This window comes from Mauremys reevesii, linkage group 15 (assembly GCF_016161935.1).
Source record: "Mauremys reevesii isolate NIE-2019 linkage group 15, ASM1616193v1, whole genome shotgun sequence".
Lineage (NCBI taxonomy): Eukaryota > Metazoa > Chordata > Testudines > Geoemydidae > Mauremys > Mauremys reevesii.
The window spans coordinates 18042652-18113753 of NC_052637.1; the positions used below are offsets into that span (position 1 = coordinate 18042652).

A 71102-nucleotide genomic window follows, 5' to 3' on the forward strand; every position below is an offset into this window, starting at 1 on the left:
TCTGGGCAGTCCAGTAGTCAAGGTCACTGTAGAAACACAGAAATGACAACATTTAACACGGGCAGCATTGTATCCACTATCTCCAGACATGAATTGTTACACTGAGGGAGTTCTCACTTTAGCATTCTTTTCCCCACACGCATAACACAACAGAAGCCACGAAATGGTGAGTGAGGGGTGCTTATATAGGGAGAAGTGGGGCTTGAGTGATAGAGGGGAGCTGGTTGCTTCGGGTAATCTGGAGTGCTAGAGGGGTTGAGTGAAGATGCAGCTGCAGGGGTGATCTTATCTCCCTATCTCTTCACTAAAGAGTCTCCCAACATTTTTCACAGGAGTTAATCCTGGAAGATGTCTCCCTACTGCGAGTCACTAGGGAACAGCGGGAGGCTCTTTTAGAGCAATGTGGATTCCGCCCGGGACCCTATGCGGCTTGCCTGTGTTCAGAAATGGTCCCCCCACCACTGGCAGCAGAGTGGCGCGGACGCGTCACCGTCACTGGGACAAGGGACACAGTGGCTCTGCCTATAAACCTGCGCAGGCATATTGCCCACGCTCTGGATGAAACTTTTGCTGAGATAACTGAAGCAGATTACCGCGACGTGATAGACCACATCAACGGGCTATTCCACATCTAGAGGCTGGCATGCATGCAGCCATAACCCCCCTTCCTCTCCAGAAACATTTCCACCCAGAAAATAAAAGCCGCTTACCGGTAACCCGCTCCTCTGCTTGTCCTTCTGCAACTGCTGGCTGCTGCGATTGGGTACTTTCCTCCTGGCTTGAGAAGAGCTCCTGGCTGCATGCCTCCAGGAACTCTGGGGTGTCTTCCCCCATCCCAGGAGCTTCACTCGCGGTTTCCTCTCCCCCCTCGCCGCCTCCTCCGCCTCCTCCTCCTGTCCCCCAGCCTGCTCAGAAGTGTCCATCGTTATCCTGGGATTGGCAGTGGGGTCACCCCCAAGTATCTTGTCCATCTCCCTGTAAAACGCGGTCGTGGGGCAGCTCCGGATCGTCGATTCCCCTCTCGGGCTTTGTAATAGGCACTCCGCAGCTCTTTAACTTTCACCCTGCATTGTAGTGCGTCCTGATCATGGCCCCTATCCAGCATGGCCCTTGATATCTGCTCAAAGATATCGTAATTCCTACGGCCGGAGCGCAGCTGTGCCTGCACAGATTCCTCACCCCAAACACTGATGAGGTCCATCAGCTCACCATTGCTCCATGCTGGGGCTCGTTTGCCACGTGGAGGCATGGTCACCTGGAAAGATTAACTGATTGCACTCCACACCTGGCTGCAGCAAACAGGAAGGAGATTTTTAAAATTCCCGGGGCATTTAAAGGGCGGGTCACCTGAGGCAAGAGCAGTAGAGTGCAAACTGATGAGCAGAGTGGCTGAACAGGAATTCTGGGATACCTCCTTATTCCCTGGAGGACAATTAAAGCGCTGGTGAGTGTCCACACCTGCTGAGCAGCGCTGGATCACCAGCGCTGCACTCCTTATACCCCTGCCGGGATGGGTTTTCAGCCAGCGCTGCAACCAGGGAGTTGCAGCGCTGGTTGTGCCCTGCAAGTGTGGACGGGGTGTAATTGCAGCGCTGGAAAGCCTCCACCAGCGCTGCAACTTGTAAGTGTAGCCAAGCCCTTGGTCGGCAAAACTTCTGTTGTTCAGGGGTGTTAAAAAAACACGACAAAAGTTTTACTGACAAAAAGCGCCAGTGTGAACAGCGCTTTGTCGGCAGGAGCACTCTCCTGCCTACAAACAGCAGCTCTCCTGCCGACAAACAGCAGCTACACTGCATGCCTTTTAGCAGCACGGCTGTAGCAGCACAGCCATGTCGCTAAAAGCCTCATAGTGTAGCCACAGCCTAAGATATAGGCATGAGCAGAACAGTGATTGACAACATTACTAGTTCCCAATAGCACTTAAAGTTAGGAATTAAGTTGAAACAAGACAACAAAAGAAAATTAACCATCAAGCGATGGATTTCCACAAAGCTGGGATAACTAAATCTCAGCTGTGCTTATTGTGTTATGTCCTCGCCAAACCAAAGATTTAAAGGGTAGCTCTTTTAGGCAGTAAGGCAGATAATTAATAAGACAATTTAAGTGAGCTCAGCACTACACAGACAAGGTGTGAACAGTAACTGGCAGTTACAGGTACAAGCAGGCAGTTTACATCAGCACCACATCAGTTTCAGTTAAAAAGTTATCACATTCAAATGCTAGAACTTAGTCCGGTGCTGTTCTTAGGAGAATTTTCCTCTCTGTTTTGTGCGGACTTAGGCGGCTTCTGAATACACTTACTAGACCAGGTCCCACTGCATCTACCTTCCCTGGTTTGTCACTCACAAACAAAGATAGGTTCCTATGCCCCTGAGAGGGGTGAGGTTTAGCACACACCCCTCTGGTCATCATCTCCCATTGGCTAGCTTAGGCAGCACCTGACCTAGCATGCTGGCTTTTGTGAATCTCATTCTAAGACACCTCTCTCTCCCCATTCATTGTAGAGAGGGAGCTCCTAACTCAGGCTTCGTTGATCCCAGTGTTGTTCCTGTAATTTTCTAGGTGCCAAAAAATTTAGTCTCTGCAATACTGAGTGTCACAGCACCTAAATCCCTCAGTGGATACCAGCCTAAAAACTATCAAGAGTTAATGTGAAGTCACAGCATATAAGATAGGGATGATTCTACGTATACAAAACCAAATTTCAATAGAGAATGTCAATGGAAGTATCTGGAAAATTATAATAAAATCCCATCACAATTTGGAAGTTTCATCTCAGACTTGTTCTACACAGCTTTGCTCCAGGAAGGTCATTTCATTTTCTGCTTTATAACTACACCATGTCCTCTCCATGGCCACTCCTACCAGGTCTGGCCTGACCCTCTGAGATTTGTGGGAATTGGCAAAGGTGTTATTCACTTAGCCCTTCCCCAGCCAGGACAATTCTTGGTTTTGTGACCTCTGGATTCTCTTATGTGTTATGAGGTCTGAGCTGTGCCGCAAGCCTTTCCCACAGTCAGGGCATTTATAAGGTTCCCTGATGTCACTGAAAGTGTAAGATATGACTGAAGCCTTTCCCACAGTCAATAAACTCATAGGGTCTTTCTCCACTGTGGATTCTCTTATGTTTAGTGAGGACTGAGCTATGACGGAAGCTTTTCCCGCAATCAGGGCAGTTATAGGGTCGCTCTCCTGTGTGGGTTCTCTGATGTGATAGAAGCTGTGAATTCTGACTGAAGCTTTTCCCACAGTCAATACACTCATAGGGTCTTTCTCCACTGTGGATTCTCCTATGTTTAGTGAGGGTTGAGTTCACAGTGAAGCTTTTCCCACATTCTGGGCATTGAAAGGGTTTCTCCCCTGTGTGGACTCTCTGGTGAGTAACAAGGACTGACCTCTGACGGAAGCTTTTCCCGCAGTCAGAGCAATTATAGGGTTTCTCTCCCGTGTGGATTCTCTGATGTGCTAGGAGGCGTGAGATCCGACTGAAGCTTTTCCCACACTCATTGCACTTGTAGGGTTTCTCTCCCGTGTGGATACTCTGATGTTGAGTAAGAGTTGAGTTGTGACTGAAGCTTTTCCCACAGTCAGGGCAGTTATAGGGTTTCTCTCCTGTGTGAATTCTCTGATGTGTTAGGAAGTGTGAGATGTGACTGAAGCTTTTCCCACATTCTTTGCATTTGTACGGTTTCTCTCCCGTGTGGATTCTCTGATGTTGAATAAGGGTTGAGCTTTCACTGAAGCTTTTCCCACAGTCAGGGCACTTATAGGGTTTCTCTCCTGTGTGGGTTCTCTGATGTGATAGGAGGTGAGAGTACCGACTGAAGCTTTTCCTGCACTCATTGCATTTGTAGGGTTTATCTCCCGTATGGATTCTCTGATGTTCAATGAGGACTGATCTATGACGGAAGCTTTTCCCGCAATCGGGGCAGTTATAGGGTCTCTCTCCTGTGTGGGTTCTCTGATGAGATAGAAGCTGTGAATTCTCACTGAAGCTTTTCCCACACATGAGGCATTCATAGGGTCGCTCTCCCGTGTGGATTCTCTGATGTTTATTAAGGTGGAACCTCTGACGGAAGTTTTTCCCACACTCTAGACACTCATAGGGTCTCTCTCCTGTGTGGAGTGTATGATGTTTACTAAGGGCTGATGTCTGTCTGAAACTTTTCCCACAGTCAAGACACTTGTAGGGTCTCTCTCCTGTGTGGATTCTCTGATGTCTAATAAGGGCTGATCTGTATTGGAAGCTTTTCCTACAGTCACCACACATGTAGGGTCTCTCTCCAGTGGGGATTCTCTGTTGAACAGTTTCTTTGATTTTCCTAATTCCTCTTGATTTACCCTGTCTCTCCTCTGAGTGGTTTCCTTGCTCTGTCTCTTGCTCGCTCTGACCCTCATGGTCTTCTCCATCCTCAGGACTCTGGGAAACATCCCCTTTAGCTCTTCCTGATACTGTCCCCTGTGGTTCCACTTGCTCAGGACCTTCCTGGTCAAGATTCTCCTCCTCAGTCTCACTCACCGTCCCATCACCTGCTGGGACAGAGAGAGAATCCAGGCAGGAGTCAGTCCCTGTGCCGGGTGAGATGGGAACCTCAGAAAGGGGAACAGAAAGTGGGGGAACAAACCAAAGTAACTGTTGAGGAGATAAAAAAAATCAGGGGCTTAATCCTACCTACTCTCCCTCCAAACCTTTCCCAAGAAGAGAGAGGAGGGGACCCATCCTTCCTCCACATCCTCTGAATATAGATGAAGGCAGGGGCTAAAGGGTCAGACACACTTGATAAAAATTCATGATTGATCTTTGCCAGGAGGATAGAATATTTGGTTTCTGAATCAGTTTTGCACAATCCTCACCTGTGTGGGTGTTTCTCGAGATCTCTCTTTCCTTGTATCCATGGAGATCAGGGAGCCACGTCTCCTCTCCTTGATCCAGCCAGGAGATGATGTCAGGTTTGAACATCACAAATCCTGCTTGTGGGGCAAAGAAACTTGTTCATTACGGTCAATTCTGTTACTCCTTCGAGATCCAGGATCTGAGCAGGAAAGCGCAGAGAGGCTCCCTGCTCTCCCCTCCCATCCCCTCCAGGGTCTGGACTATAAACCATACAAGATCTGATCTGGAGCAAGGATTCACCACCTCTGTCTAGGAAACTGCCCTAACTTATTCCCCTGGGGAGCTGAGCAGAGTTGCTACCCTCTCTAGCTATCTGAGATACAACCACTCTCCCATCACTGACAACTACACCCCCTTTCCTGCCACACCTATCTCTCTCCAACACAAGACAGAACATAAAGATGTTAGTGCACCAACTCGCCAACCTCATGAGGAGGGCTAATATTCTGGGGTGTATTAACAGGAGTGTTGTATGTAAGACACAAAACATAATTGTCCTGCTCTACTCAGCACTGAGGAGGGCTCAGTCTGAGAACTGTGTCCAATTCTGAGCACTGCACACTAGGAAAGATGTGGACAAACTGGAGAGTCCAGAGGAGAGCAACAAAAATGATAAAAAGATTTAGAAAATTTATAAGGAAAGGTTAAAAAACATGCATGTTTAGTCTTGAGAAAAAGAGGATGGTGATGAATTGAGTTAAGACAAGAAGTAATAGATTTAACTTGCAGCAAGGGAGATTTAGGCCAGATAGTAGGAAAAAAAACTTTCTACCTAGAAGGGTAGTTTAGCTCTGGAACAGGCTTCCAAGGGAGGTTGTACAATCTCCATTGCTGGAGGGAAATGGTTGGATAAACACATCAGGGATAATCTATGTTTACTTGATCCTGCTTCACTTCTTGAGGTCCCTTTCAGCCCTACATTTCTATGATTCTATATTAGTTAGACTTAGAGCTCTTTCATCTGGAGATTGTGTTTCACTAGGTGTCCCCATGCAGCACCTTGTATAATGGGGCAGTGGTCCCTGACTAGTCCAATCCCCTGTGCTGAGGCAGGACCAAATAAACCTACACAATCTCTAACAGGTGTTTGTCCACCCTGTTCTTAAAAACGTTCAGTGACAGGGATTCTAGAACCTGCCTCGATAACTCTTCTAGTGCTTAAATATCCTTACAGTTAGAGAGTTTTTCCTAATAGCCAACCTAAATCTCATTTGCTGCACATTAAGCCAATTACTTCTTCTGCTATCTTCAGTGAACATAGAGAACAACTGATCACCATCTTTTTTACAACACCCTGTCACATGTTCGAAGACTGTTATAAGGTCTCCCCTTCAGTCCTTTTTTCTCACAACTAAACATCCCCAGTTATTGTAACCTTGTCTCATAGCTAACATTTTCTAAATCTTTTATCACTTTTGTCACTCTCCTCTGCACTCTGTCCTATTTGTCCACATCTTTCTTAAAATGTGGTGTTTAAACCTGGATATGCCACCTGAGGCCACAGCAGTGCCAAGTAGACAAAAGACAACTATCTCCTGTGTCTTACACACAATGTCTCTGTTTATACATGCCAGAATTATATTAATCTGTTTCACAAGTAGGCAGGAGCAGTGTGTGGAGCCACATGCTCCCCCCCACCCCCATGCTGGCTGCTTCTGGGAGCAGCATGGGGCCGGGGCAGGCAGGGAATCTACCATTAACTGGGAGCCGCCTGAGGTAAGTGCCACCCGGCAGAAGCCCGCACCGCAACCCCCAGCCCTGAGCCCCCTCCCGGAGCCAGCCCCTCATATCCCTTCCTGCACCCAAACCCCCTCCTGCACCCCAACCACCTACCCTAGCCCTAACACCCCCCCGAGCCATCACCTCATACCCCCTCCTGCACCCCAACCCCCTGCTCTCACCCTAACACCCCCCCGAGCCATCACCCCATACCCCCTCCTGCACCCCAACCCCCTGCCCTAGCCCTAACACCCCCCCGAACCATCACCCCATACCCCCTCCTGCACCCCAACCCCCACCCTAGCCCTAACACCCCCCCGAGCCATCACCCCAACCCCTCCTGCACCCCAACCCTTGCTCTCGCCTCTAACACCCCGAGCCATCACCCCATACCCCTCCTGCACCCCAACCCCTGCCCTAGCCCTAACACCCCCGAGCCATCACCCCAAACCCCTCCTGCACCCCAACCCCTGCTCTCGCCCTAACACCCCGAACCATCACCCCATACCCTCCTGCACCCCAACCCCTGCTCTAGCCCTAACACCCCGAACCATCACCCCATACCCCTCCTGCACCCCATCTGCCTGCTCTAGCCCTATCACCCCCCCGAACTATCACCCCATTCCCCCTCCTTCACCCCAACTGCCTGCCCTTGCCCTAACACCCCCCACGAGCCATCACCCCATCCCCCCTCCTGCACCCCAACCCCCGGCCCCAGCCTGGGGCCCCCTCCTGCACCCAAACTCCCTCCCAGAGCTTTCACCTCAACCCCTCTCGCATCCCAACCCCCTGCCCCAGCCCTAACCCCCCATCCTGAAGCCAGCACCCCATACCCCCTCCTGTACCACAACACTCTGCCTCAGCCTGGAGCCCCCTCCTGCACCCAAACTCCCTCCCAGAGCTCGCATCCTGTACCCCAATACTCTGCCCCAGCCCGGAACTCCCTCCCGTACCCAAACTCCCTCCCAGGGCTTGCACCCCTCCTGCACTCCAACCCTCTGCCTCAGGCTCAGCCCAGAGGCCCCTCCCACCCTCCAAACCCCTCGTCCCCAGCCCAGAGCCCACACCCCCTCCCGAACCCCAACCCCTCCCCATGGTGAAAGTGAGTGAGGGTGGGGGAGAGTGAGCGATGGAGGGAGTGCAGGATGGAGGGAGTGTGGCGGGGCTTTGGAGAAGGGGCAGGGCCTCGGGGAAGGCACGGGGTAGATCCTGGGTCGCACTTAAATTCAAAAAGTGATCTTGTGCATGAAAAGGCTGGAGATCACTGATCTAAACTATATTCCCTAGGTTGCATATGGTAGTGGGATTGTGTCAAATCTTTACTAAAATCAAGCTAAATCATGTCTAGTGCCACTTCCTTATGCACTAGGAGAGTAACCTTGTCAAAGAAATAAATTAGTTTGTTGTAGCTTGATTTGTACTTGACAGATCTATGCTAGCTATTCCTTATAACCCTGCTATCCTCTAGGTACTTACAAATTGATTGTTTAAAATATTGTTTCAGTATCTACCCAGATATCAAAGTTCAGCTGACTTGTCAATAATTCTCTGGGTCCTCTTTGTTCCCCTTTTAAAAATTGGATGTCAGTTTCACTTTCGCCAGTCCACTGGGACCTAACCTGTTCTCCATGAGTTCTCAAAAATAATTGCTAATGTTTTCTGGGATTGCCTCAGCTAGTTCCTTAAGTATCCTAGGGTAAATATGCCAACTTGAATACCTCTAACTTTACTAAACATTCTTCACCTTATTCTTTCTCTATTCTAACTTGTGTTCCTTCCTCCTTCTTGTTAATACGAGTAGTGTTAAGCATCTGATCATAATTATCTTTAGTGAAAACTGAAGTAAAATAGGCATTAAAGAGCTCAGCCTTCTTGATGATATTCACTGTTAGCTATCCTTCCCTGCTAAGTAGTGGGCCTACACTTTCCTTCAGCTTTTTCTTGTTCCTAATATAGTTATGGAACCTCTTCTTATTTCCTTTTATGTGCCTTGCTACGTACAACTAATTTTGTGCCCCAACCTTTCTCATTTTTTCCTCAACATGCTTCTCCTGTTCTTTAATAATCATCCTTAGTAATTTCTCCATTTTTCCACTTTTTACTGGATTGCTTTTTGATTTTCAGGTCAGTAAAAAAGCTCCAGATTCAGCCATATTGGCCTCTTACTATTCTTCCTATCTTTCATTTGCATTGGGGGTCTTTCTTGTTGTGCCTTAAATATTCTCTCTCAGATACTGCCAGCTCTTCTTAACTCCTTCTTCCCCTTAAATATTCTTCCTCTGGGACCATACCTACTACTTCTCTGAGTTTGCTAAAGTCTGTTTTTCTGAAGTCCATGATGCAGGCATGCAGGATCATATGCCCCCCAGATTTGCTGCTTGGCTTGTACTGAGCATGCTCACATGGACTGAGGGAGGCAGCAGGGGCCAGGAGTGATGGATGCGGAGAAAAGGGAGGCAGCAGGGGCGATGAGGAGGTGGATGTGGGGCCGAGGGAGGCAGTGGGGGCCAGGGACGATGGGGAAGGGTGTTAAGCCACACTGCTGAGTGGCTGGATCTGGGGGTTGGTGCCCGAAGCCCCGGGACCAGAGCTGTGGCCAGAGTTGGAGCCTGGGGGCTGCATGGCTAGATCCAAGTCAGCACCTGCTGCACTGCCAGAGCTGGGTGTAGGAACCCACCACCACATGGCCAGAGCCAGGGGTCAGCACCTGAAGCCATGCTGCTGGAGGCTGCAGCTGCCACTAGAGCCTGCTGCCCAACCACCCCAGGGTTAAATCCCGTGCTCCACCACCTCCCCTAGCTCCTCCAGTGTTGTGTCCCACCTGTCTGCAGAGATGGTGCAGGGTGTTGCATCCAGAAACAACAGGGAGGGAGGGGTAAGTGCCACTGCTTCGACTCCCCACAACACCACCCAGGAAACTGTCATGGCCGCATGAAAAGTGGCTGGTGGCCGCATTTGAGAAACACTGGACTAGAGAACCTCACCCAGAGACTCCTAATCAAGCCCATATCTTGTTAAACTAGACTCTATTTCTTAGAGAGAGACATCCATGGCTCGATTAAAGACTCCAAGTGATGGAGAGTACACCACAACGCTAGGTAATTTCTCCAATAGTTCACTCACCTCAACATTTGCACCTTGTGACTGCCCTAAATTTGTCCAGCTCCAGGTTTCAGCCACTGCATTTCATTCCAACTTTCTCTGCTAGATTAAGGAGCCCTCTGCTGTCAGACATTTTCTCCCCATGTAGGTATCTTTGGGCTCTGTACAATACACCTCTTAACCTTCTCCTGGATAAACTAAACACACTGAGCTCCTTTAGTCGCTCACTCTAAGGTAGACTTTCCAGACCTCGAATCATTCTTGTGGCACTTTTGTAAGCCCCTTTCCAATTTGTCAACATTCTTCTTGGAATGTGAACACCAGAACTGGACACACTGTCCGCTAATAGTTTCCTAATACCTCAAACAGAAGTAAAGCCAGGTTGGCTGGCTCACCGGGGATAAAGGCTAAAGGCCAGGCTTCTTTCACTCAGCTGGTAAACCATCCACTTTGCTGTGAAAGTGAAGGCTATGTCACTTGAGTGCTAATAGTCCTTCAAATCCTTCCCACAATGTCCCCTTGTGCTCATAAGGACAGAGTGTCCTCCCCCGATTCAAAGAAAAAGAATCATAGGGCGTCTCAGCTCCCTGCAGTGCTAAGAACCATGGGATGAGCCCCCAGAAGTTATAGGAACATACACAAGCTGAGTGCAGCACCAGTGAGGACACTAACTTGCGGAGGGCTTGCAGGTGACTGCTCACAGCCTGGCTAGGCCAAGCCCAGTGCTTAGACCCAGGTGTCAATCACCCAGGATAAATCTGCACTGAAGACATATCCTGAGTTTCTCTCAGGCAATGTCCATTCCCACACACAGCCAGTCACCTCCTGGACTGGACACAGGCATCAGAAACACCAGACCTGCCCCCATCCCCAGCCCTGTCAGGCTACTCCCTACTTCAGACACAAACCAGAACTGTCCCTTTAGGAAGGATTGCTGAGCTTCACTTCACTTCACTTCAGTTACCCCATGAACCACAGACCCAGAGAGGCAGAGGAGATGCTCTATTCCCATCTGGGCTCAAACGCAGACACATTGTCCTGCTAATCTATAAAGCAGCAGTTACCATCACGCTCCATCCCCAGAAATTCACGAAAACTCTACCCAAGCAAGAGGCCAAGGAGCACAAAGATGTATTAGCTATAGCAGGGTGGAGAAAGCTGGTGATAGGTTACACACGAGCAAAAAGAGACTTCAGAACAAGGAATTTTTGTACCCCTTACACCAGTGCTGCTGCTGCAGGAGGCCGAGATTATTAGCGACAGAAGCACAGTAAAACTCACAATAGACCGTGATTTCAATCTGTTATCAATGTACTTATGTGGCCCCTCATACCATAGTAACTGAGCACTTCACAGTATTTAAAGACATTATCCTCAGACCTCTGAGGCATAGGGATTGGCTGTAATAAATATTGTACAGATAGGCAACTGTGGCAGACAGTCTAAGTGACATACACAAGCCACTGTGGCAGTCAGAGTAAGAAATTAAACCCAGGTCTTTGGAGTTTGCTGTCAGAGCCCTAACCACTGGACCATTGTCTCTCTCAAAATAGGCACCAGATATTCAGGTAGTAAGAGACAGGCCCTACCCCAAACAGCTGTCAATCTAAAAACACAAAACAGACAGGGAGCGGATTTTTTTCTACATTTCACAGAGGGGAAAAGGAGGACTAGGAAAATAAAGCTGGGACTTTTAAAGGGGCACAGACACCAAAGGAAAAAGATTGGATGTCTAATTCTCTAGGGTCCCTTTGAAAATCGCAGACTAAGTGATTTACAAGAGGTCAGACAGGGAGGCTGTGGAAGAGCCTGGAATTGAATCCAGGTCTCCTGAGTCACAGGGCAGAGCCTGAAACTTAAGAGCCCTCCTCGCTTTTTTCTACTATAGTGACATACCCCACAGAACACTGCCAGACCATAAATTACATCATTAACCCTCACTGAGCCCCAGAACCCAGCCCCTCTCACTACCAGGAACCATCACTTCACAGAGACCAACCACAGCCAGGAAGAGACACCAGGAACAATGCCCTCCTTCCAGGAGTTCGGCACATTGGCACAAGGAGCAGCCCTTAGTGAAGGCACTAACAACAGCCAAACCCAGACCCAGATCCATGACACTGGACCAGGGGTTCTCACAACACATTTTTGGTAGCCTCAGAATGTGGCCACCAACTCTTGCTGGTGGCTGCTCTGACAATTTTTCCTAAAATATTTAATTAACTTTAGGAAAAACAAATAAATATGCATATGCACATGTCCAAATCATTGTAATTTATTTATGTAAGAGTTTTTTGCAGACTCAATAATAAAAATGTACAGTTGTCTCTATTCTTTACTGGACCTAAACAGAATAGAAATTCAAATAAGGTGCTTTGCATGTTCTTGTATTTTTTGTTGTTGTTTCTTTTGAGGTTCTTTTTGGTTGGTTTTCTTTAGATTTACTAGCTGGTAAGTCTGCTGCTGTGAAAAGTGATACTTGTATATTAACATCACTTTTCACAGCCTCACAGCTAGCTACTAAGTCTGCTGTGAAAAGTGATATTGAAAAACAAATACAAATATCCCTTTTCACAGCAGATTTACTCAGCTCTGGCAAGCCCAGGGACAAATTAAGTCCTGGATGGAGAAGTGGGTAGGGAGGTGCCAGGGAGGGGGCAGTGAGTCCAGGGGATGGTGCCTGAAGCCCCAGGACTGAAGTCCGAACCGAGCACCTCCGGGAAAGTGGGAACTCAGTGGCTGCCTGCTCCTCCAGTGTTTGTCTCTCCAAGAGGCTGTGGCTGCACTAGAAGTGCTATATATGCTGCTGTAGTGTGTCTGGTGAAGACGCTCTATGCTGACAGGAGAGCACTCTCCCAGTGGCATAATTACTCCACCTCCAAGAGAGGCAGAAGCTATGTTGGCAGGAGAGCATCTCCCACTGACATAGCACTGGCATGGACAGCAGCTAGGTCAGTGTAACTTGCGGCGCTCAGGGGATGTCTTTTTCACACCCCCTGAGCGACGTAAGTTATATTGACTTAAGTGGTAGTGTAGATCTGCCGTAAGTGTATTTGAAAATCTGGTCACTGGAGACTTAGGCAGAGCCAAGTCATGAGACACTTGTCCATCTGGGAGCAGGGCCGCCCAGAGGATTCCGGGGGCCCGGGGTCTTCGGCGGCGGGGGGCCCTTCCGTTCCGGGACCTGCCGCCGAAGTGCCCCGAAGACCCGCGGCGGGCCCCCCCCCGCCGCCGAATTACCGCCGAAGCACAGCCTGGTCTTCGGCGGTAATTCAGCGGAGGGGGGCTCCGCAAAACTCTGGTGGGGGCCCCTGTGGGGCCCGGGGCAAATTGCCCCTCTTTCCCCCCCCCACCTCTGGGTGGCCCTGCTGGGAGATGGCAGAGGGCTCAGAGGCCCCAGAAGTTGGAACTTGCCTCAGGAAGGAGGAGTAGAGAGTGAATTTGTCCCACTTGAAAACCTTGGTTATGGGAAGAGTAGCATCATCATTATGTCCCTGAATCGTCTGTTCTGTGGGAGTGGATGTGGAAGGGATAGTCTCTCACACACAGGAGCTAGGGGCTGATCCTCCTGATATCTGGGGGACCAATGAAGAATCCTGCACAGAAACCAGCCCTGGTGCTTTAGAGACACCTGCAGCATCTACTTCCCAAGGGGCTATGAAACCTTACCCAGCAAGGTCACAGTCTCATAATTCTCCCGCATGACGTCCCTGTAGAGGGCTCTCTGACCCGGGTTCAGCAGAGCCCATTCCTCCTTGGAGAAATACACAGCCACCTCCTCGAAGGTCACCAGCTCCACTGCAGTCATTTCCCTTCCCTGTCTCTGGAGGGCATGGGACAACCTGGAGCAAAACATGGGTGTTATTCTGCAGCCTGTCAGCATGAGGAGGGTGCTGGGGGAGGTTTCAGTTCCCCCCAGTTCTTTCACTGCTGAAAGACATTCTAGACTCCGCCATTCTGGGGAAATACTTGAGCCAAGATATTTTAAAAAACTCTAAAGTTAGATTGCAAATCCCTATTCAGTTCTCTCAACACATAGCCTGGGATTCAAATTGCTGAGCCAGCAAATTGCTGTAGCTTCTGAAAGTGGTGTGTGTTTATGTTCAAGAGAAAGGTGCTAAAATATAACTAGAACAGAGGTTTGGGGGCCTAAATTTAGGCTTGACAATAATGAGGCCTGGTAAATTGTGGGCAAAGTGAAGTGAGACAGCTCAGAAGCTGGTTCTTCATTCAACTTTCAGAAATAAATTCACCCCAGAGCGAGACTGTCCACTGTAAAGATCAACATAGGAACTGCCAGAGTGGGTAGAAGCCAGGTTCATCTAGTAATACTGAACATGTTATAAGCATCTGAAAAGGGCCCTTTAGACTAAAATTGTGCACCCAACAGTGCCACTGTGCGCTCCAGCGGTCATGAGAGAGCAGAATCCAAGGAGCCGCTTTGGGGGATCCCCCTGACACTGTCCCCCGGGCAGCACATTCCCCCAGCACCGCTGGGACCAGGCAGAGGCAGGAACCGGCTTTTCTGCTCCCTCCCCTTCACCTTGTCCAAGGAAAGTCAATGTGCCCCGGGGTGCTGCAGGGAATGGGGCTGGGAATCTCCCTCCCCACTGATCGCTCCTGCTGCAACTTTCCAGTCTCTCCCCCTGTCTCCCTCCCGCCCCCTCCCCTCGGGCTGGGAGACTCGGTCCCTGGACTGGCCCGGGCCGTTCGCTCTCCCGGAGCTGGCTCGGCTCCTGCAGGCGCTCAGAGGGGCAGACCCGAGCCTGGGGGTCATCAGCTCTGGGACTCGCAGCCCCCCGCCCCCCCAGAGCAGAGCTGGGGGGAGGAGGGGCCATTGGTGCAGAGTCACTTTCCTGCTCGGCCCCAGCCCTTCCCCCGGGTCTCTCCCCTCACCTGCAGGCTCCGGCTCAGGGGCTGGTGGCGGCAGAGCCCGGGGCTGGTTCCAGCCCCCGCAGAGAGTCCCCCCGGCTGGGCACAGAGGGGCGCTAGGGAAGGGCTCTCCCCGCACACACCCCGCTGGGGAGCAGCTGATCAGTTCGGGTTCCGGGATCGCAAGGGACGGAGGCGGCAGCACCTTCTGACCCAGGAAGTTCAACCCCGAGAGTGCAGGGTAAAGAGACAAAGCAGCCGCCTCCCTCCCTTTGTAGCTGTAGCCAGAGCCGGGCAGCCACTACAGCTAATGAGCCCCCCTGCTGTAGTGAACATGCTCACACAGGAACTGCTGAGCCCGCTGCCCCACACGTGCCGGGACTGGAGCATCCCTGCGCTGCCCTCGCTCCGGCTCTGATTCTGCTGCCTGCTCTGGCAGGCCACGGGTTAAAACGGCGCAAAGGGGGCAAATCGAGGAAGGGGGTGGAAAGTGACTGGCCCGGGGGTCAAGCAGCTGGAGGAAGGTTTAGGACAGGGGCTGAAGGGCAAAATCAGGGGAGGCAGGCAGGGCTGGTGCAACCATTTAGGCTACCTAGGCGGTCGCCTAGGGCACTAGGATTTGGGGGTGCCATTTTCCTTGGCAGGGACCACAGCGGTCAGATCTTCAGCTGCCCCGGTCGCCGCTGGCATTTAGGTGGAGGGAGCTGGGGGAGGGGAGCGTGGGGAGGGCTGCCTGCAGCAAGTAAGGAGGGGGCGGCACGCAGGGGAACTCCCCACCCCAGCTCACCCCTGCCCCGCCTACTCCCCGAGCACACCGTGGTCGCTTCACTTCTCCCGCCTCCCAGGCTTGTGGCGCCAATCAGCTTAGGTGCCCCGAGGCGGGAGAAGTGAAGCAGCGACGGCTTGCTTGGGGTGCTCGTGCACAGGGCAGGGGGGTGCCTCAGGGCGGAGGGGGGGAGCTGCTGCAGGAGGGGCACCTCAGGGCAGGGGCGCGGGGGGGAGGGCGCAAGGTGGAAGTTTCGCCTAGGGCACGAAACATCCTTGCACCGGCCCTGGAGGCAGGGGAGGAGGAGCTGGGGTTAAGCCTGGGGCAGGTCTGGATTAATCTTTTGTGGTCCCCGATGGAGGCAATGGAACATGGCGTGGGGAAGTCAGTCCCCACAGTGAAGGGCTGGCCAGGGGCAATGGGGCATGACACGGCAGGGCGGCCCCACTCCACCCAGTGTGAGGACACTGTTTACAAACGGGCAGTTGCCAGACGGATACTGGCCCACCCGGCCCTGTGGTGCCTGTGTTCCCCTTCCCCATGGGGATGGGCCCATGCCGTACCACACAACCCCCAACACCCCCAACTCCATATGCCCAGCACCCCCAATGCCCAGCACAGCACCCTGCACACACCACCCCTGCCCAGTGCACTCCCACCCTCAGTCCCACCACAACTGCCCATCAATCCACACAGACCCCCCCACTTCCTAGTGCGCCCCCACTGCCCAATGTCCTTCCCTATAGCCCCACCACCACAACTACATAGCACCCCCCAACAGACCTCCACTGCCAAGCACCCCAAAGCACACAAACCTCCCCCACTCCCCAGCACCTCCCATCCCATCACAGACCCATTCCCCCAAGCCCTGTTCCCAGACTCTGCTGAGCCAGGACAGAGCAGGGATCCCCCCACTCCCAGCACAGTGCTAGGGGTTAGGACAGCTGAAGCTCGGGAGCACAGAGCAATCCTGTCCCAATGGGCCCCACACAGCACTACCCGCCTGGCACTGGTGCTGCCCATGGCAGAGGACGTGTTTCCTTGCACAGGCGGGGGAGCCACCAACTTCCCCAGCCCACCACTTCCACAGAGTGGCAGGGAGAGGTAGCCCCCACCCCGGGAAGCCCGAAGCAGACAGTCACCGGCCCAGAGTGGCAGCGGCTGAGGGCTCCTCTCCGCCCCCATCTCTGCTGGTGATGACGGGGGCAGAGAGGAGTCCTCAGCTGGCTGTCAGCCGAGAGGAGCAAGTAGTGGACGGGAAGAAGGGTCATGGGGTGGAGAGGAGCCAGCAGGTAGGGCCATGGGGTGGAGAGATGCCCTGGGCCGGGCAACCAAGTGGGGCAAACGATGGGGGGGAGGAGCCGAGGGGTGTAGAGGAGCTAGCTGCTCTGGGCGCAGTGCATACAGACAGATCAGTTTTCAGCTTCATCTATGGCGGCTCACTGGTGTAGCGTTTATTCACAGCAAATCAGTGGAAAAGAACTAAACCAATAAAAATAAATCATACTAATTAAAGCAATAAACAAATGCAAGCTTCTAGAAAAAAATTACAGGTTCAAAATACTAATAGCTAATTACTTTAAATCAGAGAATGTACTGGATGTATTTTACTGCACACACAAAGAAAATGAAACAGCATACACACTACTATGTAAAGCAAAATAAACAACTGACCAAAACTAAATACCCCTTTTCCCCTAGCTGATCAAGCATGTATTCCCAGTCCTGTCAAATCCAAATCCAATCAAATACACACAATCTGAAAATTCAAAACATTTTTAAGGGACTCTGTCCTTCTCTCTCTGTGCCTCTCTACCAGCATGTTCATAGTAAAAGAGAACCAAAAAAGTGCCACCATGGCTAAACGACAAAGTAAAAGAATCAGTGAGAGGCAAAAAGGCATCCTTTAAAAAGTGGAAGTTAAATCCTAGCGAGGAAAATAGAAAGGAGCATGAACTCTGGCAAAAAAAAAAAGTGTAAAAATATAATTAGGAAGGCCAAAAAAGAATTTGAAGAACAGCTAGCCAAAGACTCAGAAAGTAATAGAAAAAAACAAAACAAAATTTAAGCACATCAGAAGCAGGAAGCCTGTTAAACAACCAGTGGGGCCACTGGACGATTGAGATGCTGAAGGAGCACTCAAGGACAATAAGGCCATTGTGGAGAAACTAAATTAATGTTTTGCATTGGTCTTCATGGCTGAGAATGTGAGGGAGATTCCCAAACCCGAGCCATTCTTTTTAGGTGACAAATCTGAGGAACTGTCCCAGATTGAGGTGTTATTAGAGGAAGTGTTGGAACAAACTGATAAACTAAACAGTAATAAGTCACTAGGACCAGATGGTATTCACCCAAGAGTTCTGAAGGAACTCAAATGTGAAATTGCAGAACTACTAACTGTAGTCTGTAACCTATCATTTAAATCAGCTTCTGTACCAGATGACTGGAGGATAGCTAATGTGATGCCAATTTTTAAAAAGGGCTCCAGAGGTGACCCTGGCAATTACAGGCCAATAAGCCTGACTTCAGTACTGGGCAAACTGGTTGAAACTATAGTAAAGAACAAAATTGACAGAAACATAGATGAACATAATTTGTTGGGGAATACTCAACATGTTTTTGTAAAGGCAAATCATGCCTCAGCAATCTACTATAATTATTTGAGGGGGTCAACAAGGGGGGACAAGAGGGATCCAGTATTTAGATTTCCAGAAAGCCTTTGACAAGGTCTCTCACCAGAGGCTGTTAAGCAAAGTAAGCAGTCATGGGATAAGAGGGAAGGTCCTCTCATGCATTGGTAACTGGTTAAAAGATAGAAAACAAAGAGTAGGAATAAAAGATCAGTTTTCAGAATGGAGAGAGGTAAATAGTGGTGTCCCCCGGGGGTCTGTACTGGGTCCAGTCCTATGTAACATATTAATAAATGATCTGGAAAAAGGAGTAAACAGTGAGGGCTAGTTAAAAAGCCCACTCTCCTTGCTAAATTGGTAGTAAAACAAAGCCTGTGCCCATGGAAAGGGACAGTTCAACAACAACAACAACAAAATTGGGCCCAAACAAGCAGGAAGGCAACAAATACAAAAAATTAATAAACAGGTTAAAAGCCTTAAGGGCATAGTGGCAGGAGTAAGAAAAGAAGCAAGTGCAAACATAAAAGATTTAAATCCCTAAAATAGTACTTAAAATGGCAAAATCTAAGTTAATTAAGGTGTCATTTTAAAAAATAAGCAAGAGGTTTAAAAAAAAGTAAAAAGTTAACTCTGCAGAGGCTGGAGGGAACTAATCAGTTAAATGTTGTAAAAGTGTTAAAAAAGAAAAATGTTAAAAAAAAAATCTTGGTTTCTTTGCAGCTAATCTGAAGAAAAATGGGCCCTTTTCCAAAAAAAGTCTGTAAATAATCCAGGCAAAAAAACCTAACTATAAAATCTGTCACAGGGGCCCACAAAAGGTTAATCCGGCCCTGGTTGGTGGTGAACTGAAATGGAGAATATTTGTTTTTCTATTTAGGGCCTTAGCTAGAGAAGTCAGGCCTGAAAATAAACTGATCACTGCCAAGGCAGTAACTGCCAGCACCGAGTGTTCAAAACTCATGAGATTGGCTAAAGGAATCAGGAGATTTTTTTCTAGAATTACATGTTGGACTTTTTGTTGGCTTGTTTCTGAGTGATGAGGTTTCGCTCTGTTCATGTTCTCAAGCTTTTCTACTGAGCCAGGAGAGCAGAAGCGTCCCATTTTATGGAAATGAGAGCTTAGAGTCTCATGGCATCACAGGATTCCCAGAACTGGGGCTTTAAGAAAAGCACTGGGCATTGAAAGACTCAAGATGAAATCAGGAAATTTTTTGGCAACCCTCATGTGATTTGACCTGGAAAGGAAATGGCTGCGCTTATGACTCTTGAAGGTACTTATCTGCCCCCATCCCTGTTCCATGGGTTTAGCCTCACAACATTCCTGGGAGGTGGGGAAAGTGCTGTTACCTCATTTCAGAGAGAGGAACGTCCGGCACAGAGAGCATAAGTGACTTGCCTGAAGTCACGCAGGAAGACTGTCCCAGAGCAGGGAATTATACCTGGGTCTTTCAAGAGAACAGCTAAACCACCAGACCAGACTTTTTCTTTGCATTAGGAGCCTGGGAAAGGAGGATAACGACAAAGCTACACGCAGGGAAAATACATGAGTATCCTCTCACTGACCCTCCCCACAATCAGTGGGCCAGTCCTGTGCAGAGTCAGGTGATCAGAGTGGACAGGAACTGAGTACATGGTGGGAATGAAAATAGATTATTTTTTCAGGCCTGCTCTGAAATGCTCAGGTTTCTTCTGAATGCCCAGCTCAGCTCTGTGCTCAGCTTTCGGGCCCAGCTGCCCAAAGCCCTTCCTCTCTCCTGGTCTGTGTGTGTTCCCTAGATAAACTTCTCCACCAGGGACCTGCTGTTTCTAAACAGATCCCTTTGGAGGAAGAGATGAAAAACAGAGACACACTCATCTCTCCATCACTCACAATCTCTACAACTCCCGGCTGCTCCTCTGGTGGGGATCTACAGTAAAAAAGAGTCTGTTTGGGCTCTGAGCTGATAAAGCTGTTGCTTCCTCCCCAGCAGCACCCCTAGGTGCAGGGCCGGCCCACAACATTTTGGCACCTGAGGCCAGGAGCTCAAATTATGCCCCTATGCCCCCTTGCTGGGGCCAAAACTTTGAAAGGTCTCAATTCTGTCTTCTTCCTGTTCTACCTGAAGGTCCACAGTCTGGGCCAGCTCATGCTCTATTGAGATGGTTGCAAGGCCAACCAGCCTCTCCTGTGTCATTGTGTTTTTATTAACTTGGAGAAACTGTGTTCTCCACTGGCAACTGTTCCAGGAAGTGTTAGAAGTATGCGCAGAGCAACAAAAGCATTTGGAAAGAGGGTGGTCATCTTATTTGTGCACATATATTCCAGAACAGCCTTTGGAGTTGATCCTGCTGAAATGTATCTTGAAAGGGCTTTCAGTTCATCACCTAAATCACTCACATCAATATCGTGCATGTCATGTGTCAGCATTGTCTCTAGTGCCCTGCATTGCTGGTGTAGGTCTTTTTCAGGTATAGTGAGGAGTTTGGGAATATCATACAACATTCCAAATATACTGCTGTGTTCCGTGAGCTGCATGAAACGTTCTTCAACTGACTGTATTGCACAGTCTAGCACCTGGTTAAAGAATTCAACTTTGAATTATTGTTTGGGGTCTCTTATGGGATTATCCCGTGCCTCATAATCAAAATGTCTTCTTCTTCAGTGACTCTTGTATTCTTGAATGGGTGGGAAAATAGCTTCAGTGTGAAGTTCCTCTGCCAACTTCTGTGCACTTTTCAGAACGTTTTGAAATCCCTAATCTGACCAGTAAGACTGTATGTATGACTTTGCTTTGTCCAGTTGTTCCATTGCTCCAGATATATCAAGGTCAACACCCTGGAGTCTCTTGCTTACAAAATTTATTTCAAACAGTATGTCATGCCACAACACTAAGCCACACAGAAATTTGAAGATACGTATGTTTCTGGTGATTCCATTTCCCTCTGCCACTGTTCTCCCACGAACAGTTCCTGTCATAGCATTATCCTCCATAATGGCAACTATGGCATCATCTATTTTTCCAATTTGGTGTTTGATAGGCTTTATCGCCTCCACTCAACTTTCCCATCATGTGGGACTCAGTGGTTTCAGTGTCAAAGAGGATGTTCCCAGATGTTGCTTCAAAATTTACTATTGATGAGTGGATGCAGAGAAAAATACATAGATGTTTCGAATGACATTAAAAAATTCAGCAGCCTCACTAAAAGCTGATGCTGCATCACTGATCACTAAGTTCAATGAATGAGAACTGCATAGGACAAAAAAAGCTCCAGGGTTTAACTCTCGGATCCGTGTCTGCATTCTTCTGCTCATGTCAGCTATCGCAATTCCTGTATCTTCCAGCTTTTTAAGAAGCACATTTGTCATACCAGCTCCTGTAGTATCATCAATGTCAATAAATTCCAGAAAATGCTCTCTGACAGTCACCATTGCAGGGACATTTTCACCAGGTTCTGTTGTTGTTACAAAACATACCATTAAAGTCATTTGTTCCGTATGGCTGATGTCAGGTGTGCTGTCCAGCATAATAGAGTAATATTTTGCTGATTTCAGATCTGCCACAATCTTCTGTATGACTTTTGTTGCCAGTAACTGTATGATCTCATTCTGAATTGTTTTTCCAATGTAGTTGTATGTGTACATTTCTTGGGTGGTGACTCTTCTTAGATGCTCGTGGAGTACAGCATCAAACTAGCCATCAGCTCCACAATTTTAAGGAAGTTTCCATTGTTTGGCACATACAGCTGATCTGAAGTGCCATCCAGTGCTAGGTTTTGGGTAGCAAGCATTCCCACAATGGCAATGAGCCTTTTCAGAACATTTTGCCAGTAAAGAGACTCTGATGCAATCTTCTCTTGATGCATATCATCTATGGTGGCCTTTAACCTTAGTCTCATCTCAAGCTCTTCCACCTATGGAATGCTCTCTGGTGATTTGCTGCCTTCTGATGGCATGCCAGATTTCTAGCTAGATTTTTGCAGTCCTTTGTTCCTCTAGAATCCAATGTGGCTGGAACATTAGACTGGAAGACTTTGCAACAAAAACAGTATGCAGCATTCTGAGTTTTTGAGTACATGGCCCCTCCACTTTGCCACCCTACGCAGGACGGGAAGGTGGGTCTCTGTGAAGCACTGATGAGACCCCAAACACATCCTGGCTTCTCTCATTCACATCTCACTGCAGCCAATTAGCAAGGGTTCATGGCAGGACAACAGCTGAGTCTTCAATCCATGCCCTTAGCAGGCCTCTGCGGAGGGCCTTGTAGGCAGCAGAGTATGGAACAGCCAAGCTGCTATGGATGGAAGCTGGGCTGCTGGGCAAAACACAGCATGTGGAAGGAAGGAAGGAAGGAATGCCCCCACAGAGGGGTAACAATCACCCATGGGGTGGAGGTTCCAACCATGCAGCCTGTTCCATCTCTACCCACCCACATCAATCTCTATAGTTCCAGTAAATCAAGGGAGCAGGAACCAGAGGCCACTCCTGCTCCTGGCATGGAAGAGCAGGAAAATGATCTACCTGGACATGAATCATAGATTATTAGGGTTGGAAGGGACCTCAAGAGATCATGTAGTCCAACCCCCTGCTCAAAGCAGGACCAATCCCCAAATGGCCCCCTCAAGGATTGAACTCACAACCCTGGGTTTAGCAGGCTTACTGGAAAAGGACACTGGTCTGGCACCACCCAACTGACACAACAGACACCCCACCCTCCCACTGGCACACTCACCAGCCATCAGCACCAGTGCAGGGCACACTCCACCCCTAAAACCACCACACCAAACCAACACAAAGGACCACTAATAAAACAAAGAAACACACAACAGACAAAACCCCTTTCACATCACTCCCCCCCAATCCCACACCCACCACAACCCAAATCCTCTGCACCCTAAATAAACCAAACCCCCAAAAAAGAAAGAAAAAGAAAAAGGGTAGAGAAGAGAGGAAAAAAGGTAAAAATGGTTATAATAAACATCAAAGAAAACATACTCACTTACAGACAGTAATAGCAAAGACAGAATCACAGGTTTATTTACTTTAGAAGTAAAGTCAAGGGAGTGATTCCCCAGTCCCTTGGTAGAAGCAACCAGTTTGTAGCAATTCAATCAGTAATTGGGTCAGGGGAAGGGGAGAGAAAGAGAGATCAGGATGCAAGATTAGCTAGACTTTTCCAGGTGTAACTGGGATGGGGTCTTCAGTCCCCAAATTTAAGCTTCAATTTGTAGCAAAGTTGAGTCACCCAGTCAGCAGGATTGAAGACTCCATGGAGTCACAAGGCGTGAGTGCCTGACTTTTCTTGGTGTTGTCCCTTTGTCTTCCTTGGCTCCATGGGTCAGCTGATGTAGCTTCATCTGTAATATAGACATCCATTCCCAGAGCCAACTGAGAATACAAACTGGACATCTATCAACTTCAATTGAATTAACTTACACACATTATAGACATACTCCATATGACAGCATAATTATAATCTCATGATAACATGTCTGGGACTGAGACACCAGCAGAGTTTGATACATCAGCATTTGGTGCCACTGCAATGACAGCTTTGCAACCATCCTCTCTATGGTCCCAATTTATATCAATACCTCCACAATAACAACCCATAAATATGGTCTTGGACACTGGTATCACACCCAACACCCCCCCAACTGACCCCCCTTCAAGGACTGGAGGTGTCCTAGTTCTGTTTACTATCAAGCTTGTTCTCTTTGGGTGCTCATCTTTCAAAAAGTTTCTATCAAAACAAACATGAATGACCCACCAATGTTCTTCTTTGTCGGGTTGAATGCTACATCAAACTGTGGCATCAAGAGATAGCTTACTTTGTCAACTCGAAATGGTTTATCAAAGTCATGTTCAATAACTCATGTATATGTCCAATAACAATTAACATTACAACCAATGTAACATTATGTTGTAAACCATGTTCATGTGAATCATTGTAATTTAGCATTGAACAGTTATAATTTGTTTCCCTTTTTTAAGCATCAGCACATTTGGCCAATATTTGTATTTAAGCAAATCAGTAGCAACCTCATTGACATTGTGCCATGAGAAGTGTCAACATGCATATTAACTTTAGCCATTGAAAAGTGTATTATGTTCAGCATGTTCATTGTGAAACATCTTTTTAGCAAGGCCAGGTACATTGTAGTTAGCATTAGTGTTACATTAGGCACATTGTAACACATTTATAAAGTGTGTTTTCACAAACAAGTTCCATGTTTGCATGATTTCACAAACAGTTTGCAATTTCATGTTGATTTGTTAACTCATTTAATAACATATTTTTTCTTTCTTCTTGTTTCTCATGTCTTGTTCTTGTTGTTCAATCTCCTCTTTTGTCATACACCCTTGGCTCAATACCATCTCTTTCTGGCCTCATCTTGCAAGCCCTCAGAGTTCCTCTCCAAAATCTCATCTCCTCTTTCCTTCTTGTTTCCTTTTCTTAAACAGCTATTCTCTTGCTTAACAGCCTCGCCCTTTAACTTCTTAGCTTCCTTGCACACACACACTGGACAACTTCTTCTTAGCTAGCTTGCAATCCCAGCTTCCTAGCTGCACAGAGTGGCTGCTTTAACCTCTGACCTGAACAACTGCCTTCAACTGCTCTGCCTGTCCATCTCTCCTCCCAACCTACTCTCTCAGACTTCTCACAGCTTCTCTGCTCTTCCTGTCCCTCTCCAGCAACCACTCATACCACCAACCAGCTGCACACACCACTGCCACAAGGTTATAGGGCTGCCCAACCCCCAACAGCATCTCTACCCCACCTACAGCTTCAGCCACTGCACAGCCAACTCTCAAAAACCTCACAACACTCTAGGATCCTCAACACTGGAACTGAGCAGCACTGGATGAAACTGCCTTTCAAAAATTAAATCACTGGATCTCTTCCTTTTAGGGCAAAAATGAGGCACAACCAGAAATGAGCTTCCTGTTCACAGCTTCTACTTCACCTTAATTCACCCTAGCCTCCTCCTTTCATTCTCCCCTCACTTGCCTCTCACCCTGAGCACTCCTTTCTCCTGAATTCTCTCTCACTAGGAACACTTTCTTAGCACAGGTCAAATTTCTTCCTCTTCAGTTCAGCCCTCTTCCTTGTCACCTTCAAGACAGGTTCCTTAAGCTTCAGGTCACAATGCATAACAGTCCTTCTCAGTAACTAACCCAATTGTGTCCTGGTCTCCTTCTCTCCTTTTCCCAGAGTGAGTTCAACCACAGACACAACAGCATCACCCGCAACAGGCACCACAACTTACCAACTGACAACCAACCAGCAACCCTCCTTGGTCCACACACTGCACCTAACCTGGTCACACAACCACAGAACTCTTCCAGCAACACATACTATACAAGACACTAACTCCCCTGGCTGACACACTTCCTTCAGACACTCTCAGACAACCAAGACTCCTTCAGCAACCTTTTCTGCTGGACACATCACACACACACTCAGCCACCTTCACTTCTCTTTTACAGACACACACATGCCTTTTTTTATCATCACCACTGTGACACACAGCTTGATTTCCCACCATTCCTTCTCACAGACAGCAGACCACGGACTACTTGGAGACAATCCTGACAGGCTTCCACATTAGGCTCCACAATACAACACACAACACTGTTACTCACCAGTCATTGCTCCTAGACACAACATTCTTCCATCCAGACACACATCCCTCCATCCTTATTTCTCCCTCAGCCTCACAGCTTCAACCAATCTCCCTTCAGGCATGCCTCCCCTATACTCCCTTCCACTTTCTCATGCTGCCTCCTGTGCTGCAAATCACTCTTACTGCCTCTCTTTCACTACACTCTGCTGCACTATTACCTTTACCATACTCATTTCAGGTTACTTAGCTTTACAAATTCAAACCATTACACTTATTTACTTCAACTTCCATCCTCAGTTACTCCTTTAAAGGCTTTACCTTTACCAGTCTGCTCTCTCACTCCATTTTCACCTTCTCTCTCTTTTTCTCTGCCAGATTAGACAGACTTTCAGAATGAGAGATCTCAGACATTCAGTTCCTCTCAGATTAGCTGCTCAGCTGCTTCCCAGACCAAAGAGACAAAGACAGTTCACAGACACAGGTCAACCCACACCACACTAACAGCAGCTTTCAACAGACAGACTGTAATCCCCAGGCCTCCTGGATTGAACACCCCACTCCAATTAAAGAACTTTAGATATTCCTCTCCTGCCTCCAGCCACCTGGACAATTTGAGCATCTCCACTTCAAACATCATTCTGTGCAAACTTCCGGACACTAGGAGTGGAACTCACAAACACCTCACTCTGGCTCAATTGATTTGGTAAGATCCTAACTATTCCAAATAATGACAAGAATCTTTTTACATCTTCAGAGTGATGTCTTTGTCTTTAACCATAATTTTTATAACTAGCTTTACACTTTACACTCTACCTTTCCCACTTTACACTTACACATCACACCTTTACTTATACTGACCACACAGTAGCAGCATTGACAACCCATTGGACAACCCCACCACACTTTACACAACATAACAACATTGTTACAAATACAACAACTGACTTTTAAGAGACAGGCTGTTCTTCACTTGCTTTTTTGCTTCTGCTTTTTTTCAATTTTGATTCTAGCTGTCTGGTTGCATTGTCTGTTGCAGTTTTTCCTCAGCCAGCAGCAGCTCCAGAGTTTCTCTCTTCTCTTTTCTCTTCTTCTCTTTTTCTTTCATTCTCTCTTCTCTCTCTCTCTCTTTTTCTCCTCTTAGATTCTTCTTTCTTCTTGCTCATAATCAACTTGCAGCTTGCTGCTTTGCTGCCTCTTTCCTCTCTTTGCAGATGCTCTCTTCTCTTTTTTCTTGATCTTTCTCTCTTCAAAACCTCAATCCAAATCTTTAAAATTTGAACTCGTGGGGTTCTGACAAAAATTTGGAGACCCTGACCCAGTGATCCAAAGTTTCACTGTGCTGGTGTCTGGGAGCTGTTCTGGCCCACCTGGCTCAACTGGAGAGCTGTTCAATGGAGATTCAAATTAAACAGGCAGCCACAGGCAGGTGGCACAGCACAGCTAGCCCTCCCCCAACCACCAAACCTGCCAGCCAAAAAACCACCCACACACAAACCACAAACTCACCACCTCACCCTTAGCAGTTCCCACACCACCCAGTCACACCACATCACCACTGGTCCTGGGATAAATTGCACATGAAAACCAAAAAAACCAAAACCAAAAACCCAAAAAATCCCAACCCCCCCCAATCAAGACCCCCCCCATCGACCACACCAACATCAATCCAGACTTACCACAATCCTTGTTCAAATCAAATAGAAAGAATCTATTTAGAAAAAAAAAGAGAAAGAAAAGGGAGAGAGGTAGAATTGGAGAAAGTTAAATCAAAAAAATACAAAAATCTTAAAATGCAGCTTTCAAGAGTTTCTTAGCAGTGCTGTAAGGCACTGCTAGATTAAGCTGTTTAAGTCTCTGGAGACTGCCCCCACTCCCATGGGTCCTTCAGTCCCTTTCAGTTTGTTGCAAAAAGTCTCTCAGTGGTCAGAAAGTCAGGTCAGAGAAAAGATGAGAAGACAGCAGAGGGATTGAGGCACTTTTCCAGGTAGACTTTAATCCCTTGTGTCCACACTTGTGGAAATTTTAAAGCAAAATGGTGAGTGAGTCATGAGCCAGTCCCCTGATGCTACTCTGAGTACTCAGTCGTCTGCCTTCTCTCTCTCTCCATGTCAATTGTGTGATGGGCTCTTTAATAAATGGGCAAGCAAGCTATGCTGCTCGCTAACATCAGCTGTTGGGACACTTCAGAGAGAGAGGCAGAGCAATACAAACTATATAGACACAGAGCCCCAATACTTATAAACTTTACTAAATGATACAGACATATAGACAGCATAATTATAATCAGCAACCCATAATCTGGTCTTAGACACCTTAGATGACCCCCTTTATCTAAGATTTGGTGCCACTGCAGGACCTTGGTTGCAACCCATGTTCTATATGGTCCCAATTTATATCAATAACGTCACACAGGCCAAGCTCAAACCACTAAGCTATCTCTGCCACCCACCCACATACATACATACATACAGGGATGGTGTCCTTCTCCGTGTCCATGGTGAAGACACCATGCAGGGCAGCTCACAGGAGATGGGACTCCAGCTCTGCATCCAGCGCAGGTTTCAGTGTTCTCACAGGAGAGAGGAGCTGGTATTAGACTGCAGCGTGGGATTGAGACTGGTATCAACACAGGTGTGAAACTACAGAGAAACAGGCACAGGCTGGCAAGAATGGAAATGGAGGCACCAAGCCAGGGAACAAGGCCTTACAGTCAATGGTATGGCTGGAATAGTGCCTGTTCCCTGGACTCTGCTGCCGCTCTTGTACATGACCCTGGGAGTGATCATCTCCCCAAGGCCATCATAACATTACTGGAATGAAAATAACAGCTCAGTGAGTAGAGAGTGAACGTTCCTGCCACCTCTGCCAGAGGAGCTACCCTTGGGAGCTGACCTGGTAGTGGGAGGGGCAGTGACTCCCAGTGCTTAGCGTGAGCAGCACCGGGATTAGGGGAGCTGGGTAGGAGGGTCTCAGTACCTGAGGCTGCTCTCAGCGGTCAGGGAGTTGGCAAGGGTGGCACTGGGTGTAGAGTCACCAGGCAGCTCCTGAGTGAGCTTCTGTTAGACCCGAAGGAGACAAAGGAGTGTGAAAGATTCAGGCCCCTCTGACACTTCCCAGCGAGGAGATTACACGGCCCACATGGCCAGCAGCATCCCCCAAACTGCTCCCCGTTCCTCTGATTCCTTCCTGCCCATCAAACTTGACTCCCTCCCAGGATTCCCGCCTAGCTTGGTCCCCTTCCCCTGATTCCTTCCAACCTGTTGCAAACTGCCTCTCATCCAACACCATTCTGACTACTTAGCTGGGATGTTCTGGCTGGAGCACCTATGGAAAAAAAAATAGTGGGTGCTTAGTGTGATGGATTATCACCCCGGGGTGCAGTCTGGAAGCCATGGGAAATGCTGAACCCCTCTAACCACCTAAGGGGCTGGCCCTGCCCACACTGCTTTGCTGGTGATTCAGCCTCTTCAGGCCCTGTTGTCACCCAACACAACAGCAGGTGGCACCACACACCCAAACTGAGCTACCTGAGTGCCTTACCTAAGCCACTCAAAGACAGGGAGAAGAAAACAGCCAATTTCCCAGCTCCTCCACCTTGTGCCCCTGCTGGAGCATAAATCCAGAATTACACTGCATAGGGATCTGTACAAAGTAAGCTCTTTAATATATTCACTTTCCCCTCAGTGTGGGAAAGATATGCACAACTAGACTGTGTAAACCAAGCTGAGATTTTTCCCCAGCCATGTCACTCAAAGGCACACTGGTTTAGATAGAGCAAAATACAAGTTTATTAACTATAAAAAGATAGATTTTAAGTGATTATAAGTTTTAGCAAACAGATCAAAGCAGATTACTTAGTAAATAAACAAAATGCAAACTAAGTCTAAGATACTAGATAGATTGGATATAAGTTAGCAGTTTCTCACCCTGGCTGATGATACAAACAGTCCACCAAGTTTCCATACACAGGCTAGAAATCCCTTTAGCCTAGAACCAGCACTTCCCCTACCCCAGCCTTTGTTCCTCAGGCATTTCCAGGAGTTTCCTTGTGTGGGGAGTGAGGCCCTGAGTTGATGTCACACCCCACTTTATATAGCTTCTCCATATGGCGGGAACCCTTTGTTCCAAACTCAGTTCAGACTGTGGAAAAATACAGGTACCAAAATGGAGTTCAGTGTCACGTGATTTGGTCACATGCCCTGGTGAGTCATAGCAGCCATTATCCATAGGCTGTCTGGAGCATTCTCAGGAAGGATAACCAGGTGCGGGATAAGCTTCTCCTAAGACCTATTTTTTCCCTAATGGCCCATTACCTTGAATAGGTCTTTCATAACCAGCTATCTAGACTGGAAGCATCTTGCAAAATTGGTGTCACCCAGGTGTAACTGCATTTGAAATACAGATACATAGTCAATATTCATAACTTCAGATACACAAATGATACATGCACAAAAATAGGATACTCATATTCAGCAAATCATAAGTTTTCTATAGACACCAAGCAGAAATATCTTGTGCAAGATGCAGCATAATTATGTTATAATCATATCATGGTCATACCACTATGAAGAATGTGGGGTGCAGTGTCACACTTAGCTCCCACTGGCAGCCATCTCCCCACATTCCTCCCCAGCGCCTCCCATCTGCCAGCAGCCCCGCCGATCAGCTCCCACCCTCCACCCTTCCAGTGCCTCCTGCTTGCTGCGATCAGCTGTTCTACAGCATGCAGGAGGTGCTCGTGGGGAGTGGGAGGAGCGAGGGTGGGAAGAGGCAGGGCAGAGACTTGGGGAAAGAGGGTGTGGGGGGGCAGGGCCTGGGCCATAATGGGGGCAGAAAGTGGCAGCGCAGGGGTGAGGACTTGGGGTAAGGGGGAGGGTGGGAGTGGGGCCTGGGCTGGAGTGGGAGGTTGAGCACACCCAGGGCCTGAAGGAAGCTGGTGCCTGTGACACCGTGTCTCACACAGCACGATCCTCTCCACCAGAGCTGCTTTGAAGCAGTGCAGCTCCAGCATGTCCTGCCCGCTGTGCTGTGCAGTGATGCACAAGGACAGGGCAGGTTGGCACGAAGGAACCTGAGCTACTGGGCTTCATCCTGAATCCACAAGGGGAAGGGTTGAGGGGGAGACAGCTTGTTAGCCAGGGACTGCCCTGCCCCATCTACACCAGCTCCAGGGCTCAAGACTCCCTGGGAGATATTGTGGACTCCCCATTCTCAAAATCACCCATGACTCCTGCACAGGCAGGGTCAGGAACTGGGGGAGGAGACCTCAGATGGTGCATGATAAACACCCGCATCTTAGAGGTCTCAGATCATGTTGAATAAAGATCCGCATTTGGGGTTGTGGATTGTGTGGGACAAGATCTCCTGCCAGGGGTTGGGACGCTGTGAATAGGCAGGAGAATCTGTTCCAGCCTAGCAGGGAAATGTTTGTACCTTTTCTCTGCCCTGGAGCTGCTCCGGAATAACCTTGAAAGCAGGTTATCAGTGGCTCTATGCATCAACCCTGCCCCTCCATGAGTCCCAAGGGGTCTGTGCACCAGGGAGAGAACAGGACAGGGTGACTCCTGCTGCCCTTGGGTGAAGGACAGAGGCATGGCAGGGAGAGCAGGGTTAATGTCCCACCTTCCCACATAAGGGATCTAGGGCAGAGTGGGCCCCATACTCCCCCCGCAAGGGACACCTTTGGCTGCCAATAGCTTCAGGAGACCACAGCAGAGAGGGCCCCCCCACTCTCCTGGACTCCCTGGGAGGTGGAGCATCAGGGACCTAAGTGGCAGCAGCTCTCACCTCCTCCACCCCCCAGTTCCCCTTGCTTCACGGGGGCAGCTGTGTGACTTCTGCTGGTGTCAATGGGGTTGCTCTAACCAACAGACAACAAACCCCTCGGCTGCAGAGATAGAGCCCAGGAGCTGAGAGGGGTGGAAATTCTCATTGAAACAGTTTTGTGTCAGAAAATCCCATGAAAACTAAACAGTCACCTGTTTGTCACAAAGTGTTACATTGTCTCATCGCACACACAGAGGAGACACTTTGATCTAGAAAATTTGATAAGATGCTTCAGTCTGTGCTAAGCAGTTGCTGCTTTTAACAATTTCAAAATAACAAAATACAAAGAAAAGAATATTTCAGGTTGTATTTTATGTCAATCTGTTATGACTCAACGTGACAGGACACCTCATATTATGCACTGCTGCTACTAGTGACATTCTGAAATGGATCCTCACAGCTCCCCATTCTCCACCCATGGTGAGGTGGGTAGGAGAGGATTGTTATCCTTACTTCACAGAGAGAGAAACTCAGGCTGAGAAAGGTGAAGTGACCTGTCTTAGGTCACACAGCCAGTCAGTGGCAGAGTTGGGAACAGGACCCAGGAGTCCTGACTTTCAAATTAATCATCACATCTTGAATTTCACACATCGACTGATCAAAATAAAGTGCTCTCAAATGAGCTACAGACCAACAATTGTTCATAGTAATTATTCAGCAAGTATTTTAGAAGAACATGAACTGCTCAGAGACAATTAATGAGAAGCAGCAAGATTAATCAAATAGATGATTGGTTGGGACTTATTTGCCTGGTTTTAAAAGAGAACAAAAGAACCTGATTCTCCTCCCTGCCAATAGCCCTCTGCCTCCCACCTGCCAATCAGCATTGAGACTCTGACAGGTGGGAGGCTGAGGGGTGTCACCTGATCTCCCAAAAGATGGCCCAGGTCACCACCAGAGGGGATCACTCTCAGAGCACTATTCCAGCCCCACCTCTTTGTGAGGGCCTCCCACAATAAGAGCAACCTCTGCCGTCCCCCACCCCCACCCCCACGGTGGAGAGAAGGAAGCAGGTGAAAAAGAAGCTAGAGAAGAGGCAAATGAAGGGAGGGAAAGAGAAAAAGGAAAACCAAACCCTAATGTCCCCAGTGAGGCTAAGGGACAAAATCCTAGATAGGAAATCAAATTCTGCCATCTCAATCTAGTGCCCACTTCTTATTTACAATGTCACCTGAAAGTGAGAACAAGCATTCGCATGGCACTTTTGTAGCCAGCGTAGCAAAGTATTTACATGCCAGATATGCTAAACATTCGTATACCCTTTCATGCATTGACCACCATTCCAGAGGACATGCTTCCAGGCTGATGACGGTTTCTGCTTGATAAGGATCCAAAGAAGTGCAGACTGACACACATTCATTTTCATAATCTGAGTCAGATGCCACCAACAGAAGGTTGATTTTCTTTTTTGGTGGTTCGGGTTCTGTCATTTCCCAAACAGTGCTGCTCTTTTTATGACTTCTGACAGCAAGTTCCACACCTCATCCCTCTGAGATTTTGAAAGGCATTCCAGATTCTTAAACCTTGGGTCGAGTGCTGTAGCTATCTTTAGAAATCTCACATTGGTAACTTCTTTGCATTTTGTCAAATCTGCAATATAAGTGTTCTTAAATCGAACAACATATGCTGGGTCATAATCCGAGACGGCCATAACATGAAATATATGGCAGAATGCATGTAAAACCATGGAGCAGGAGACATACAATGCTCCCACAAGGACTTAATTCATTAATTAAATGTGTGACTTTTTTTAAATGAGCATCATCACTATGGAAGCATGATTGTCTTAGGGCAGGGGTCGGCAACCTTTCAGAAGTGGTGTGCCGAGTCTTCATTTATTCACTCTAATTTAAGGTTTTGTGTGCCAGTAATACATTTTAACGTTTGTAGAAGATCTCTTTCTATAAGTCTATAATATATAACTAAACTAGTGTTGTATGTAAAGTAAATAATGTTTTTTAAATATTTAAGACGCTTCATTTAAAATTAAATTAAAATGCAGAGCCCCCCGGACCAGTGGCCAGGACCTGGGCAGTGTGAGTGCCACTGAAAATCAGCTCGCGTGCCACCTTTGGCACTCGTGCCATAGGTTGTCTACCCCTGTCTTAGGGATTGGCTGAACAAGAAGTAGAACTGAGTGAACAAAAAAAAAAAATACATTTCTAAGTTACACTTTCACGATAAAGAGATTCCACTACAGTACTTGTATTAGGTCAATATAAAAATACTATTTCTTTTGTTTATCTTTTTTCCGGTACAAATATTGGTAATAAAAAAATAGCATTAAGTGAGCACTGTACACTTTGTATTCTCTGTTGTAATTGAAATCTATTTGAAAATGTAGAAAAAATATCCAAAAATATTCATAATAAATTTAAATTGATATTTTATTATAGTTTAACAGTGTGATTAAAACTGCGATTAATCGTGATTTTTTAAAAATCAAATTAATTTGTTTTGAGTTAACTGTGTGAGTTAACTGTGATTAACTGACAGCCCTAGTTTGAGCTCTAACTGAAACTTTTCGCACAGTGGGGCACTTACAGGATTTCTCTGTGTGGGATCTCTGATGTGAACTGAGTTTTGAGCTCTGACTGAAGCTTTTCCCACACTCAAGGTATTTTTATGGTCTCTCTCCCACGTGCAGTCTTCGATGAGTAGTAAGAGTTGACCTCCGAATGAAGCTTCTCCCACAGTCCAAGCATTTATAGGATCTCTCTCCTGTGTGGATTCTCCCATGGTTAATAAGGCCTGAGCGCTGACTGAAGCTTTTCCCACAGTCCAAACATTTATAGGGTCTCTCTCCCGTGTGCAGTCCCCGATGGGCAACAAGATTTGAGCTCCGGTTGAAGCTTTTGCCACACTCCAAGCATTTATAAAGTCTCTCTCCTGTGTGCAGTTTCTGATGGGTAACAAGATTTGAGCTCCGACTGAAGCTTTTCCCACAGTCCAAGCATTTATAGGGTCTCTCTCCTGTGTGGATTCTTCCATGATTAATAAGGACTGAGCGCTGACTGAAGCTTTTCCCACAGTCCAAGCATTTATAAGGTTTTTCTCCTGTGTGGGTTCTCTGATGTACAGTAAGGGCTGATGGTGCACTGAAACTTTTCCCACACTCAAGGCATTTATATGGTCCCTCTCCCGTGTGCATTCTCGCATGGTTAATAAGGATTGAGCGCCGACTGAAGCTTTTCCCACAATCTAAACATTTATATGGTCCCTCTCCTGTGTGGATTCTCCCATGGCTAATAAGGCCTGAGCGCTGACTGAAGCTTTTCCCACAGTCCAAGCATTTATAAGGTTTTTCTCCTGTGTGGGTTCTCTGATGGATAATAAGGGCTGATCGTACATTGAAACTTTTCCTACACTCAGTGCATTTATATGGTCCCTCTCCCGTGTGTATTCTCCCATGGGTATTAAGAACTGAGCGCTGACTGAAGCTTTTCCCACAGTCCAAGCATTTATAAGGTTTCTCTCCTGTGTGGGTCCTCTGATGTGTAATAAGGGTTGATGGTACAGTGAAACTTTTCCCACACTCAAGACATTTATATGGGCCCTCTCCTGTGTGGATTCTCCTATGGCTAATAAGGTGTGTGCGTTGACTGAAGCTTTTCCCACAGTCCAAGCATTTATAAGGTTTCTCTCCTGTGTGGGTCCTCTGATGTGTAATGAGGGCTGATGGTGCGCTGAAACTTTTCCCACACTCCAGGCATTTATATGGTCCCTCTCCTGTGTGGATTCTGCTGTGGCTAGTAAGGCCTGAGCGCTGACTGAAGCTTTTCCCACACTCAAGGCACTTATATGATCTCTCTCCTGTGTGCAGTCTCCGATGGGTATTAAGATTTGAGCTCCAATTGAAGCTTTTCCCACAATCCAAGCATTTATAAGGTTTCTCTCCCATGTGGGTTCTCTGGTGTATATTAAGGGCTGATGGTACACTGAAACTTTTCCCACACTCAAAGCATTTATATGGTCCCTCTCCCATGTGGATTCTCCTGTGGTTATTAAGGCCTGAGAGATGACTGAAGCTTTTTCCACACTCAAGGCATTTATACGGTCTCTCTGTGTGCAGTCTCCGATGGGTAGTAAGATTTGAGCTCCAATTAAAACTTTTCCCACAATCCAAGCATTTATAGGGTCTCTCTCCTGTATGGATTCTTCCATGGTTAGTAAGGACTGAGCGCTGACTGAAGCTTTTCCCACATTCCAAGCATTTATACGGTTTCTTTTCCTTGGAATTTGTCTGCTGGGCTGCGGTTTCCTTGGGATTCTTGCCTCCTCCCCCATATTCAATGGATTCATCCACTTTCTTCCTTTGGTGGTTTCCCAGGTTCCTCTCTGACCTGTGCCAATTACTCCAGGTTTTCCTCTGTTCCAAGCACTGGGAAAAATTCCCTTCAGCTCTTCTCAAAAACCTCCCCTGAAGTTCTGCTTTCTCAAGACCTTCCTGCTGTGGATTCTCCTCCTCATTCTCACTCTTTGTCTCGTCATCTGCTGTGGGAGAGAGAGAATCCAGGCAGGAGTCATTGCCTGGGCTGGCAGAAAGGACAGAAAGCAAAGAGGGAAAACACAACACAATAACTTTTGGGGAGACGGAGAAATTGGATTCTGCCACAACATCCCATCCAAACACTCACAAGGAAGTGACATCAGGGAGAAAACTCCTGACAGCTAACAGGGTGGGTGGGAAGTCATGAGCGATATCTGCCATGATTATATATAACACCTGCTGACAACAGTCTCTCTAGGGGAGATGAGGCAGAACTGAGGGCGCTCACACCATATTTTGGGGATTTTCAGCTTTTTCCTTCATTTGCCATATACCTCCTGTGTCAGTACCACTGACTCCTCACCTGTGCGGGTGCCTCTTTGGATGTTGCTTTCCTTGGAGGCCTGGCGATCCGGGACCCACAGCTCTTCCCCTGCTTCCAGCCGGGCGATCAGGTCAGGTTTGGGAATGGGGAGTCCTGCTCAGGGGGTGAAATCAGGCATGATCAGAGTGCACTGAGGATTGATGGAGTATTTGTCACAAAGGGCACATAATGAGATTAAACTGACCCCATGATTTGCTGGGGGTTGTGGAATCTGAACAGATGGGAACATGGTCACTGAGCCCCCGTGGGAGAGGTAGATGTCTCGGGGAGAGGGAGTTGTCAGACCCTCATGAAGAGTTTTCAGGATCTGTGGGCTCTGGGGGACTTGCTGAGGCACATACATATCTGGTGTTAAACCTCTGCCTATGTCTGAACCCACAGAGACCAGAGCTTTCCCCACACATAGAGCTAGTTGCATGAAGGGAGGTGCACAGAGATCCTGTGTGTGAGTGAGAATTAATGTGGATAGGTTAAGACATTGCTCCTGCCCTGTGAAAGCTGGAGGGATGGGGATGAATTAGCATGTCCATCAGGTTCATGACTCCACTATTCCACTGGAGGAGGTATGGAGGTGAATGGCTCTCTCACACTGGAGCTCTGGACTATGAGACACATCCCCCTCTAATATTACTGACCAAGGAAGAACCTGACCAGATTCAGAAATGCAGACTCCTGGCTTCAAATAGCTGAGGGGACAGGAGTCCTTACCCAGCGAGGTCACCATGTCATAATTCTCCTGCATGACGTCCTTGTAGAGGGCTCTCTGACTGGGGTCCAGCAGAGCCCCCTGCCCCTCACTGAAATATACAGCCACATCCTCAAAGGTCACCGGCATCTGAAACAACAAATGTTCCCTTCTCAGCACCTGCTGCCCCAGCCATAATCCCACTATTTATGGGAGAAGCAGCACAAAAATAGGACAGCTATGGAAAGGCCAGAGGATCAGAATCCCATTCCCACCCTGCTCAGAGTAGCCAGGAGTCTCCAGGGAACAGACAGAAGCTGAGAGCTCCTTGTCCCTCCCAGCAGACAGAGGCAGGCAGGGTAAGAACATAAGAAAGGCCACATTGGGTCAGACCAAAGGTCCATCCAGCTCAATGTCCTGTCTACCGACAGTGATCAACACCAGGTGTCCGAGAGGGAGTGAACCTAACAGGTAATGATCAAGTGATCTCTCTCCTGCCATCCACCTCCACCCTCTGACAAACAGGCTAGGGACACCATTCCTTACTCATCCTGGCTAATAACCATTAATGGACTTAACCTCCATGCGTTTATCTAGTTCTCTTTTAAACCCTGTTATAGTCCTAGCCTTCACAACCTCCTCGGGCAAGGCGTTCCACAGGTTGACTGTGTGCTGTGTGAAGAAGAACTTCCTTTTATTCGTTTTAAACCTGCTGCCCACTAATTTCATTTGGTGGCCCTAAGTTCTTATATTATAGGAACAAGTAAATCTTTCCGTATTCACTTTCTCCACAGCACTCATGATTTTATATGCCTCTATCATATCCCCCTTAGTCTTCTCATTTACCACATACCTACGAGGCACAGGCTGATGTGGGAAGCAGAGCTCTGAGTAGGGTACAGGGACAGGAATCCCAGCAACTGTGTATTTCACCACAGTCTCTGCCTAGTGGGTTCAGCCTCCAGCACTCAGGTCTGTTTTCCCAGTCCTAGACTGAGCATGTCCCACTAAGTTTATCACACCCTGTCCCCTCCCTGCTTCACACTGCTTGTTTCCTGCCCCTCCCCCTCCACAACCACCCTCCCCAGCAGCTCCCCACAAACATCTGCTACCTGAACTGGATCCACCACAGCCATTTCCCTTCCCGGGCCCCTAGGACAATGGGATGATCTGGAGCAAAATGTGGTCGTTACTTTGCAGGCTGTCAGGGTGAGAAGGACAATTGTGGAGGTTTCTGTATTAGCGTTAGTCCATTTCACACCCTGATTCCCCCAAGGCTCTTTCCCTGCAGATAAACACTTGAGACCAGGGGTTCTCAGACTTTTTTACTGGTGACCCCTTTCACATAGCAAACTTCTGAGTGTGACCCCCCCCTTATACATTAAAAACACTTTTATATATATTTAACACTATTATAAATGCTGGAGGCAAAGCAGGGTTTGGGGTGGAGGCTGACAGCTCGCAACCTCCCATGTAATAACCTCGTGACCTGACCCCCAGTTTGAGAACCCCTGCTCTAGACTTTGCCATGCTGGGAAAACCCTCAGTTATGTTATTACAACGCAGACCTGACCCCTCCCACTGGGACTAAACAAATGAGACATTTTTAAACCTCCCGGAACAGAGTCTCTGAGCCAAAAGCTAGAAAAGAGCAGAATCAAAGGAGCCATTTTGGGAGATCACATTCCCCCGGCAGTGTGGGGACCAGGCAGAGGCAGGAACTGGCTTTTCCTGTCTCTGTTCCTCACCTTGTCCCAGGAAAGTCAATCTGCCCAGGACCAGGGCCAGTGCAAGGATATTTTGCGCCCTAGGCAAAACTTCCACCTTGCGCCACCCCCCCAGCATCGCTTATTAAAAACTTTCAAAAATGAATAATGCATAATGTCACATTGTTCATTAGAATTAATACACGTTCAGCTTGAAAAATTAATTTAATTATTTAGTCTACATATTTAATGAAAATAAATGAATAACCTGACAGCGCTGACATTGTTATTGTTTTCACTTTGAAAAACATAGCATGGATCTTAAAATAAATCACATACATTATACACAATACACTGTCACAGGTTATGATTTAGAATTTATTTTTCTGTGGGGAAGGGAAGCAGACCGGGTTCGGTCAGTGGGGGTTCGGGTTTGGCTGGGGAGGGGAAGGGAAGCAGACTGGATTCAGTCAGTGATGGTTTGAGTTTGGCCGGGAGGAGAAGGAAGCAGACTGGATTTGGGTCAGTGGGGGATTGGGTTTGTCTGGGGAGCGGAAGGGAAGCAGACCGGGTTGAGTCAGTGGGGTATCGGGTTAGGTGGGGAAGGGAAGCAGACCGGGTTCGGGTTAGGTGGGGAAGGGAAGCACACCGGGTTCGGTCAGTGGGGGTTCGGGTTTGGCTGGGGAGTGCAAGGGGAGCAGACCGAGTCAGTGGGGTATCGGGTTAGGTGGGGAAGGGAAGCAAACTGGATTCAATCAGTGGGGGTTAAGGTTTGGCTGGGGAGTGCAAGGGGAGCAGACCGGGTTCAGTCACTGGGAGGATCGGGTTTGGCTGGGGAGGGGAAGGGAAGCAGACTGGGTTTGGGTGTGGAGGGGGGCAGCGGGCAGGGTAGGATTCAAAGAGCCGTAAGGTGAAATGGGCACTATCCTCTCCAGCCCCTGGCATGCAGCAGCAGCAGACCAAGTGCACTTGCAACAGGGCAATGGGAGCGTGTGGTCTGCTTTGCCTTCACGAGTCCGTCCTGCGCCCAGGCTGGGGAGTTGAATGCTGGGCTCTCGCTCCAGCAGGGGGGCATGGGGCAGGCAGGACTGTGAAGGCAGAGAGTTTGCAGCCGTCATGACAAAGCAGGGTCGGAAGGGTAGAAAGCTGGGGCGCAGGGAGGTGGGTTAAAGCGGCTTAGCCGCCCCTCCACTCAAGAGAGCCCGCAGAGCTGCCAGCTGTAGCCTCCCTCCCTTCTCTCCCCAGGGAGCAGAGCCTCTGCCCTGGAAAACCGGCAGAGCATGCCATGTGCAAGCCAGTCACTGGCTTTTTAAGTGGCAGGAGTCGGAGAGCAATTCATTGGGAGCATGATTTTTATCACCTCCCTATCGTCTACAATCTAATCAGAGGACTTCCCTAATCACTGGCTGTCTAAATGGCAGGAGAGCAATTCATTGGAAGGGTGGTTCTTATCTACATCCTTCCTACAGTCTGTGATCTGCAGCCTGCGTCTTGATTGCTATCTGGTCCTATTTTTAGGCACCACTTTTTGGCGCCCCTCCCAAATCTCAGCACTCTAGGCAGCTGCCTAGTTTGCCTAGTGCTTGCACCGGCTCTGCTCGGGACACTGCAGGGAATGAAGCTGGGCAGGGCTGGAAGCCGGGAACCTCCCTCCCCACTTATTGCTCCTGCTGCCCCTTCCAGTCTCTCCACTCCCACTTCTGCATGGAAAAACTGGTTACTGTCCTACCATTCCTGTGGGCATTTCCCCTCCAACAGCTACTGCCACTGCTAACAGTAATGTGGGCCTGGGTGTGTTGGAGGCAGCAGCTTTGGGACTCACAAAACCCCACGGAGCCGCGATGGGGCAAGGAGGGGCAGTTTGTGCAGAGTCACTTTTGTGCCCGGCCCCAGTACTTTTCCCTAAATCTCTCTCATCAGCTGGAGTCTCCGGCTCAGGAGCTGGTGTCATAAGAACATAAGAACAGCCATACTGGGTCAGACCAAAGGTCAATCTAGCCCAGTATCCCATCTTCCAACAGTGGCTAGTGGCAGGTGCCTCAGAGGGAATGAGCAGAACAGGTAACCATCAAGTGATCCATCTCCTATCACCCATTCCCAGCCATTGATGGACCTATCCTCCAAGAATTTATCTAATTCTTTTTTGAACCCTGTTATAGTCTTGGCCTTCACAACATCATCTGGCAAGGAGTTTCACAGGTAATCAACTGTGAAAAAATACTTCCTTTTGTTTGTTTTAAACCTACTGCCTATTAATTTAATTTGATGACTCCTAGTTCTTGTGTTATGAGAAACAGTAAATAACACTTCCTTATTTACTTTCTTCACATCAGTCATGATTTTATAGACCTCTACATATCCCCCCCGTAGTCGTCTTTTTTCCAAGATGGAAAGTCCCAGTCTTATTAATCTCTCCTCATATGGCAGCCTTTCCATACTCCTAATCATTTTTGTTGCCTTTTTCTGAACCTTTTCCAATTCCAATATATATTTTTTGAGATGGGGTGACCACAGCAGGCAGTATTCAAAATGTGGGCATACCATGGATTTATATAGAGGCAATATGATATTTTCTGTCTTATTATCCATCTCTTTCTTAATTATTCCCAACATTCTGTTTGCTTTTTTGATTGCCGCTGCACATTGAGTGGATTTTTTTAGAGAACTATCCACAATAACTCCAAGATCTCTTTCTTGAGTGGTAACAGCCAATTTAGACCCCATCATTTTATATGTACAGTTGGGATTATGTTTTCCAATCTGCATTACTTTGCATTTATCAACATTGAATTTCATCTGCCATTTTGTTGCCCAGTCACCCAGGTTTGAGAGATTCTTTTGTAGCTCTTTGAAGTTGAGTAGTTTTGTGTCATCTGCAAATTTGGCCACCTCACTGTTTACCCCTTTTCCCAGATCATTTATGAATATGTTAAATAAGACTGGACCCAATACAGACCCCTGGAGGACATCAATTACTCCTTCCCTTTGTTTCCTATGTTTTAACCAGTTACCAATCCATGAGAGGACCATCTCTCTTATCGCATGACAGTTTACTTTGCTTAAGAGTCTTTGGTGAGGGATCTTGTCAAAGGCTTTCTGAAAATCTAAGTACACTATATCCACTGGATCTCCCATGTCCGCATGCTTGTTGACCCTGCTCAAAGAATTCTATGAGATTGGGGAGGCATGATTTCCCTTTTTACAAAAACCACGTTGACTCTTCCTCAACAAATTATGTTCATCTACATGGCTGACAATTTTGTTCTTTACTATCATTTCAACCAGTTTGTCCGGTACTGAAGTGAGTTATTGCCGGGATCACCTCTGGAGCCCTATTTAAAAATTGGTGTCACATTAGCTATCCTCTAGTCATTTGGTACAGAAGCTGATTTAAAGGATAGGTTACAGACTATAGTTAGTAGTCCTGCAATTTCCCATTTGAGTTCCTTCAGAGCTCTTGGGTGAATACCATCTGGCCCTGGTCACTTGTTTAGTTTATATACTGTTTAGTTTATCAATTTGTTCCAAAACCTCCTCTAATGCAGTGGTTTTCAAACTTTTTTCCTCGTTACCCAGTTGAAGAAAATTAATAATAATAGGAGATATACCAATCTCCTAGAACTGGAAGGGACCTTGAAAGGTCATTGAGTCCAGCCCCCTACCTTCACTAGCAGGACCAATTTTTGCCCCAGATCCCTAAGTGGCCTCCTCAAGGATTGAACTCACAACCTGGAGTTTAGTAGGCCAATACTCAAACCACTGAGCTATCCCTCCCCCCATGATGCAACATAATTATATCTTGTGACTAAAGTATTCATAAAATCATAATATTGCAAAACATTCCAGCTTAACCCACTTTACATAACTAACACTAGACACTAGCCTTAATAAGCCTATGGTGAGGAGTGTGGGAGGTGGCCCAGGGTAGGGCAGAGGATCGGGTGCGGGGGTGAGGGCTCTGTCTGGGGGTGAGGGCTCTAAGGTGGAGCTGGGGATGAGGGGTTCATGGTGCAGGAGGGGGCTCAGGGCTGGGGCAGAAGGTTGGGATGCAGTGGGGTGAGGGCTCTGGCTGGGGGTGTGGGCTCTGTAGTGGGACAGGGCTGGGGAGTTTGGGGTGCAGGCAGGCTGCTCCAGTGCTCTCGCCACCGGCAGCAGCTAGCTCTGGGGAAGGGCCCCCCCTCTTTCCCTGCCAGCAGTCAGCGCGGAGCTCCAGGGGAAGAGGCCCCTGTTTCTCTCTGCACAGAACTCTGGGGGAAGGGTCCCTCTCTCCCTGCCAGCAGCAGCAAGCTCTGGGACAGGGGGAGGCCTGCAGCAGCAGCAGCCCTGAAAGCCCCAACTTGCTCCCCTCTCCAGTTCACGCCCAGCTTTATCGTCCTTGAGTGCTCCTATAGCATCTCAATCGTCTAGTGGCCCCACTGGTTGTTTAACAGGCTTCCTGCTTCTGATGTACTTAAAAAAAAATTTTGCTATTACTTTTCAAGTCTTTGGCTAACTGTTCTTCAAATTCTTTTTTGCTCTTCCTAATTATATTTTTACACTTATTTGCCGGAGTTTATGCTCCTTTCTATTGTCCTCATTAGGATTTAACTTCCACTTTTTAAAGGATGTCTTTTTGCATCTCACCGCTTCTTTTACTTTGTTGTTTAGCCCTGGTGGCACTTTTTTTGATTCTCTTACTATGTTTTTTAATTTGGGGTATACATTTAAGTTGAGGCTCTATTATGGTGTCTTTAAAAAGTTTCCATGTAGTTTGTAGGGATTTTCACTTTTTGCGCTGTACCTTTTAATTTCTGTTTAACTAACCTCCTCATTTTTGTGTAGTCCCACTTTCTGAAATTAAATGCTACAATGTTGGGCTACTGTGGTGTTTTCCCCACCACAGGGATGTTAAATTTAATTATATTATGGTCACTATTACCAAGTGGTCCAGCTATATTCACCTCTTGGACCAGATCCTGTGCTCCATTTAGGACTAAATCAAGAATTGCCTCTCCTCTTGTGGATTCAAGGACTAGCAGCTCCAAGAAGTAGTCATTTAAGTTGTTAAGAAACTTTATCTCTGCTTCCCATCCTGGGATGATATGTACCCAATCAATATGGGGATAGTTGAAATCACCCATTACTGTTGAGTTTTTTATTTTAATAGCCTCTCTAATCTCCCTGAGCATTTCACAGTCACTATCACCATCCTGATCAGGTGATATATCCCTACTGCTATATTCTTATGATTAGAGCATGGAATTTCTATCCATAGAGATTCTATGGTACAGTTTGGTTCATTTAAGATTTTTACTTCATTTGATTCAACGTTTTCTTTCACATATAGTGCCACTCCCACACCAGCACGACCTGTTCTGTCCTTCCAATATATTTTGTGTCAGCAGAGCCCAGGGCTGGTTCCAACCACCGAAGAAAGTCCCCCCTGGTTGGGCACAGAGGGGTTTTAATGATGGTCTCTTCCAGCACAGACCCCACTGGGCAGCAGCAGCTGCTCAGCCCAGGCTCCCAGATCACAATGGAGGCAGCAGCATCTACCCCAGGAAGCCCAGCTAGCTCTAGGGTTGCAGTATGCGGAGCACAAATTGAGACTGACACCAGCCTCCTTAGCCTTCTAGTGGGGGCAGCTCATGACAGAGCCTCCATGTGCTGCCCCTGCAGCCCCCAGGGACAATGAGGCCAATGCTGATCTCATTTGCCCATCTCCTCTCACACTGGAACTGGAGAAAGAGTTCAAATCTGGATTTCGTACTGGAAACGGAATTGAACCTGAACCATAATTCAGTTTTACCAACTGAACCTGAACTGAAAAAGTGGGTGAAGGGGAGGGAATGAGTTAACATAAAGATTCAGCATTTTTTAAGCTCAATATTGTTGGAAAAAATGGACAATGATCTTATTTCCATTTTAAGAGAAGACAATAAATTAGCCAATGAGCTGGTGATTGCTCCCAGAACAGCCTGCCCCCATACAGTGAGAAGAGAATGAGCCTGGAGAGGGCCAGTCCACAAGGGCAGAGAGGAAGGTTGGCAGCTGTCTGCACACCATGAGAGGCAGAAGGGTGGGCCCAGAGATAGAGGAACCACCTCTGAGATGCCCCCCTGTGGAGATAAGAGGTGGGATGCTCCCTGGGCCCTGAAGTTCATAATAACTCTTCAAGCCCAGAGACAAAGGTAATGGCTCCCCAACCTTCTCCCAGGGGTTCTCATAACAAATCTTTGGTGGTCTCAGAGTGTGGCCTTCAGAGCTGATGGCCGCTCTGAAATACTGAATTTTCTAAAATACTGAATTAACGTGAGGCAAGAGAGGGGAGGGATAGCTCAGTGGTTTGAGCATTGGCCTGCCAAACCCAGAGTTGAGAGCTCAATCCTTGAGGGGGGCCATTTAGGGAACTGGGTAAAAATCTGTCTGGGGATTGGTCCTGCTTTGAAGCAGGGGGTTGGACTAGATGACCTTCTGAGGTCCCTTCCAACCCTGTGATATTCTATGATTTAAATAAATATGCACATATACATATCCAATTTATTGATGTAGGTTGAGGTTTTTTGCAAACGCAATAATAAAAATAATGTACAGTTGGCTCTATTCTTTACTGGACCTAAACAGAATAGAAACAAAAATAGTGTGTTTTGCATGCTACTGTCTTTTGTTGTTTTATCTTTTGCTTGTTGGGGTTTTTTTTTTTAAGACTTGCTAGCTAGTAAGTCTGCTACTGAAAAGTGATATTTGTTTGTTTGTTTGTTAGTATGATTTTTCACCGAAGCACACTAGCTAACTAGTTGGGAGGCAGTGAAAAGCAATATTAACAAGCATACAAATATAACTTTTCACAGATTTACTCAGCCCTGGCAAGCTGGGAGACAAATGGAGCCCTGGATGGGGAGGTGGGTAGGGAGGCAGCAGGGGTCAGGGTGATGGATGTGGGGCTGGAAGAGGCAGCGGGGGCCAGAGGTTTTGGGGGTGTATGTGAAGGGCCAGGGGAGGCAGCAGGGGCCAGCAGTGACGTTGGGGGTGGGTAAAGGGCCAGCACCCAAAACCTGAGGTCCAGGTTTGCACCGGAAACCCTGTGGCTCGGGACTGCAGCCCATTGCTGTGTAGCTGAAACCTGAGGCCAGAGGACACACCAGGAACCAGGGTGATGGGGGGGCGTGAGAGCCCGGGACCAGAGCCCAAAGCTCCATGGCTGGATCCTGGGGTCTTGTGGTCGGAGCTCAGGGCCCAGGAATGGAGCTCACTGCCACGCAGCCAGATCCCAGGATGGATGAGGCGGCAGGGGTCACGGGTGACAGGCAGGGGTTATGAGCCCGGACCGGCACCTGCCACAGCACAGCTGGGACCGGAGCCCGGCCACACAGCTGAAGCTGAGGGCCGGAGGAGGTAGTGGGTACCAGAATTGATGTGGGGAGAGGTGAGCCTGAGGCCGGGGGATGGAGCCTGTCCCCGTGTGGCTGAAACCTGAAGCCTCATGGCTGGAGCCTGCTGCATGGGCTGAAGCTGGAAGCCCGAGCCCCACTGCCCCCAGGAAGGTGGGGAACTCAAATTGGTTGCCTGCTTCTCCAGCGTTTCTGGCTCCAGAGGGGGACAGGGCCCAACCCCTGCTGGAGGTCCTGGGGGAGGGGCCGCTGCTTCCTCCCCCAGTCATGGCGCAGGAGGCTATGGATGCTAGAAAAGCCCCTGGTAGCCGCATTTGAGAAATGCTGCCTTAGGCCTCCACCCACCATTGCCAACCCGTGGGGCAGCTCCTCCCTCCAGTTGCCCAACTTACAGCAGGGTTCATACTCCAAACTCCCTTTCCCATTGAAGCCAGCTGCAGCTCCCAACTCCCCAAAGCTGTTCTTTCTCTTCAACCATCCTGGCTGGCTCTGGCAGGCTCAGATTCAGAGCCAAGTTCTGCCTGGGAGGCAGGCCAGTCTGCCTGCAGCTCGATGTGTTCCTGGCAGTCCCTTGGCCCAGCCCTGCTATTGCAGTGAGCAGCAAGCACTGAGCCTGCCTCAGTGACACCTGGAGCTCAGGGATTTCTGCCAAGCCGTGACCACCTCAAGCCATGAGCTTCACCTGAGAGAATCAAAATGGAGAGCCAGTGAAGGCATCACAATTCCACTGAAATCTGATAATTTGACAGCAAAGATTCTTTCACATGAACAACCATGGGTGACTTTATGGTGCTTGGTTAAAATGCCAACTGGAAATATCAAAATTCTCTTCTATTGTCACTGTTTAATGAATCCTTACTAGTTTCAATGGAAAAATGAGAAAAAAAAATGTGTTGGAACGGATAATATTCTCTCCTATATATACCTTGATCCTAGATATCAATTCCCTCGGTCAGAAGAGGACAAAGTCAAGGCAAATTTCATTTCACCAAAACGTGAACAAAGATGGAAATGCTTAAGTTAGAAATAATGATGTCATAGAATCAAGGTCAGACACATCTGAAATTTAAAGATGAAATAGAAATTCTGAAAGCTTGTGAAATCTCCAAAAAGGAAGCAATATCTGATCAAAGGAAAGCCCTCAAAGGGATTCGGCCAATTCTTGATTCATTCACAGATGAGCCACATGTCAATAAGAAAGAAAACAGAGCAAACTACTGGGAACATCGGGAAAATGTCATGCCCAGGCCGTAACAAGGAGCAAAAATGGTACTGGCACGTCGGTGTCAGCAGATCTCACTGAGATTCACACCAGCATGGCCAGGAACAGGGAACACAAAGCAGCAGATCATGTGGGCAGCGGGTGGTAACCTGATCCCGGCTCCCACCCACCTCTGTTTCGCCCCCCCCCAGGTGTCGCTGTCCCAGTCGGACTCTCCCCCCGCCGGCGCGCGCTGGCTTCACCCGCCCTGCAAACAATGGGAGCTGGCGGCAGCTCCCCCGGGCACAGGGCAGGACTCGCAGCCAGCTCCGCTGGGAGCAGCCTGGGGCCAAACCCTCCCCCTGCAGCCCGGGTGGCACCGGGGACACCGCTCCCTGCGGGTGGGGGATGGGCAGGTCTCTCTTACCTTCCCTCCAAGCGGTGCCCGCCCTGGGAGCAGGGGCTGGGGGCGGGAAGGGGGGTCCTGGCCGGGCTGGGGGCTCTGCCCTGCGAGAGGCTCCTGGGAGCAGCGGGACTGTCAGTGCTGGAGATTCCCCTCTCCCGGCTGCAGCCAGGGCTCCGGGATCTCCAGTCCCCCGGGCTTGTGGATCTTGGAAGGCGCGTGGGCTCCCCACAGCTCCCCAGAATCAATCCCCGCAGAGTGCGATTCACTAATCACTTCCTGCTGCCACACCCCAGCCAGCAGGGATCACTCCCAGAGCCACAGGCCAGCTGCTGAGCTCCTGGGTCCTAGCGGTCAAAGGATTACCCTGGAGCCCGCCCCCCAGCCCCAGATTCTGCCTCCTTGGGGCCCCACGTCCTCTGGGCACGGGCAGCTTCTCTCAGTATTAAGGATACGTCATGCATAGGATCCACTATGTCAATAGGCAGAAAGGAGACGTCCACATCCCGGGGAGGGGCAGAAGGAGCGTTTCTATAAAGACTGAGCATTGTTCCAGAGTCCCTAATATCATCAAGAACAAGGGAGTGGTGTGTCCTGGTCCTAGAGAGGCTGCACAGCCCGTGAAGCGGCTGGGGACACGTTTCTCAGGGCACTCCAACCTAGGCAAAGGAAAGCAGTTTCCCCCGGCCTGTGGAGTTTCTGCTGTAGGACTTTGAAAGACCATGAAAATGTATTTGCATTAGCACTGTCAATTAATTGCAGTTAACACATGTGATTAACTCAAATATAATTATTTGGGATTAAAAATTATCCATGATTAATCGCAGTTTTAATCGCACACTTAAACAATAATAGAATACCATTTGAAATTTATTATACATGTTTTTGGATGTTTTTCTACATTTTTAAATATATTGATTTCAATTACAACACAGAATACAAAATGTACAGCGCTCACTTTATATTATTTTTTTACAAATATTCGCACTATAAAAAAGATTAACAACATGTATAGGTGAATTGAAAAATACTATTTAAGTACTGTAGTGCAATCTCTTTATCTTTGCTTCAGTCTTCACGGCTGAGGATGTTAGGGAGATTCCCAAACCTGAGCCGTCTTTTGTAGGTGACAAATCTGAGGAATTGTCACAAATTGAAGTGTCACTAGAGGAGGTTTTAGAATTACCGGTAATTGATAAACTTAACATTAACAAGTCACCAGGACCAGATGGCATTCACCCGAGAGTTCTGAAAGAACTCAAACGTGAAATTGCGGAACTATTAACTATGGTTTGTAACCTGTCCTTTAAATCGGCTTCTGTACACAATGACTGGAAGATAGCTAATGTAACACCAATATTTTAAAAGGGCTCTAGAAGTGATCCCAGCAATTACAGACAGGTAAGTCTAACATCAGTACCAGGCAAATTAGTTGAAACAATAGTAAAGAATAAAATTGTCAGACACATAGAAGAACATAAATTGTTGGGCAAAAGTCAACATGGTTTCTGTAAAGGGAAATCATGTCTAATCTATTAAAGTTATTTGAAGGGGTCAACAAACATGTAGACAAGGGGAATCCAGTGGACATAGTGTACTTAGATTTCCAGAAAGCCTTTGACAAGGTCCCTCACCAAAGGCTCTTACGTAAATTAAGCTGTCATGGGATAAAAGGGAAGGTCCTTTCATGGACTGAGAACTGATTAAAAGACAAGGAACAAAGGGTAGGAATTAATGGTAAATTCTCAGAATGGAGAGGGGTAACTAGTGGTGTTCCCCAAGGGTCAGTCCTAGGACCAATCCTATTCAACTTATTCATAAATGACCTGGAGAAAGGGGTAAAAAGTGAGGTGGCAAAGTTTGCATATGATACTAAACTGCTCAAGATAGTTAAGACCAAAGCAGACTGTGAAAAACTCTAAATAGATCTCACAAAAGTGATTGGGCAACAAAATGGCAAATGAAATGTAATGTGGATAAATGTAAAGTAATGCACATTGGAAAAAATAACCCCAACTATACATACAATATGATGGGGGCTAATTTAGCTACAACTAATCAGGAAAGAGATCTTAGAGTCATCATGGATAGTTCTCTGAAGACGTCCACGGAGTGTGTAGCGGCGGTCAAAAAAGGAAACAGGATGTTAGGAAACATTAAAAAAGGGATAGGGAATAAGATGTAGAATATCTTATTGCCATTATATGGTTCGTCCACATCTTGAATATTGCATATGGATGTGGTCTCCTCATCTCAAAAAAGATACACTGGCATTAGAAAAGGTTCAGAGAAGGGCAACTAAAATGATTTCAGGTTTGGAACGGGTCCCATATGAGAAGAGATTAAAGACAGGGGCGGCTCTAGGCACCAGCAAAACAAGCTGGTGCCTAGGGCGGCAAAATCTAGGGGGCGGCAAAAGGCTGGGGCCCCAGCTCATCCTGCCGCTGCGAGCCGAGGAGCGGCCCGTCCCCTGCAGCTGGGGGGGGCGGCAGGCTGGGCCGGCGGACCTGCCGCAGGCATGACTGCGGAGGGGGCGCTCGTCCCGCGGCTTGACTGGACCTCCCGCAGGCATGACTGCGGCAGCTCAAGCGGAGCTGCCGGACCCGCGAACCGCCGCGGCAGGTCCAGCCGAGCTGTTGGAGTCAGGTCCGCTGCTCCCGCGGCTCCGGGGCGCCTCCCGCGCATGACTGCTTGGGGCAGCCAAAAAGGTAGAGCCGCCCCTGATTAAAGAGGCTAGGGCTTTTCAGCTTGGAAAAGAGGAGACTAAGAGGGGGATATGATAGAGGTATATAAAATCATGAGTGGTATCAAGAAAGTGAATAAGGAAAAGTTATTTACTTGTTCCGAAAATATAAGAACTATGGGCCACCAAATGAAATTAATGGGCAGCAGTTTAAAACAAATAAAAGGAAGTTCTTCTTCACACAGCGCACAGTCAACTTGTAGAAGTCCTTGCCTGAGGAGGTTGTGAAGGCTAGGACGATACTGGGGTTTAAAAGAGAACTGGATAAATTCATGGAGGTTAAGTCCATTAATGGCTATTAGCCAGGATGGGTAAGGAATGGTGTCCCTAGCCTCTGTTTGTCAGAGGGTGGATCTGGATGGTAGGAGAGAGATCACTTGATCATTATCTGTTAGGTTCACTCCCTCTGGGGCATCTACCTGGCATTGGCCACTGTCGGTAGACAGGATACTGGGCTGGATGGACCTTTGGTCTGACCCAGTATGGCCATTCCTATGTTCTTATGTTCTTACCCTCGGATGCAGCGCATCCATCCCCATGGACTTGTGCTCGTCCAGCTTTTCTAAATAGTCCTGAACCACTTCTTTCTCCACAGAGGGCTGCTCACCTCCTCCCCATGCTGTGCTGCCCAGTGAGTAGTCTGGGAGGTGACCTTGTTTGTGAAGACAGAGGCAAAAACATCATTGAGTACATTAGCTTTTTCCACATCCTCTGTCACTAGGTTGCTTCCCCCATTCAGTAAGGGGCCCACATTTTCCTTGACCTTCTTCTTGTTGCTAACATACCTGTAGAAACCCTTCCTGTTACTCTTAACATCCCTTGCTAGCTACAACTCCAAGTGTGATTTGGCCTTAGTGTTACTATTTCCAAGTCTGCAGGTCACATCTCAGCCCAGACAAGGCCCCAGAAACTGGATTTCTGTTTTAAAGTTTCCAACACCAAAAACAGAGAAGGAAAATGAACAATTTGTGGCACCGTCAGAGAAAATGTAACTAACCTCACATGCAGTTTGTCTGAGGGAATCAGGGTGTTTTGTCCAGACTAATTAAGACAGCGCACAGAGTGTGACATAGAGGAGAAGAGAGAGTGTTTGTTTTGGGGGTGCTTAGCCATTTACAAATCTAACCCCATTACTGCCTATGGGGTAAGCCAGGGGGACCCACTGAATTCCACAGAGATGGGTCAGGGACATGTTTGCTCCATCAGAGACCCCAGAGTCTAAAAAGACTGAGGGTATGTCTACACTGCAAATAAAGACTCGTGGCAGGGAATTTGAAAGCACAGGACAACTGATTTGGGTTGGAGGCTAAAATAGCAATGTAGATGGTTGGGTTCGGGTTGGACCCCGGGCCCCTAATCCTGGCAAGGGGGGAGGAGCTCACACCCCATGCTTCAGCCCCAGCATTTACGCTGCCCAACAATTTATGTTCCTCTATGTGTCTAACAACTTTATTCTTTACGATTGTTTCAACTAATTTGCCTGGTACTGATATTAGACTTACTGGTCTGTAATTGCTGGGATCACCTCGAGAGCCCTTTTTAGATATTGGTGGTTGTTTAGCAGGCTTCCTGCTTCTGATGGACTTAAAAAACCTTTTGAGTTTTTAGCTAGCTGTTCTTCAAACTCCTTTTTGGCGTTTCTTATTACATTTTTACAATTAATTTGGCAGTGTTTATGCTCCTTTCTATTTACCTCACTAGGATTTCACTTCCACTTTTTAAAAGATGACTTTTTACCTCCCACTGCTTCTTTTACATGGTTGTTAAGCCACGGTGGCTCTTTTTTAGTTCTTTTAATGTGTTTTTTAATTTGGGGTATACATTTAAGTTGGGCCTCTATTATGGTGTCTTTGAAAAGTGTCCATGCAGCTTGCAGGGATTTCACTCTAGTCACGGTACCTTTTAATTTCTGTTTAACTAACCCCCTCATTTTTGCATAGTTCCCCTTTCTGAAGTTAAATGCCACAGTGTTGGGCTGTTGAGGTGTTCTTCTCACTACAGGAATGTTAAAAGTTATTATATTATGGTCACCAGGGGCGGCTCTAGCAATTTGGCTGCCCCAAGCAGTCATGCGTGCGGGAGGTGCACCGGAGCCGGGGGACCAGCGGACCTCCCGCAGGCATGACTGCGGAAGGTCCGCCGGACCCGCCTGCCGCCCTCCAGGGAAAATGCCACCCCACGCGCGCGCTTGGCGCGCTGGGGTCTGGAGCCGGCCCTGATGGTCACTATTTCCAAGCGGTCCTGTTATAGTTACCCTTTGGACCAGATCCTGTGCTCTACTCTGGACTAAATCGAGAATTGCCTCTCCCCTAAAGGTGCTAAAGGAGTTGGCAGATGTGATTGCAGAGCCATTGGCCATCATCTTTGAAAACTCATGGCGATCAGGGGAGGTCCAGGATGACTGGAAAAAGGCTAATGTAGTGCCCATCTTTAAAAAAGGGAAGAAGGAGGATCCGGGGAACTACCGACCAGTCAGTCTCACCTCAGTGCCTGGAAAAATCATCGAGCAGGTCCTCAAGGAATCAATTCTGGAGCACTTAGAGGAGAGGAAAGTGATCAGGAACAGTCAGCATGGATTCACCAAGGGCAAGTCAAGCCTGACTAACCTAATTGCCTTCTATGATGAGATAACTGGCTCTGTGGATGATGGGAAAACAGCAGACATGTTATTCCTTGACTTTAGCAAAGCTTTTGATATGGTCTCCCACAGTATTCTTGCCAGCAAGTTAAAGAAGTATGGGCTGGATGAATGGACTGTAAGCTGGATAGAAAGCTGGCTAGTTTATCGGGCTCAACGGGTAGTGATCAATGGCTCCATGTCTAGTTGGCAGCCAGTATCAAGCAGAGTCCTGGGGCCGGTTTTGTTCAATATCTTCCTTAATGATCTGGAGGATGGCATGGATTGCACTCTCAGCGAGTTTGCAGATGACACTAAACTGGGAGGAGTGGTAGATACACTGGAGGGTAGGGATAGGATACAGAGGGACCTAGACAAATTAGGCCAAAATAAATCTGATGAGGTTCAACAAGGACAAGTACAGAGTCCTGCACTTAGGACGGAAGAATCCCATGCACTGCTACAGATCAGGGACTGAGTGGCTAGGCAGCAGTTGTGCAGAAAAGGACCGAGGGGTTATAGTGAATGAGAAGCTGGATATGAGTGAACAGTGTGCCCTTGTTGCCAAGAAGGCTAATGGCATTTGTGTCTAGGATGAGCAGGGTACTTTTAGGGGGACAGGGAGTGGATGGTTTGGCAGAGGGATGTGGTGTGCGAGGGGTGCTGGAGCTTTTACTGTATTTGGATTTAATCTTGATTTTTGCTGCCTGTCAAATGCTGGTTTTGTGCTTTATTGGAAGTGCTTTATTAACTTAGCGCTTTTTTGTGATTTTTTGTTAACTGGCAGTTTGTTTAGCTAAGAGCCAAATTGCTTTTGTTATTTTAACAAAGACGTGGCTCATTTAGGTGCACAACAGTCACAGGAAGAGTGACCCTCCCTCCCCCCGCAAAAGCTTTTAAAATGTTTCCAATATTTTAATTATATTTATTTGATTGGGTTTTGATTGGACTGGAGTATAAATAGGGACTTGGTTGGCTAGGGAAAATAGTGTACTTAGTTTTGGTCAGTTGTTTATTTTACTTTAAATAGTAGTATGTATGTGCTGTTGTTTCATTTTGTTTGCATGTGCAAATGGCTAAATTTAAAATATAATACAGTACATCCCCCAATTTAAAGTATTTAGCTATTAGTATTTAACCAATATTTTTTCTAGATGTTTGCATGTGTTTATTGTTATTATCATTAATATTAATAGTATTATTCATTTATTTATTAGCTTAGTTTTTTTCCTATTGAGTTTCTGTGAATAAATGATGCACCAGTGAGCTGCCATAGATGAAGTTGAAAACCGATCTGTCTGGATATATTTTTATTCTCCTTTTGAGGATAACAGAGATAAAGTACACATTTAAGTGCATATTGTTTTAAAAAAATCAGTACTTGTGCCCACAAAAGGTATAGTGCAGCCCCCACTCTGTTTTCTGTCTAGCCCACCTTAGCCCTCTCATTGGGAAGAGGCTGGAGCCACCCCTGAGGCCTAGGTGGCACTTGATAGTCTTTCAATATAAAAAGGATGGTGATCTATTGTTTGTCATGTCCACTAAAGGTAAGAGAAGACGTAATCAGATTAGCAAGGGAGATTTAGGTTAGAAAAAATCTTTCTAACTGTAGGGTTAGTTAAACACAGGAACAGGTTACCTAGGGAGGCTGTGGAATCCCCGTCATTAGAGGTTTTTGAGAACACTTAAGTCAAATCCCTGTCAGGGATGGTCTAGGTTGTACTTGGTCCTGTCTCTGCACAGGGGGATGGACTATATGACCTCTCAAGGTCTCTTTCAGCCCTACATTTCTAGGATTCTATGTAAATCAAGAACTCCTCAGCTGTGCTCTGCAGAGACGTGACTGGTCACACGGTGCTAACTCTCCTCTTTGTTTCTAGATTCATTGAATCGTACTTACAGGTGGCTAAAAATATGTGAAATATGTTATTTACATTTCTTCTGCAGCGTGGCAATTGCTATGGTCACCCACAGGGGTGTTACTTGGAAGGAACCTGTTCCAAGGAACAGCCTCTGGGGGATTGTCTACACTAGGAGTTATGTTCTCTCTTACTATAAAATTCTCGTGTAGACAAGGAAAGCGGCAATTTTACCTCAATGTAACTGGTTCAGAGGAATTCTATGGGATGAGGTTTGGGGAGGGAGTGTTTGTGGTCACCCCAATGAGCAAAGCTGAGGGGACGCTATGCCTTCCCTCTCTCTACAAGGATCGCACAGTGATTACTCTTTCATGTTCACTCTCACATTGTAGAAATTCCACTTCTTCTTCTAGTGTGGACCCAGGCTAAACAATGAGATATAAAGGGAGAAAAATCTTGAGCACCCCCTGTCCTGCCCCTCCCACACACACGCCCTGCCATTGCCATGTTTAACAGTATCCCATATCAGTTTATACACCTTCAGAAATCCTCAGAGCAGTTCACAAATTTGTCTTAGCCCTGGTCTACACTACAACTTTAGGTCAAATTTAGCAGCATTAGCTCGATTTAACCCTGCACCCATATACACAACGAAGCCATTTTTGTCGACTTAAAGGGGTCTTAAAATCGATTTCTGTAATCCTCCCCGATGAGGGGATTAGCGCTGAAATTGACATCGCCAGGTCGTATTTGGAGGTAGTGTGGACGCAATTTGATGGTATTGGCCTCTGAGAGAGATCCCAGAGTGCTCCATTGTGACCGACAGCACTCTCAACTCAGATGCACTCGCCAGGTAGACGGGAAAAGCCCCATGAACTTTTGAATTTTATTTCCTGTTTGGCCAGAGCTCATCAGCAGAGGTGACCATGGAGTCCCAGAATTGCAAAAGAGCTCCAGCATGGACCGAACGGGAGGTACTGGATATGATTGCTGTATGGGGAGACGAATCTGTGCTATCAGAACTCTGTTCCAAAAGACAAAATGCCAAAATATTTGAAAAAATCTCCAAGGGCATGAAGGACAGAGGTCATAACAGGGACCTGCAACAGTGCCGCATGAAACTTAAGTAGCTCAGGCAAGCCTACCAAAAAACCAAAAAGGCACATGGCCGCTCTGGGTCAGACCCTCAGACATGCCACTTCTATGATGAGCTGCATGCCATTCTAAGGGGTGCCCCTACAACTACCCCACCCCGTACATGGACTCCTGAAAGGGAGTCTCATGCAACAGGGATGAGGATTTTGGGGACAAGGAAGATGATGAGAAGGAGGAGGTTGAAGATAGCGCACAGCAGGCAAGCGGAGAAACCGTTCTCTCAGACATCCAGGAACTGTTTATCACTCTGGAGACATTACCCTCCCAACCCGGGCTCCCGGACCTTGAAGGTGGAGAAGGAACCTCTGGTGAGTGTACCTTTGTAAATATAATACATGGTTTAAAAGCAAGCGTGTTTAATGATTAAGTTGCCCTGAAGACTTGGGATGTATTCGTGACCAGTAAAGCTACTGGAATGCAGTCAAGCAACATCCGTTCTTTATCTCTCTGTGTTATCCTCAGGAGAGTGATATCATTCATGTTCACCTGGTTGAAATAGGAAATAGGAAAAGGCTGGAGAAAATGTTTCTGAAATAAGATCAGAGGGCAATGGGATCAGATGTGTGTGCCAAAGTACAGAAACTTTCTGCTGAAAATGTGTTTAATATGTGTAACAGTGACAATGGGGGAAGTCTGAATAAGGAACAAGGGAGATTTTCTGCCTAATAGCTTGTGTTTAAAAGGTATTCTTAAGAATTTCCAATGCTGTTTACAATGCTTCACATTATTGTCAGTGTCCTACACAAACGGTGTGGCCTGTGTGACGCTGGAAGACCAGGTGCCAGGTCATGCCAAGGCCTCTCGGCCTCACTGAACACTGACAAATGCGTGTCTGGAAACCACTCTGGCTCACCTGTGTGTTAGTGTTGTTAAAATAGGCATTAGATTTATAGAGATGTGTTCAGTGTTTGGACTTTATGAAATGCTTGTCAGTTGCTGCCTGCATTAATCTCACTTATAACACCTGCATCCTACCTTTAAGTATCTGCTTGGTAACTATAAAAGTGTTTGTTGTGAAACTGGAAACATCCCAGAGTTAGGAGAGAAGCATTGCCAAGTGTGAAATACTAGTGTATCACAGGAGGTGTCATCTTCTGCTCAACACAAGAAGGTTTACAGATATCAGACAAGCCATTGCGGATGAAAGATTCTGTTGATTGCTTCCCCCCACACCCATGAAGAGGAGCTGGAGCCCAAACACTCATCCCATCAGTTTGAACTCTGGGGGAAGGGAATAACAATGTCTGGCCAGAACAATCTCTATGCTGTTTGCAGGCTGATGGGCAGGGAGGAGCTCCAGCATGGACTGCACGGGAGGTATTGGATCTGATCGCTGTATGGGGAGAGGATTCCGTGCTAACAGAACTCCGTTCCAAACGAAACGAAAAAACATTTGAAAAAATTTCCAAGGCCATGATGCAGAGAGGCCACACCAGGGACTCAGTACAGTGCCGTGTGAAAGTTAAGGAGCTCAGACAAGCCTACCAGAAAACCAAAGAAGCAAACAGAAGGTCTGGGGCAGGGCCAAAAACATGTCGCTTCTACGCTGAGCTGCATGCAATTCTAGGGGGGTCCGCCACCACTACCCCACCCCTGTCCGTGGATTCCGAGGTGGGGGTGGTAATCGCAGCCATGGCTGAGGATTCTGCGGACGGGGAAGATGAGGAGGAGGAAGAGGATGACGAGCTTGCAGAGAGCACACAGCACTCCGTTCTCCCCAACAGCCAGGACCTTTTTCTCACCCTGACGGAATTACCCTCCCAGCCTTCCCAAGCCACTATCCCAGACAATGAAGCCATGGAAGGGACCTCTGGTGAGTGTACCTTTGTAAATATAAAACATGGTTTAAAAGCAAGCATTTTTTAATGATTAATTTGCCCTGAGGACTTGGGATGCATTCGCGGCCAGTACAGTTACTGGAAAAGTCTGTTAACATGTCTGGGGATGGAGCGGAAATCCTCCAGGGACATCTCCATGAAGCTCTCCTGGAGGTACTCCAAAAGCCTTTGCAGAAGGTTTCTGGGCAGGGCAGCCTTATTCCGTCCTCCATGGTAGGACACTTGACCACGCCATGCATGTAGCAAGTAATCTGGTATCATTGCATGACAAAGCCTAGCTGCGTATGGTCCCGGTGTTTGCTGGCATTCAAGCAACATCCATTCTTTATCTCGCTGTGTTATCCTCAGGAGAGTGATATCGTTCATGGTAACCTGGTTGAAATTCAGGAATGTAAGTAAGGGGACAGAGATGACCATTCCTACTGGGCTGTTTGCCTGTGGCTTAAAAGAAATCCTTCCCTGCAGGTAGCCAAGCAGGGGGATGTGGGGGGTGATTGGCGCTGAGCTTTTTCGCGTTTGGCTAGCAGGGATCTTCCCTGCTACCAGCCACGCAGTTGGGAGGGGGGGGAAGGGGGTCTTTAGCAGTGATCTTCCATGATACCAGCCACGTGGTGGGGGGAGGGGTAAAGCGATCATCCCAGAGAATTGGATGGGGGGGTAGTTTCTGCTGCTGCACGTTAACAGGAAAGAAGCAGCACTCAACGGGCTTTGCTTGCTATTTGGGAAAGGAGGGCGCTGGATATATGAAGGCTGCAGAAGACGAAAGACAATGGCTTACCATGGCCGCATGCAAGTCGAATTCTGCTGCCTGGACCTGCGTCTGTGAGATCTCTAACACCAGAGCCACAGGCACTTAATATTAAGATGCAAAATGCGACCTTGTACCAAAATCACATGTGCTATGTAAGGTGAATAGCGTTGTTCACCGTGAAAGAGTATAACCATTGTTCTGTAAAATGTATCTTTTTAAATACTTCTCTCCCTTTTTTCCCTCCCTCATGCAGCTGCAAATTTTTCAAGCCTCCCTACTCCGTCCCGAAGGCTATCTCAGATAAGGCGGCGGAAAAAAAAGATGCGAGACGAAATGTTCTCGGAAATCATGGAAGTGACCCGCAATGAAAGAGCTCATCTGAATGAGTGGAAGGACGTGGTATCAAAGTACAGGAAAGATGCCAGTGACCGTGAGGACAGGAGGGACGAACGTGAGGACAGGAGGGATGAACGTGAGGACAGGAGAGATGCTCGAGATGAGAGGTGGCGGCAGGAAGATCAGCGGTGGCAGGATGCAACGCTGGGGCTGCTGCGTGATCAAACTAACATGCTCCAGCGTATGGTGGAGCTTCAGGAATGGCAGCAGGATCTTAGAGTGCCGCTGCAGCCCCTGTATAACCACCCTCCCCCCTCACCATGTTCCATAGCCTCCTCACCCACCAGATGAGTAAGAATGCGTGGGGGGAGGCTCCGTGCATCCGCCCACTCCACGGGGACAGCCCAAACAAAAGGCTGTCATTATTATTGTAAGCAGAGTCAGGATGAGCCCCACCCTGACATCTGGTGGTAAATTATGGGGAGTGCGGAAAGTGTTGCATTGGTATTTCGGTTATTTGCATGGGCACTCCCACCCCACTTAGCATACCACAAAGCAGCATGGGATGGTTATTTTCACAGCTGTGGGAGCCCCAATTTCATTGTTATTGGGGCAGGAGTAATGAAATGTTGTCACCCTGATTGGGTAAATGGGGAACTACAAAATTGTCTTGTGATGGGGGGTTTCATTGTCAGCTGGATAGCGCTTGCTAGATGGGGCACATGGGTTCCAAAACCCATTGAAAAAAATAGAGGCTGGGGACAAGTATCTGTACTTGGTGGTGCAGGCTCTTTGTGTGAGTCAGAAGCACCAGTTCCACCTGAGCTTCTCTTCACTGTGGAATGTCAGAGTTAACTTTTGATTCCCTTAAGAATCTAGATGCAGGTTACTGAGCTGAATTCACTGGTACTGGGGCTTCCCTACTATGAGCTGAAATCACTGAAGAGCTGGACTTGCTGAGCTGGACTTGCTGAGCTGAGAGCACTGTGCTAATGAGTGGAGCTGAAATCACTGAAGAGCTGGACTTGCTGAGCTGAGAGCACTGTGCTGATGAGTGGGGGAGCCTGAAGCAATACTGGCAGAGCAGAGTGGAGCAGTTTGTGCAGCCACTGGGTGAGTGGAGCTGAGCAGCTCGTGAGGACGGCTGGAGCGGATCACAGGACAGCTGGTGGACCAGAGCAGCTGGCAGAGTGGAGCAGCCCACAGAGTAAGCGGAGCTGAGCTGTTTGCGGGGACGACTAGTGGAAGCAGAACCCCACGAAGAGGCAGGGCAGTTGGCCCCGAACCACGTAAGGTGCCCCTTTCTACCTAGGCTGGGGAGGGGGACCTCTGCAAAGAGACTCTTGAACTCTGGGCTGCCTGACCCGGGACAGAGACTTTTGAATTGTGGGACTTTTGGGACTGTGGGTGATTTAGGGGGGTTGCTGGACTCAAGGGCCCAGAGAGAAGGACACGGCCCAAGTTGCTGGGGTGGGTCTTTGCTCACGGTTTGACCTATGAACTCCAGTTGAGGTATTTTCCAAATTTCATGCTTGTTGTTGTTAATCTTATGTAATTAAACCTTTTCTGCTACACCAAGAGTCTGTGCTTGCGAGAGGGGAAGTATTGCCTCCTTGAGGCGCCCAGGGGTGTGTGTAAGATTTTCCCAGGTCACTGGGTGGGGGCTCGAGCTGGTCTGCATTACGTTGTGGGGAAGGGACCCCTAGGTATTGAACCTGGCCCTTGCTGCTATTGTTTCAGCCTGGCAGAGGGGTTACATTTTTGGGGGCTCGTCCGGGATCCTGGGTCAGTACCCCTCGCAAGCACATTGAATTGGGAAAACTGCAAATTACCTTGTTGTTTTGACCTGTTGTATTGGGAACAGATTAGAGTTTGTATAATGGCCCTACTCTTGTTAGAGGACTGGTGCAAGGGGATGAATATTGACCCCAGGAACTGTCTTCTGGTAACGGGGGTGCTGGAGGCAGTTGATGAGGGCTCAATTGAACCTACCTTAAGGTCATCCACTGAGTACCTGCGTAAGTGCAAAATGCGTGGGCGCATGTTTGTGAGGGAGGAGGGGGCTTTTGCTGTACTGTGTGAGCTGCCCTCGGCTGTGGACCCTCTACAGGTTCCAGGCTCGATAGCAGTGGAAAATGGTGAGTGGAAGGTAATAACCACTGGGAGCCAGCCCTCACCAGCCCCTACCCCTGATGTAGAGTTTTTAAAGAAAATGTCGGCCTTTTTGGGGAAAGAGGGAAAAACTTTGGCTGATATGGCGGGTCTGTTGGGCCTTAAGCCGGAAGCCCCACAACAGGAGCCTGCTCCTTCACCTGATGAGTGGGTGAAGGCTTTGGGGCGAGCATTAGAGAAAGTTATGCCACCCTGACCCCACCCTGAGTCAAGCCCCTATCATAAGCTGAGGTTGTTTTCTGGGGGTCCCACCCCAATACCCGGGGAGGAAGCATTTGAACCCTGGCTGGAGCACACTACTGAGATGCTGCAGGAGTGGGCGGTGCCTGATGCTGAAAAGAGAAGGCGACTAGTAGAGTGTCTCAGGGGGCCAGCCCTAGATGTGATTCGCACCCTAAAGCTCGGTAACCCAGGGTCAAGGTGAAGGACTGCCTGGAGGCCCTGGATCACGCCTTTGGGAGAACTGAGGGTCCAGAGGATGCTTATTGCAAGTTCCTCAATGCAAGACAACAAAGGGGAGAGAAGGGTTCTGCCTATATCCAGAGGTTGGAGAAGTTATTACAGAGAGCCATCATGCGGGGAGCAGTAGCAGTTGAGCAAATGGACCGGACTAGATTGGCTCAGGTTGTGAGAGGAATTCAGTATCAGAACCCAATCCTTCTCCACCTTCGATTAAGGGAACGGCAAGATAATCCATCAAGTTACTCTCGCCTGATAAAAGAGGTCCGAGAGGAAGAAGAGAGGCAGGCAGCTGGCGAGGTTTGGGAGGTGCAGCAACACCAGGCAACTGGCACAACATCCATGCGGACGCCCAAGGCACTAATGGTGAATCCTCAAGAGGAACTTATCCAGCAAGTGCAGGCCCTGACACAGAAAGTGACTGAACTAGAGAATACCTTTGATTCAGCAAAGACTTCGAGGTGCAAGGAACCCTCTGGTACCATGGTCCAGAGGACTACGTTTAGAACCTCTGCACCACCCCGTCAGCAAGGGAAAGGACAATCCTTCTTCTGCTACCGGTGTGGCCAGGGTGGGCACATTGCTGCAAGGTGTCAGAATGCAGAGAATCCCATGCTGGTATATCAAAAGCTGAGGACCTCCTGGGGAAAGTCGGGAAACGGCCCCAGGGCCTGGGAAGGGAGCCGCCTAGGCCTGCAGGATGTGGAGGCTACCCTGGAAGGAACCATGCGGCCCGAATCCCCCCAGGATTGATAGGACCCCGAGCGGAGGTCACTGTAAAGGTTGAAGGAACAGAATGTAGAGCAGTACTTGACACAGGATCCCAAGTGACCATCATATTCCAATCGTTCTACCAGCAGATTCTTGGGCATCTGCCTATACAGCCCCTGACAGGACTTGGCCTGTGTGGCCTTAGCATGGATGAATACCCCTATCAGGGCTATGTCATAGTACACCTGGAATTCCCAGAAGAGATTGCTGGGGTAAGACAGGAGGTGGACACTGCTGCTTTAATATGCCCTGACCCCAAAGGAGCCTCTGATGTGTCCGTGCTAATAGGGACCAACTCCAGCCTCTTTAGGATACTTGCTGATTACTGCAGACAGCAAGCAGGAGACCAATATCTGAACACCTTGGTGATACACACACACTGTGCCGCGGCCTACAGGAAAATTGAGGACACAAGAAAAGTGATGCCTGATTTGCCAGTAGGAGCACTGAGGTATGCGGGCCCGGTCCCTTTGGTGGTGCCTGCAATGTCAGAAAAGGAGGTGATTGTCAGGAGTACCTGCCTAAAAGGTAGTAAGGGAACATTAGCTGTGGCAGAGCAGCCAACCGAGGGAGGGCTCCCAGAGGGAGTGCTGGTTCTCAGTGGAGTCATAACCCTACCTGCTGAAGCCCAGGAGGAGGTGACTATCCTGGTTGCTAATGAAACACGCCGTGATGTGTTTGTAAAACCAGGGCAGAAGATTGCAGACATCTTTGAGCCTGAAAGCATTGTGAGACCGCAATGTGAAGCTGAAGTTCCAATGATAGATCCTGCAAAGTTTGACTTCGGGGACTCACCACTGTCCGAGGAGTGGAAAGATCGCCTGAGGAAAAAGCTTTGTGAGAGATCCAAGGTGTTCTCACTACATGAGTGGGATGTGGGATGTGCCAAAGGAGTGGAACACCACATCAGGCTACAAGATCCCCGACCCTTCAGGGAGAGGTCTAGGAGGATTGCCCTCTCTGAGATGGAAGACGTGCGCCATCATCTTCAAGAGCTGATCGCAGCTGGTATCATTACAGAGTCCCGAAGCCCCTATGCTTCACCCATTGTGGTCGTTCGTAAAAAGAGTGGAAAAATCCGGATGTGTATTGACTATCGTACCCTAAACAGGCGCACTACAGTTGATCAATACACCATGCCTCGAGTACAAGATGCCTTGGACTGTTTGCTAGGTAGCCAGTGGTTCTCTGTATTGGATCTTCGGAGTGGATACTACCAGATCCCTCTGGGAGAAGAGGATAAGGAGAAGACAGCCTTCATCTGCCCGTTAGGGTTCTACCAGTTTGAACGCATGCCCCAAGGGATTTCCGGGGCCCCTGCCACATTTCAATGACTTATGGAGAAAGTTGTGGGAGACATGAATTTACTGCAAGTGTTAGTTTACTTGGACGACCTGATTGTGTTTGGAAGAACCTTGGAGGAACATGAAGAAAGACTTCTTAAAGTGCTCGATAGGTTGGAGGCATATGGTTTGAAGCTTTCAATTGACAAATGCCAGTTCTGCCAAACCTCAGTGAGGTATGTGGGTCACATCGTGTCCCAAGAGGGCGTGAGTACTGATCCCGATAAAATAAAAGCACTCACTACCTGGCCACGTCCCACTAACTACAGGGAACTCAAGACCTTTCTTGGATTTAGTGGCTACTACCGCAGATTTGTGAAGAACTATGCCACAATTGTAAAACCTCTGAATGATCTTACCAGGGGATACCAGTGCAACAAGTACAAATCTAAGACCCGGAATAAGAGGAGGCCTCCAAAGCCTCCTGTGCAGAGACACTATGGCCCCTTCGAACCATTTGGGCCACGGTGGGATGAAAGATGTGAGAGGGCTTTTCGGGAAATCATTACTCGCCTAACTCATGCTCCCATCCTAGTCTTTGCTGATCCAAGCAAACCATTTATCCTGCATACTGATGCCAGTTTGGAAGGTCTGGGAGCAGTACTGTATCAGGAAGAGGAAGGCCACCACAAACCTGTAGCCTTTGCCAGCCGAGGACTGTCTGACAGTGAAACTCGATATCCCATCCACAAGCTGGAGTTCTTGGCTTTGAAATGGGCCATCACTGAGAAATGTCGAGACTACTTGTATGGTGCTCAGTTCCAGGTGTGGACAGACAACAACCCCCTGACTTATGTGCTAACAAGTGCTAAGTTGGATGCTACAGGGCAGACATGGGTGGCCGCCTTGGCTAGCTATGAGTTCAGCATTCAATACCGATCCGGGAGAAGCAATGTAGATGCAGATGCCTTGTCCAGACGTCCGCAGACACCTGAAGTTGCTGTGATACCCACGGATGGAGTGAGAGCTATTTGCAGCGTGAGTCGCAGAGAGCCAGAGGCCCATGAGAGCCTTCATGGATGTGTTGCTGAAGCTTTGGGCCTTCCCCCTGAATGCGTGCCTTCTGCTTCAGTGAACTACATTGCATTGGACCAATCTCCCTTGCCCGTGCTCAATGCGGCTGACTGGCAGGAAGCCCAGCTGCAAGATACGGACATCCGTGATACACTGCTTGCCAAAAGGGAGGGGCGAAGCCCAGCTGTGGTTGTCCCGCCCAACCCAGAAGGTAAGCTGCTATTGAGAGAATGGACCAAACTAAAACTGATTCAGGGAGTGCTACACCGTGTGACCACAGATCCTTTACAAAAACAACGGACCCAACTAGTGCTGCCGAAAGAGTACAGAGCCCTGGCTATGAGGGCCCTGCATGATGACTTTGGACATTTAGGAATGGAGAGGACCCTGGAACTTATTCGCAGTAGGTTCTATTGGCCCCGGATGGCTGAAGATGTTCGCAGAAAATGTGAAACCTGCTCTCGATGTGTTCAAAGGAAAACTCTGCCCACAAGGGCTGCATATCTGAAAAACATCACCAGCAACAAACCCCTGGAGCTGGTTTGCATTGATTTCTTGTCCTTAGAAGTAGACAAGAGGAATATTGGGAACATTCTAGTCGTGACCAACCATTATACGCGATATGCGCAGGCATATCCCACACGTGATCAGAAGGCCACCACTGTCGCTCGAGTACTGTGGGAAAAATATTTCTCAGTTTATGGATTCCCAGCCCGGATACACTCAGATCAGGGGCGAGACTTTGAAAGTCACCTTCTAAAGGAGGTGCTAAGGGTAGCAGGAATTAAAAAGTCGAGGACAACGCCTTATCACCCGCAAGGTGATCCTCAGCCAGAGAGGTTCAACCGAACCCTATTAGATATGTTGGGGACTTTGCGGCCAGAACAGAAAGCAACCTGGAGCCAACATGTTGCATTTCTGGTGCACGCCTACAACGCCACAAAGAACGACGCTACGGGATTCACCCCGTATCTTTTGATGTTTGGGCGAGAACCAAGATTACCCATAGACCTGTGCTTTGGTGTCTCCGAGGATGGAGATGGCTATGAAACTCATCAGCAATATGTATCCCGACTACGAGAAAAGCTGCGGGATGCTTATCACTTGGCGGCATCTGCAGCTCGGAAGAATGCAGACCGCAACAAACATCGATATGATGCTAGGGTACATCTGCAAGAGCTCCAGCCAGGGGACAGAGTCTTGCTGCGAAATTTGGGTATTTCTGGCAAACACAAGATAGCTGACAGATGGAGGGCAATACCTTACTTGGTGATGGAAAAGCTAGGAGACCTGCCGGTCTACAAGATCAAACCTGAAGAGGGTCCAGGGCAGGCAAAGACTGTGCATAGAAACCTTTTGCTCCCTGTGGGGGAATTGGTGGGCAGCCCTTATGAGATGGGCCACAACAGAGCGAGTGGGCAGAATGAAGGTGCTGTACCAAAGCCACCTTCCAACATGGACAGGCGGCCCCCTGCAGCTAACCTACCCCTACTCAGCACATCTGAGAGTGAGTCTGAGGGGGAAGACACAACCATGGTGTATCCTGGGATGAAGACAAGATTTCAGTCTCGATCAGCTGAATCAAATGAGAGCACCTCCTCTTCCACCTTAAACCCCATGGCAGAAATATTTAGGCCTATTCCTGATGCCCCTGAGCCACTGGTGGGACCCCCATGTGATGTCACGCCCGGGTTATTGGACAGCGGAGACATACAGGTGGAGGATATCCTGAGCACCATCAACCCTCCACTGTTAGAACTGGGAATGCAGGGGCCTATGGCAGTATCTGAGGGGGACTCACAGGAAACTTCCCCATCCGTTACTCAAGAAGATGTCCCCCCTGCCACAGCAACAGAGATTCTCAATAGGCGAGACAGGGTAATAAGACCAGTGAAACGGTTAACTTATGATGCACCTGGGGTGACTAGTGAGGAGCCAATACATTTAGCACACAGGCTTGTGGAAGCTAAAGTGGGCTATCTGACGCCGTTTGACGGGGGCCAATAAGTTGGTACAGTAGGGAATGTGATTTATCGGGACGACAAATTCTCGGCTGGGGGGAGGATGTAAGCAGAGTCAGGATGAGCCCCACCCTGACATCTGGTGGTAAATTATGGGGAGTGCGGAAAGTGTTGCATTGGTATTTCGGTTATTTGCATGGGCACTCCCACCCCACTTAGCATACCGCAAAGCAGCATGGGATGGTTATTTTCACAGCTGTGGGAGCCCCAATTTCATTGTTATTGGGGCAGGAGTAATGAAATGTTGTCACCCTGATTGGGTAAATGGGGAACTACAAAATTGTCTTGTGATGGGGGGTTTCATTGTCAGCTGGATAGCGCTTGCTAGATGGGGCACATGGGTTCCAAAACCCATTGAAAAAAATAGAGGCTGGGGACAAGTATCTGTACTTGGTGGTGCAGGCTCTTTGTGTGAGTTAGAAGCACCAGTTCCACCTGAGCTTCTCTTCACTGTGGAATGTCAGAGTTAACTTTTGATTCCCTTAAGAATCTAGATGCAGGTTACTGAGCTGAATTCACTGGTACTGGGGCTTCCCTACTATGAGCTGAAATCACTGAAGAGCTGGACTTGCTGAGCTGGACTTGCTGAGCTGGACTTGCTGAGCTGAGAGCACTGTGCTAATGAGTGGAGCTGAAATCACTGAAGAGCTGGACTTGCTGAGCTGAGAGCACTGTGCTGATGAGTGGGGGAGCCTGAAGCAATACTGGCAGAGCAGAGTGGAGCAGTTTGTGCAGCCACTGGGTGAGTGGAGCTGAGCAGTTCGTGAGGACGGCTGGAGCGGATCACAGGACAGCTGGTGGACCAGAGCAGCTGGCAGAGTGGAGCAGCCCACAGAGTAAGCGGAGCTGAGCTGTTTGCGGGGACGACTAGTGGAAGCAGAACCCCACGAAGAGGCAGGGCAGTTGGCTCCGAACCACGTAAGGTGCCCCTTTCTACCTAGGCTGGGGAGGGGGACCTCTGCAAAGAGACTCTTGAACTCTGGGCTGCCTGACCCGGGACAGAGACTTTTTAATTGTGGGACTTTTGGGACTGTGGGTGATTTAGGGGGGTTGCTGGACTCAAGGGCCCAGAGAGAAGGACACGGCCCAAGTTGCTGGGGTGGGTCTTTGCTCACGGTTTGACCTATGAACTCCAGTTGAGGTATTTTCCAAATTTCATGCTTGTTGTTGTTAATCTTATGTAATTAAACCTTTTCTGCTACACCAAGAGTCTGTGCTTGCGAGAGGGGAAGTATTGCCTCCTTGAGGCGCCCAGGGGTGTGTGTAAGATTTTCCCAGGTCACTGGATGGGGGCTCGAGCTGGTCTGCATTACGTTGTGGGGAAGGGACCCCTAGGAATTGAACCTGGCCCTTGCTGCTATTGTTTCAGCCTGGCAGAGGGGTTACATTATGAAATTTTTTTAGTGGCCTTTTCCTTCCCTCCTATCCTCCTTCCAAACTCCACCCGGGCTACCTTGTCAGTTCTCTCCCTCTTTTTATAATTAATTAATAAAGAATACATGATTTTTAAATGAGAGTGACTTTATTTCCTTAGAAAGCAAGCTGTGTTCGAAGCGGGGTGGTGGCTTACAGGGAATGAGTCAATCAAGGGGTGGTGGGTTTCATCAAGGAGAAACAAACACAACAGTCACACTGTACCCTGGCTAGTGATGAAACTGGTTTTCAAAGCTTCTCTAATGCGCACCACTTCCTGGTGTGCTCTTCTAATCGCCCTGGTGTCTGGCTGCGCGTAATCAGCGGCCAGGTGTTTTGCCTTAGCCTCCCACCCCGCCATAAAGGTCTCCCCTTGCTCTCACAGAGATTGTGGAGCACACAGCAAGCAGCAATAACAATGGGGACATTGGTTTGGCTGAGGTCTGAGCAAGTCAGTAATGTGTGCCAGCACGCCTTTAAACGGCCAAATGCACATTCTACCACCATTCTGCACTTGTTCAGCCTGTAGTTGAACAGCTCCTGACTACTGTCCAGGCTGCCTGTGTATGGCTTCATGAGCCATGGCATCAAGGGGTAGGCTGGGTCCCCCAGGATAACTACAGGCATTTCAACATCCCCAATTGTTATTTTCTGGTCTGAGAAGTAATTCCCTTGCTGCAGCCATTTAAACAGAGTAGTGTTCCTGAAGACACGAGCGTCATGAACCTTTCCCGGCCATCCGACGTTGATGTTAGTGAAACGTCCCTTGTGATCCACCAGTGCTTGCAGTACCACTGAAAAGTACCCCTTGCGGTTTATGTACTGGGTGCCCTGGTGCTCCAGTGCCAAGATAGGGATATGGGTTCCATCTATCACCCCACCACAGTTAGGGAATCCCATTGCAGCAAAGCCATCCACTATGACCTGCACATTTCCCAGAGTCACAGCTTTTCATAGCAGCAGCTTAGTGATTGCTTTGGCTACTTGCATCACAGCAGCCCCCACAGGAGATTTGCCCACTCCACATTGATTCCCGACTGACCGGTAGCTGTCTGGCGTTGCAAGCTTCCAGAGGGCTATCGCCACTCACTTCTCAACTGTGAGGGCTGCTCTCATCTTGGTATTCTGGCGTTTCAGGACAGGGGAAAGCAAGTCACAAAGTTTCATGAAAGTGCCCTTACGCATGCGAAAGTTTCGCAGCCACTGGGAATCGTCCCACACCTGCAACACTATGCGGTCCCACCAGTCTGTGCTTGTTTCCCGGGCCCCAAATCGGCGTTCCATGGTAGAACCTGCCCCATTACCAGCAGGATCTCCAACGCACCGGGGCCCGCAGTTTGAGAGAATTCTGTGTCCATGTCCTCATCACTCTCGTCGCTGCTCTGCCGTAGCCGCCTCCTCCTCGCCTGGCTTTGCAGGTCCCGGTTCAGCATAGACTGCACGAGAATGCGCGAGGTCTTTAAAACGTCCATGATTGCTGTCTTGAGCTCAGCAGGGTCCATGCTTGCCGTGGTATGGCGTCTGCACAGTTCACCCAGGAAAAAAGGTGCGAAATGGTTGTCTGCTGCTGCTTTCACGGAGGGAGGGGTGAGGCTGTACCCAGAAGCACCAGTGACAATGTTTTTTGCCCCATCAGGCACTGGGATCTCAACCCAGAATTCCAATGGGCAGGGGAGACTGCGGGAACTATGGGATAGCTATGGGATAGCTACCCACAGTGCAATGCTCTGGAAATTGACGCTTGCCTCGGTACATGGACGCACACCACCGAATTACTGTGCTTAGTGTGGCCGCGTGCACTCAACTTTATACAATCTGTTTTAAAAAACCGGTTTCTGTAAAATCGGAATAATCCCGTAGTGTAGACATACCCAAAGAGACTAATAAAGAAATAACAACACCTTCATTCAGGGGGTTGCATACAATAGTCCTGTGGTTTAACACTGTAGAATGCCCTTCCAAATAATAAAAATATCTTCCTTTGTGTCCAAGTTTAAAATAGAGACTTGTGACCTCTGGGCCAGGAATTAAGAAAGATAAAGGATGGGGAAAGGTGAGAGGTACCAAATTGTGATGAGAATTCCCCATCCATCAGAATTTACTATCTCTCCCCTGAAGATGAGGAAAGGCAGAGGTAGGAAAACGGTGACAGGTGTACCCCCATCCATCACAATTTGTTAGGGGGGAGGGATAGCTCAGTGGTTTTGAGCATTGGCCTACTAAACCCAGAATTGTGAGTTCAATCCTTGAGGGGGCCACTTAGGGATCTGGGGCAAAAATTGGTCCTGCTAGTGAAGGTAGGGGGCTGGACTCAATGACCTTTCAAGGTCCCTTCCAGTTCTAGGAGATTGGTATATCTCCAATTATTACCTATTACCCTGCACCAGGCACGGAGAAAGATAAAAGAACCACACTGTGATAGGCATACCCCAATTTTATCACAATGAGCTACATCTGAATCAGAGGATAAAGAAAGATCTGGACCACAGGCAGGGGTGAAGGATCTTTCCTAAAGAGGGGAGACCATGAGGCTCTGCTCCTTATGTGGACATATCACCGTCATATTGGTGCACATAACAAAATTCATGTGGTGGGGGTGGCGCTGATGAGTTCAGAGTGTGGGAGGGGGCTCAGGGCTGGGGAAGAGGCTGGGGCAGGGGTGTGATGGCTCCGGCTGGGGATGCAGGCTCTGGGATGGGGCCAGAGATGAGGTGCTCAGTGCTGGGGCAGAGGATTGGAGTGCAGGGGGTGAGGGCTCTGGGGTGGGGCTGGGGTGAGGGGTTTGGGGTGCAGGAGGGTGCTCGTGGGCTACGGTGGGGAGAGAGGACTCCTCCCAGCTCTCTCTCCCCACAGCAGCAGCACCTGGGCTGCAGTGGGAGAGGTGCCTCTCCCTGCCATAGCAGCTCTGGGGTTGGGGCTGCAGGATAGGTGCCCCTACCCTGGCCCCAGAAGGTCTG

General features: G+C 48.3%; 2 protein-coding genes across 7 annotated transcripts; both read right to left on the reverse strand.

Annotated features, from left to right (window-relative positions):
• Nucleotides 1-1786: 1786 nt before the first annotated feature.
• On the reverse strand, nt 1787-14814 carry LOC120383235 (zinc finger protein 883-like). 6 transcript variants are annotated; one of them, XM_039501085.1, is made up of 4 exons: nt 14612-14814; nt 13385-13557; nt 4855-4971; nt 1787-4533 (listed from the first exon to the last, which is right to left on the reverse strand). In XM_039501085.1, the coding sequence occupies exons 2-4, from the start codon at nt 13521-13523 to the stop codon at nt 3044-3046; spliced, it is 1746 nt and encodes a 581-aa protein (XP_039357019.1). In that variant the 5' UTR covers nt 13524-13557; nt 14612-14814; the 3' UTR covers nt 1787-3043. The 6 variants fall into 6 exon arrangements, with proteins under 6 accessions (XP_039357019.1, XP_039357021.1, XP_039357020.1 ...); XM_039501087.1 differs by having other exon boundaries at nt 1801-4533; nt 4855-4968; XM_039501086.1 differs by having other exon boundaries at nt 1801-4530.
• Nucleotides 14815-33909: 19095 nt separating this feature from the next.
• Nucleotides 33910-47903, reverse strand: LOC120383232 (zinc finger protein 665-like). The gene is made up of 4 exons (XM_039501077.1): nt 47678-47903; nt 36997-37123; nt 36268-36381; nt 33910-35908 (listed from the first exon to the last, which is right to left on the reverse strand). The coding sequence occupies exons 2-4, from the start codon at nt 37121-37123 to the stop codon at nt 34038-34040; spliced, it is 2112 nt and encodes a 703-aa protein (XP_039357011.1). The 5' UTR covers nt 47678-47903; the 3' UTR covers nt 33910-34037.
• Nucleotides 47904-71102: the final 23199 nt, after the last annotated feature.

Bases quoted from the DNA above. Each gene is read 5' to 3' on its own strand.
- LOC120383232 (XM_039501077.1), bottom strand. From the start codon at position 37,123: ATGCCGGTGACCTTTGAGGATGTGGCTGTATATTTCAGTGAGGGGCAG. The intron at 36,382-36,996 runs GTAAGGACTCCT...CCCCCTGAGCAG, and splicing joins TGACATGGTGACCTCGCTGG to GACTCCCCATTCCCAAACCT. The intron at 35,909-36,267 runs GTGAGGAGTCAG...TCTCTCCCACAG, and splicing joins CCAAAGAGGCACCCGCACAG to CAGATGACGAGACAAAGAGT.
- LOC120383235 (XM_039501085.1), bottom strand. From the start codon at position 13,523: ATGACTGCAGTGGAGCTGGTGACCTTCGAGGAGGTGGCTGTGTATTTC. The intron at 4,972-13,384 runs GTAAGGTTTCAT...TTGCCCCACAAG, and splicing joins TGAGACTGTGACCTTGCTGG to CAGGATTTGTGATGTTCAAA. The intron at 4,534-4,854 runs GTGAGGATTGTG...TCTCTGTCCCAG, and splicing joins CTCGAGAAACACCCACACAG to CAGGTGATGGGACGGTGAGT.